This window comes from Gossypium raimondii, chromosome 4, assembly GCF_025698545.1.
Source record: "Gossypium raimondii isolate GPD5lz chromosome 4, ASM2569854v1, whole genome shotgun sequence".
Lineage (NCBI taxonomy): Eukaryota > Viridiplantae > Streptophyta > Magnoliopsida > Malvales > Malvaceae > Gossypium > Gossypium raimondii.
In genome coordinates, this window is record NC_068568.1 from 17644728 (window position 1) to 17716816 (window position 72089).

The window sequence follows — 72089 nt, forward strand, 5'->3', positions numbered from 1 at the left end:
CTGAATTGGTTTGAGTATGGACTCAAACAAAATGAATCATCAGTAAAATAAAAATTTTATTAAGTTCTAGTGAGAAAGTTAATTCTCTCTATGAGAATCAAAAACTTGAAATTTTTAAAATATATAATTTATTCTTGTAAATAGATTGTCATTATTTTCTAATAAAATAACAACACTCAACTTAATTGTGCAATTAGGTCATCTTATAGTTTCTATTTATAAGAAAATGACATGAAAATTTTATTTGAACAATGGGTAATTAAATAATAATATTTTAATGAAAAAAATAATACTCCACTACGTGTGGAATACCAATGGGCAACAACATACCCTAAAGAATACTAGGGTTTAACAGTTTTCTCTGAATTTAACAGTTTTCTCTTGGAATTGTTAGGGATGCGCGAATCCAAAATTTCCCCGTATCTTTCGTGAATATAATAGAGAGTACAAACCTGATATTGTTAGTTTTCTGGAAACAAGGGTAAGTGGTTTTAAAGCTGATAAGATTATTGCTAACTTGGGTTTTAAGTTTTCTCACAAGATTGAGGTTATTGGTTTTTCTAGAGGTATTTGGGTGGGTTGAAAGAATCATATTTCGGTTGAGATTATTTGCAATAATCCTCAATTTATTTGTATCTATGTTATTAGGTCTAATTATTTTTTGTCTATTCATATTGCTTTTGTCTATGGTAGCCCCGATAAGTAGAAGAGGAGAAAGCTTTGGGAATGTCTTCCTTTCGTTATTTCGATCGACAATACCCCATGGATGGTTATTGATGACTTTAATGTTCTTCTTTCTTCTTGTAATAAGAAAGGAGGGTGTATAATTGGGAAAGATTGTTCTCTTTTTGACAATTTTATTGAGAAATCTTTTTTTTTTTTGTAGGATTTGGGTTTCAAGGGACATCCTTTCACTTGTCGCTAGGGAGGGCTTTGTGAAAGACTTGATAGGGCAATTGGTAATGATGCTTGGATGAGAACATTTCCATATTGCTCTATCACTCACCTCTTAAGGATCAAGTCGGACAATAAAAATTTACTTCTTGCTCTTGAGTTGGAGGTTAATCTACCTAAAGGGCGTCCTTTCAGATTCCTTGCTGGATGGGTTGAACATCCCAAATTCTCAGATTTTGTCAATGAGAAATGGGCTTTCAAAGATAATATGGTTGAATCCCTAAACTATCTTACTGATAATATTAAAAATTGGAATCTTTCTTTGTATGGCTTTATTGGGACCCACAAGAGAAAGTTGATGCAGACATTGTCTAAAGTCCAAAAGGCTCTTAAAAGAACTGATTTTGTGCACTTAAGTCTTCTAGAAACTCAATTACAAGAGGAATTGGAATGTGTTCTTTATCATGAAGAACTATTATGGAAGCAGAAAGCTAGATGTGATTGATTGCAATTTGGGGATCGAAACACTAAATTTTTCCATTCTTATATAGTTTAGAGAATGAGTCACAACAAAATTTCAATGGTGTCAGAAATAGTAGTTTCAGGACCACAATTTCGGCTAAGGAGTCCGTAATTTATAAGTATTTATTATTTTTAGGATTATGTGATTTTCGTATTAAGATTTGGTCAACTGATTTTATTGTTTATTTAGTTAATTTAAGAAAAGGACTAATTTGTGAAAGTCTTAAAATATAGTCATAATTGATTGGTAATGATTAAGTGGTTAAATTATTTAAATAAGGGAGGACTTATGTGGTAATTAGACCATAGTAAAATTAAAAAGATGGTTTTGGATGTAGAATTGTTAAAATGCATAGTAATTTAAAAGGGTAAAATTGTAAAGTAATAAATTAAAACTAAAATAAATAACATCATTATCTTCCACAAGGCTTGACAACCGAAATTGAAGAAAGAACACCATTTTTATCAAGCTTTAAGATTGGCCATTATTCATTGTTTGCATGTAAGTGATTTTCCAACCCGTTTCTTGTAATTTTTATGTTTTTGAGATCGTTGCAACTAGTTTCAACTAACCCGTACCTTCGTTTTTGAAACTGTTAGGATTTCGAATTGTACGATTGATGAATCTTTGTTATTCTTGATGTTAAATGATAAAATTGTAGTGTTAGTTGTTGGTTTGAATTAGTTTATTAGGTGATTTTTGATAATTTTGGTCAAAGGATTTAATTGATAATATATTTAAAAATTTCATGGAATTTTTGTGAATTATGGATAGTTGTGGGTTGTTCTAGTATAACAAGAAGTTCAGTTGGCATGAAAAATGGTAGAATTTTGTTAAATTTGAAATTTCGGGTTTAGGGACTAATTTGTGAGAGATGTAAAAGTTTAAGGAAAAAGAGTAAGTAATGAAAACTTAAGGGTCTCATGCATTGAATTGAGTTTGAAATGTATGTGAATTTAATTACCATATAGATCAAGAAATGAGAACAATAACCGAGGAAAGGGGAAAATTACAGAGTAGTCACTGCGTTTTAACCGGAAGTAGATTGTAGGTAAGTTCATAGTATAGATAAATATATTTATATGTTTATATAACTTATGATATTATGATTTGATTAAACTGTATTCAAATTGAATTATGAGGGTTAGTATACATACTTGTATGGGATTGCACTTCGGTGCCTCTGTTTACACTTCAGTGTCTCTATTCACACTAAGGTGCCTCTGGTTGCATAATCGTGCCTCTGTTTGCACTTCAGTGCCTCTGTTACGCATTTATGATGCCTTTGGTGTGGTATAGTTACCCGAGTATCCGAGTCAAGTTACTATAGTTCATCGAGCTAAGTATTAATTTATTTGCAGCTTAATTACTTAATGGTTTTGCATACTTATGATGTTATTAAGTAATAAATGTTGAAATGAAATTCTTACTTATGTATGTGGATGGTTTCATTGAGATAATTGATTGATGGAATTAGTTAATTCTTGGAAAGGTGTTATTATGTTATGCATTAATAAATACTAAAATAGTGTGAACTTGTATTTGGTTATCAGGAATTTGAAATTTATATTTTTAATTGTTTATCTTGGCTAAGGTAAGTTAAATAATGTTTAAACTATGAACTTATTAAGTTTCTTAAGCTTATTTTTTTCGTTTGTGGTTCTTTTGTAGTTGTCATTTTAAGACTGACTGCACGGATCATATTGGAGTTCACACTATCCAGCCATCTTGATAGCTTTTTGTATTTCATTTTGGGATATGACATGTATATAGATGTTTTGTTATTGATAAGTAAATTGCAAATTTAATTTGGTATATCTAGTGATGTGCTTGGTTTTTGGAAGTGTATTTGTGTTGGATGTAGTTAAGTTGAACATAAATGGTATATATATATATTTGGTGATGATGTTTTGAATTGGTTACTTGTTGAGTATGCCCATACTTTGATCAATTAGATTGGTAGTTTAGGCATGAATGATTAGCTAATGATGAAACTTGTTCCTTTATTGTAACTTTGTTCTTGAGTTGATTGAATGTATGAATTGATGTGCCTTTTGATGACATATTGGTTAGGCATAGGATGGATGGAATTTTGGCATGTATTTGGTGATTTGAATGTGTGTTTAACCATGTAAAATGAGTTAGATATGGTATGTCTTGTTGTGCAAGAAAAGATGCTTGATTTGACTTGATTTAAGAGTTAAAAATGGAGCACACGGCTTGGGGCACGGGCTTTCACACAGCTGTATGGCACACATGATCATCTCACACAACCGTTTGTATTTATTGTTTTAGGTGCAGGTTTCACACGACCTGCAACACGATCGTGTGACCCAAGTTCGAATATACATACGGTTCACACACGGTCTGCGACACGGCCGTGTATCCTAACTTCAAATGTTCACATGGTCTGGGCTATGTCACACGGCCTAGCCATATGGTCGTGACCCCTGTTTTCCCAAATTTTCATGTTTTTTCATAATATTTTGATTTGTTTCGATTTGATCCCAAGTTGTTCCTAAACTGTTTTTAGGGCTCCATATGTTCGATTCAAGGTTCATAAGTGTAATATTGTCATGATTAGATTCATTTAATATATCTTGGTATTTAATTGTATAATTGTTTCTGTTGGAAAGTTAAATGTTTTGTTTTGCTCTGTAACACTCCGAAACCCTAATTTGGCAACAGAGACGGGATAGGGTGTTACAATCACTTTCTTTTTCAACAAGACTTTTGAATTTCTTGAATGCTCCAAATGCTTCAGATTTTCCCTGTAAGAGGTACACCCACACTTTTTGATTGAAATCATCTATAAATGTAATCAGATATTGTTTACCTCCATTGGAAAATGGTGAGATTGGACCACAAATATGCAAATGGACTAACTCAAGATGTTTCTTAGCTCTCCATGCCTTTCCGTGTGGAAACTGAGCTTGATATTGTTTTCTTATAACACAATCTTCACATATTCCCGATGGAATTGTGATTGGAGGAAGTCCCTCCACCATCTTCTTTTGGTGTAGTGTTCGCAAGCCACCAAAATTGAGATGGCCATATCTGAAATGTCAAAATCCATGCTTCCTCCTTTAGTTTTGTCACATAATAACTGAATCATGAAGATTAAGGGGAAACATCTTGTTTTGCGTCTTATCAACTTGAACGAGTTAAACGAGTTAATTCTACTGCTGGTCATAAGTCTTGCAAATTTCATCTTTAAATGTAATTCCATACCCCTTTTAAAGTAATTGTCACGCACTCAAAAGGTTCGTCTTCAAATCAGAAACATAGAATACATCATTAATAACTTGCATTCTCCTATTTGAACTTTGATAGTATCTTTTCCCATGACTGAAATGGCAGAATCATTTCCAAGCTTCACTTTGGTGCAATAAGTATTATCGATTGATGAGAAAGTCTCCTTGTTGTCACACATATGGTTGCTACAACCTGAGTCAAGGTACCATAAATTTGATGAATACATCTCTTTTTCATGACATATCGTTAGAAGCATCTCTTCTTCATTTGCTGCTGCGAAATTTGTTGCCTCCAAATGTCAACCGAGATTGGTCCGACATTTAGACTTGTAGTGTCCATACTTGTGGCATCTAAAACATTCAACTTTTTATTTGTATGCTTGCCTTGGCTTGTAACCAGTCAAATATCGACCTCGACCCTTGCTTCGTGTAGAATATGAGGAAAAACCTTCAATTTTTTTTATTTTCGAAACTGCTGCGATGATGAAATTCTCTTCCTCTCCCTCTACTATGATCATGAACTTTTGAATTGGTGGTTGTATTCAATGCTTGTTCCTCTTTATCTTGGTGTTGAAGTTTTTAGTTCATGAACCAATAAAAAATCCTGCAACTCATCAGTTGATAGTTTTTCAACATCGTTGGCTTCTTCTATGGCGTAGACAACAAAATTGAATTTTGGTGTCAAATATCAAAGAATGTTTTCAACAATAGCACCATCTTCCATCTTGTCACCATGAATTAGCATCTTATTCACAATTGCCATTGTTCTTGAAAAATAATCAGTGACTGACTCCCCTAATTTCATTCGCAGTGTTTCGAACTCCATATGAAGAGGCTCAAGTTGCTGCCTCTTTGCTCTAATTGAACCTTAATACTTCTTCTTCATAGAATCCCATATATGCTCAGGAGTATCCTTGTTAAAAATCGTCTCCATGATGGACTTGTTTATTGCTTGAAACAGGTAGTTCTTCGCTTTGAAATCTTTCAACCTTGTTGCTTCATAAGTTGTTCATTGTGCTGATGTCAAAGTTACTCCTTCAGGTTCAATAATTCCAGAAGAAACAACATCCCAGTATTCCTTGGACCGTAAAATTTTTTCCATTAACATGCTCCAATGGTCATAATGACCATCAAAGGGAGAGATTGCCGGTTGATGCAAATCTGTAGCCATAACTGCTGCAAATATAGTAATTAAACCTTCTCTTTCCTAACGTGTTTTAACTCTCAACCCACACTCTTGTTAACCTGGCTCTTACACCATTATTACAGTGGAGAAAACACAAATATATAAGGAATACTACACACATCCTTTATTCAACAAGTAATGAGATTGTTCTACAACTGAAAATGACTAAAATATAACTGAAACAATCAGCAACAATAAACCTATTGAAATGATGTACCACACATAAGTGGCAGATTTATTGAAACAATCTGCTACCAGCTTTGACTCTTTCTGACACTTCCCAGCATGGTAGATGTTTCTTTAAGTTATGTGTCAATTGAAGGTTTAGTGTGGCAATTAAAGGGGTTGCGTGTCGATACAACTTGAGGTCAAAACTTTCATTTCATGCTTGGTCTTTGACGGGCAAGGAAATGGGAAAAATTACATTGCGTTTAAATTCTTGGAACTTAGCTGCTGAATGAGCAACTAGCACCGAAGCAAATAAAATGGCAATATAGTTTCAAATATTGCTATTAATTTCTTGGAAAAAGAAGAGTACTTCCATTAGCATTTCTTAGCTACTTGTTGATTATGCCTTGATTAATACCATTATTTTTGAAGCTGCTTGCTGCTCTGTTTTGGTATGTTTTGCTGCTTAAAATTGCAGCTGTATTTGCTGAGTTAATGATGCCCATTTGGTGATTTCTTTAGTTGTCAAGAGGATGAGGAAATACGGGGACAAGATAGAAAACATTTTCATTTTTTTCACCATATATCATACACGGCTTGGAGGAGGATGCTAGCTTGTTGCTCATTCACCAAATCAATTTCAATACATTTCTGCCCCTCCTTGCACCGTTTGACAAAGGAAAAGAAAGAAACAAGCTGTTGTTACCTACCCCAACTTGCAGCTTGGTCTCCAAATATTGTGCACTGGATTACCTTCAAGCTTTAGCACCATTGGCTATACGTTTGCTTTTAAGATTTCTGCTGATATTCGACCATTTAAAGTTGCTGCAATTAGTTAGAAATTGACCAAAAAGCTTGCTGCTATCTAGTTAAAAATATTCACATAGTTTTATCTTTTGACAAGAGTTGTTTCAACTAGATATTGTCAAGATGATTCTAACATTTTCTTATTTAAGTTGATGATGATATGTTTTCAGATTAGGAAAAAATAGAAAAGCACTACTACGGATATTCGACCATTTAAAGTTACTGGAACTAGTTATAAATTGACCAGAAAACTTACTGCTATATAGTTCAAAATAGTCAGATCGTTAGTTCTATCTTTTGCCAAGAGTTGTTTCAACTAGTTACTGCCAAATGATTCTAACATTTGCTTATTTAAGTTAATGATGTTATGTTTCCAGATTAGGAAAAAATAGAAAAGCATATAGAGAAGTTCCAAGGGAGTTCTTACGAGGTTGTTGTCCTTGCACACCAAGTTCCGGCTATGCTTCAGATTACTGCCAAGATGAGTAAGTACTCAATAATTGTTTATGGATTGAACATAATATTTTAACATGATTAATATATTTACCAATTAAAATCTGCACATAAATATTCAATTAAAAGAATAATGAATGTCTTTTTTCTAAGAATTATTTATTGAAAGTTAATTTAAAAATTGTAGGTATATACTTTCTTGTAATAGAGCATCTTTATTCTGAGTGATGGAGTAACTTGACAGCTTCCAATTTCATCCTTTGAGCTTGAAGTTTCGACTTTGGTTTTCCTATGTTTGGCGACCATTACATCCCTTTGTTCTTTGAGGGTCATGGCATTTTTTCCTTTCCACTTCAAGCCAGGACCCTTCTAAACATGATCAAATGTGCTAGGACCGGTAACACCAATTTTTCTCTTATTAGAAAAATTCCTTTCATTTCGTCTTCCACGCTGTCAAAAGTAATACCATAAACATTAAGATCTTTAAAGCTAAGACAAATTAAAAAAATATAAGCATTTAGGAATACTTGTATTCCGTACTTGTTTACCAATTCCTTCAAACATTCTTTTCATTTCAGTGGTCATTGTATTTTCTCTAGGCTTTGTATTCTCGGAGACATTATCTTCTGCTTAGGCATCGCTAGTTTTCTATATATTAAGCACATGAATAAAACCAAACTTTAAAAGTTATTCATTTCTTAAAATGGTTTATGATTAAGTTTAAAAACTATACCTTCGATGGCTTATTCCATGAATTTGTCCACCAACTTCTTGTGATTGTCCTTGTGTTGCACAAGGTCCACGTTCAGAGTTGTCAAATTGTCCTCTCCATTGCTGCATTTAAACCAAAAAGATTAGAAGACATTAGAAATTAAAGGTGCACTAAATTCTCATATATAATGGTAAGTAAATTTAAAGGATTACTAATACCTTTAATACCTTTTGTAACAACCCGTTTTCATGTTGTCTGAACCAGTGGTTTCGGGACCATAATTTCGGTGAGTAAATTATTATTTTATTATTTAAAATAGGTCTATGGGATATTGATAAGGTCGCACTAAAATTTTGTTAATAAATTTTGATGTTTGATTGGTTAATTAAGTAAAAAGGACTAAATCGTAAAAATGGTAAAAGTTGAGTTCTATTAGTTAAGAGGATCAAATAGCTTTGAAATCTTAAACTAAAGGGCTTGAATAGTAAATTGACCAATTAAGGTGTTAGTGGATGTTTATGGATAGATTTTATTGAATTTTTTTTATTAATAATAAGAGCAAAATGATAAATTAGTAATTAAAAGAAAAATTAAATAAGAACTGATGAATGAAAGCTATCATCTTCTTCATTTTAGCTTGTTTATGCTGAAACCACCATTTGAAAGGGGAGAGAGCTTCGGTTTTTATTTTCTTCTTGCATGGTATGCATTCAAGTCTCGTTTTTAATAATTTTTATATTTTTTAGTTCATTTTAGCTAGATTATAATTTTAAAATACTTTTTAGTTCATTTTAGCTTAATCTAGCTAGCCTGGGGGTTAATTTGTAAAAATTTTAAAGGTTGAGGGTTATACCATGAATTCTTTTGAATGATTCTTGATGTTAATAGATAGATTATGAATCTTTATTGAAAAATAAACAAGTTTTGTTAAGTGATTTTTGATGAAAATGGTATTTAGGGATTAAATTATTAAAGGTGTAAATTCTTTATTGTGAAATGATGGTTGATATTGGTTGTTTCAAAGTCCTTTGCATCTATGGTTAAAATGGATTTAGGTTGAAATAGCTAGATTTTAAGTTATAAGCTTAAGGACTAAATTGTGAAAAGTTAAAATGTTAAGGGTAAATTGGTAATTTTGTATAAACGTGAACTATGGATTAAATTGAATATTAGGAGTACTTAATTGATTAAAATTATCTATTTAGATCAAATAAACCGTTTGGACTTAGATCGATCGAATTAGCTCGACTTTGTTCCTACGCCTCTAGTTATCGAGGTAAGTTCATATGAACTGTATTTGGCTTAATATAGTTTAAATTGAATGCTATTGTGTTGTTTTATTGTAAATTAATCGACATACAATGTATCAATGCTATGAAGAATTGACGGATAATGAGTCTCGGTTGAACTTTAGGAATGTTTAGGATATGAATGACATGTCATTAGGGATTTCTTGTTTCGGGTGCTGGTATTGAATGTCCTACCAATGGCTAAGATCCTATAATTGTTGCGGATACTCCACAGCTCATTTGAGTAGTATTGTGTAGCTTACATTTCGACCCATAGCTCGTTTGAGCAGGCCCATTTCATAACTCGTGTGTGCAATGATGTAAAGTAAAGGTTACGATTTTATGTAAAGGTTTCATCTAAAGGCTCTTTCAGGACAATCATAGTGCTTGTTGCTCATCTTGATCTTGAGTTACATCAGATGGATGTTAAGACTTCATTTCTAAATGGCAACATTGAAGAAACAATTTATATGGTACAACCCGAAAACTTTGAGTTGGGAGACCTAAAGAATATGGTTCGCAAATTAACAAAACTCAACTATGGACTCAAACAAGCTTCCCGTTAATGGTACCACAAGTTTCATCAAGTAATTGTCTCGCTCGATTTTGATATTAATATTGTTGACGAGTGTGTGTATCACAATTTCAATCGGAGTAAGTATATATTGCTGGTTTTATATGCCAATAACATTTTATTTGTCACTAATGATATAGGCTTATTGCATGAAACAAGAGGTTTTTTATCTAAGCATTTTGAAATGGAAGATCTTGAGGACGCTTTGTTAAGTATGACTCCTATTTTCAGTCAAATTTGAGAAACAATCTTCTAGTTAAACTCTGTTTATTTGTTTCAGTCAAATACTGGTTAGTTTAGATTATTTTATTATTATTTGACATATGAATTTAGCCTATAAATAGGCTCTTTTACAACCTTAAAAAAACACCCATTAGAGATTAGAACTCATAACACATTTAGAGAATTTTGTGTTTACGTTTTGAGAGTTCTTTGTTTTCAGGTTTTTGAGGTTTAGTTTTTTTATCTCCATCTTTTGTACTCTTCGTTCTTTTGTCATTATAATAAAATTATCTTTGCCAGTGGTTTTTTATCCTCTTTGGAGAGTTTTTTCCACGTTAAATTTGTGTGTTCAATTTCTCAATTTATTCCGCTATTTTTTTACTTGTTGCTTAATTGGGTCGATTCTTAACAAGTGGTATCAGAGCTAGTTCAATTTTCATAGATCAGTCCATTCAAATATGGCAACAACAAGGTTTGAAATTAAGAAGTTCGATGGTGAGATAAATTTCAATCTGTGGCAAGTTCGGATTATGGCAATTCTAGTTCAATCCGGTTCAAAAAAAACCTGAGAATCTAAATAAAACAGAATGGGAAGAGCTTGATGAAAAGGCCTTGTCTGCAATCCTGTTGTGCCTTGCGAATACGGTATTGCAAGAGGTATTGATGGAGAAGACCTCATTCACCTTGTGGAAAAGGTTAGAAACTCTTTATGCGACTAAGTCTCTAGCTAACCGTTTAGTGTTGAAACAACGTCTATTTACGTTTCGCGTGAACGAAGGTGAGCTTCTTAGAGATCACATCAGTCAATTCATTACTCTTTTAAATGATTTAAAGAACGTTGAGGTTCATATTGATGATGAAGATCAAGCTATGCTATTATTGTGCTCTTTACCCCTTTCATACAAGTCTTTCAGGGAGACCTTGATTTATGGTAGAGACAAAATCTCGTTCGAAGATGTGAAGGGTCATTTGTTGAGTAGAGACAAACTCGACAATGAGCTTCATTTGGATAGCAAGGTAGATAGGCAAGCTTCCGTTTTAGTAGCATCAAAGAAACGAGACAAAAGGTGTCGCTATTGTAAAAAGTTAGGTCACGTCAAAGTAGATTGTTATAAACTGCGAAATAAAAGAACTGCTGAGAGTAACGAGGAAGATGTAGCTGGTGCTAATTTGGCCGATGAAAGAGTGATAATTTCTTGTTAGTGTCAACGAGCGATAACTCCAAGCTCACGTCCAAGTGGATCTTAGATTCGGGATGTTCTTTCCACATGTGTCCCAATAAAAAATGGTTCTCTACATACAGTTTGGTTGAAGGTAGAGTTGTGCGCATGGGAAACAATTCATCTAGTAAGGTAGTTGGTATTGGAACTGTTAAAATCAGGACACGATAGGATAATTAGGACACTCTCAGATGTCAAGTATGTACCTGATTTACGAAAGAATCTCATCTCCTTGAGTATTTTAGACTTGAAAAGATGCAAAATCAACATCGAGTCGAGCAGTATTAAAGTATCTCGTGAAGCTCTCGTTTTGTTAAAAGGTAAAAGAACTGGCAGTCTTTATATTCTGGAAGGTTCTACAGTGACCAGTGAAATCAGACGTCCCTCATCCGTTACAGAGTCGAAGTCAACTCGTTTGGAGCGGAGGTAACTTGGTCATAGGAGGGAAAAATGTATGACCGTTTCGTTGAAGAGAGGTTCTCTTTTGGATGCAGATTTTGAAAAGTTAGAGCACTGTGTTCATAAAAATCAGACCTAGGTTAGTTTTGATTTGGCAGTGTACAAGTCGAAGGCTAGAAGTCTTCCAATTTCTAAGCACAGATTCGACTCAGTTAATTCCCTGCATAGTTCAAGATAGGCTTGTGGCGGGCTTTGGCAAAGATGGTGTTGTAGAAATATGAGTCAATGTGGAGATTTGTTAAGTATGACTCCTATTTTCAGTCAAATTTGATAAATAATCTTCTAGTTAAACTTCGTTTATTTGTTTCAATCAAATACTGATTAGTTTAGATTATTTTATTATTATTTGACATATGAATTTAGCCTATAAATAGACTTTTTTTACAACCTTAGATAAAATATCCATTAGAGATTAGAACTCATAACACATTTAAAGAATTTTGTGTTTACGTTTTAAGGGTTCTTTATTTTCGGGTTTTTGGGGTTTAGTTTTATCTCCATATTTTGTACTCTTCGTTCTTTTGCCATTATAATAAAATTATATTTGCCGGTGGTTTTTTATCCTCTTTGGAGGGGTTTTTCCACGTTAAATTTGTGTGTTCAATTTTTCAATTTATTCTGCTATTTTTGTTACTTGTTGCTTAATCGGGTCGATCCCTAACACGCTTCTTTTATTTTAAGAATTCAGATACATTGAGACTGAGCTCGAGGTATTCTCAGATTATCACAAAAGAGTTATATCAATAAAGTACTCAAAAGATTTGGCATGCAAGCTTGTAGACTAGATGACACTCCTATTGCTAAAAAAGACAAATTTAATCTTACTCAATTCCCTAAAAGTAACCTTGAAATTCAGGAAATGAAAAAAATTTCTTGTGCATCAATTGTTGGGAGTCTAATGTATACTCAAGTATGTACACTTCCAAGTATTGCATACATTGTTGGGATGTTAGGTAGATATTTAAGCAACCCTGGTATGGACCATTTGATAGTAGTCAAGAGGGTTATGAGGTATCTTCAAAGAACAAAAGATTAAATGCTCACTTATAGGAGATCAGATCATTTGAAGGTCGTAAGGTATTCTAATTCTGATTCAACTAGGTGCCAAGATAGCAGGAAAGTTGCATTAGGCTATATTTATCTATTAGCTGGAAGAGCTATATCCTAGAAAAGTGTCAAACAGACACTTGTAGCTTCTTCCACTATGGCATCAAAGTTTGTAGCATGCTATGAGACATCAAATCATGGCATATTGCTATAAAACTTTGTCACGGGACTGCACATTTTAGAAAATGTAGAAAGACCACTCAAATTATTTTGTGACAATAAGTCAGCAGTACTGTATTCCACAACAGGAGATCATCTAAGCCAAAGCATATTGACATAAAGTTCCTATTTGTGAAAGAGAGAATGCAAAGTGGACAAATATCCATAAAGCACATTGAGACAAACTTCATGGTAGCGAATCCGCTCACAAAAGGTTTACAACCCAAGGTCTTTCATGAATACTCATATGGATATTATATTATTTGAGGACATCATGGTTTAGTGGGAATTTGTATTTTATTTATTTTATATATGTTTTCAGACATTTATGTATTTGGCTATTTTCTGATCAGGAATGAAGTATTTTGTTTATTTGAAACTGACCTCACTTGAATTTAAGTAGGGTCAGTTGGAAATAGGCATGTTTGGTTCAAATTGCATATAATTTTCATGCTACGCATCCATGATTGATCTATGTCATTTGACTATATTTTTATATATGAACATTGATGAGTTTAGTCATGATTAATATGACAAAGACTGTTTTGATCTTATATGAATATAGCTAATAGACGAGATTGTTATAGAATACATATTATATGATAGCAAATTTTGAGCTAATAAGGTTGTACATTTATCGGGAAACATATGTTGCCTGAGTGGGAGATTGTTGGATTAATATTGTAACACCCTTAACCTATATTTGTCACCGGAATAGGGTTACAGAGCGTTACCGTAAAATTGTATCTTAAAACATTTAATTTCTAAATATTTCAAAAAAAATCATAGCATAAGTCATTCAAACACATGCTTATTGTCCCTTATACGAGCCTTCGAGGCCTTAGAAACACTTTAGAAATGATTCTGGACTAAATCGGGAACATTTAGAACTTTATGAAAAAGATAGAAAATTTCACACTGTAGGGGTCACACGGCTGTGTGGCCAGACCGTGTGCCTCACACGGCTGAAACACATGCCCGTGTCTCAGGCCGTGTAACATTCGAGATAGGGACACACGACCGTGTCCCAGCCCGTGTCCGTTCCCGTTTTAACTCTCTAACTTGGGTCACACGATCAAGCAACACACCCACATGCTAGGCCGTGTGCTAGGCCGTATAACTACCTGACTTGCAACCATTTGAAACCTACAGGGGACACACGGTCGTGTCACATAGTCATGTGTCACACACGGCTGAGACACACGCTTGTGTTTTTGGCCGTGTGAACAAGAAATAGGCCAAATTCAAGCCATTTCCTTCACCCAAATCAAGCACACACCTGCAAGTTATTTACACATAAAATCAAGCCTCTAAACATGCCTAAAACATGCATAATAAGACCAATTCAATAAGTCATTTATCCATGCAACCAAAATGCCCAAAAGGCACCACAATCATAACAACCAAATATACTTAAACATATGCATAATTTAGTCATTCATCACCTATACATTTCTAACCTATTTTCATACCAAACTTACCACAATGACCACATGTCAAATCACATTCAAACATACCAAAATGGTCTTTCAAACATACTTTCACTTGGCCATAACCATACTAACCATCAAAGCATTAAAATGCCAAAAGTTTACCAACCATATTACCACATTTACAAGCCAAACATAATAACTATCTCATGAAACACATTTCACCTATGCATACCATTATAACCATGACCACAACATCAAAATCTACCGATATAGTCATTGGATAGTGTGATAGGTCTTCGACGAGCTTCCAAACTGATCGAGCTTCCGATAATGTAGAAAACATAGGAAAGAAAAACGACGTAAGCACATAATGCTTAGTAATTTCGTAAATTATGAACATAGTTTACCATTTCAATGCATAATTATAAAAATAGGCAGGAATCAATCTAACATAGCTTGACACAAGCCTAGGCATCATCAACAACCAAAGTTAGTGATTAAACACATAACTTAACAATATCATCACATGGTAAGGTATAGTACATGAGCTTAACATCACTTAAACCATACTTCACATAAACATAAGTATTCATACTTTGATCATCAATATTTCATAATTTTTTATGAGTTCTTAATTTAGCTTTCGGTACACCTACCGTTATTTCCCTTTTTATGCCCGTTGAACCATTTAGAATAATATCAGATACGCAGGAAGCTCACACAAATTGTGCTAAATACATGGTCGAAACCATTCCTTTCCTTTTTCCTTTACATAGATGTTCACTCAAGCCATAAATGGGGTCTGCTCACACAAGCTGACGGTCGGAATGTAGCTACACGATGCCTCTCACACAAGTTGATGAGTATCTGTAACAAATGTTAGAACTCAGCCATCGGTAGGATATTCATGACCAGCGCCCGTAACATGGTAACCCTAATGACATGTCATTTGTATCCTATATATTCCTAAGATTCAATAGGGCTCGATAGTCGTTGTAACATCGTTGGATTTTTGTCGTGACATGATACGATGAATAACATAATAGCATTTAAATCAAATACATTAAAACGCAATTTAAACATACGAACTTACCTCGATCACAAAAACTACGAAATAGGATCGACTAGTTTGATACTTTATCTTTCCCTCGATCTAGATCCGTACGAGACTTAACTTGATCTAAATAAGCAAATTCAATCCATTTAATATTCACTCTATTCAATTCAGTCCAAAACACATACTTTTGCAAATTTACACTTTTACCTTTAATATTTTAACTTTTTTACAATTTAGTCCTTAAGCCCGTAAATTAAAATTCATACAATTTCATCCACATACTATGATAGCTGAATTCTATATAAACCCATAGCAACTAATACAAATCATTATTTCACAATTTTACCATGTATTTTACACATTTTACAAATAAATCCCTAATTGACATTTTCAACAAAAATCACTTTACAAAAATTGTTTATTTATCAACAAAGATTCATTTTCTTCCATCAAACATCAAAAATCACAAGAATCCATTCATGGAAAATTTAACCCTTTAACATTTTTGCAAATGAGTCCCTGGGTAGCTAGATTAAGCTACAACGATTTCGAAAACATAAAAATCATTAAAAACAAAACTGAAATTCACTTACATACAAGGGAGATATAACCGAAGCTTTAAAACCCTATCAATGGCTTTCTATTCTTCAATAATCGGTGGAAGAAGACAACAACAAAGATGATATCTTTGTTTTCTTTAATTTACATAACATATTTATCAATTTACTAACTTAACCTTATTAATTAACTTTAAAAAACAATTCATTTTATGTCCATATTTTTCCACCAACTTTATGAATGGTAAAATTACCATTTCAATCCATCCACTTTAAATTTTCATAGCAAATTAGCCCTTTTAACTAATAGAACTCTACTTTTGCATATTTTTCAATTTAGTTCTTTTCGCCAAATTAAACATGCAAACGATAAAATTTTTAATGAAATTTTGTATGACACTACTAACATACTGTAGACATTAAAATAGTAATAAAATAAATATTTTCACGTCGGATTTGTGGTCTCAAAACTATTGTTCTAATTTCACCGAAAACGGATTGTTATAAATATCCTCAATTATGGGCACATACATTATAATGTATAATGCTATTATAAAGTGTGATACAAAATTAAGTGACCAATTATGTTATAAGTATCATAGGTATTAAAGTGTCACGGAAATGATGTGTAGTTACCATAAGTAGTATTTATAATTTGATCTTCATCAAATTATAAATACCCAAAATTGATTTAATAATAAGTTATTTAAAAAAGAGAGAGATAGTGGTTCCCAAGAAATAGATATATCTCAATGCTTCTTTTCCATCCCTTATGAGAAATATAAAAGAGAAAATAACTATTTTCTTGGATGATCAAAACCTTCTCGAAATTTCAAATAACATATTCAAATATGCTTTCACATATAATTTTATTCTTAATGATTTGATAAGATAATTCTTGATTTATATTAGATTCTTTCAATTTTGTCAGAATTTTCATTAAGCACCAACAATGGTCGACGTAACAGTGATGAGTCAGGCAAGAAAAATCAAAGTTGGTTCGTTCATGAAGGAGAACCGGATAAAACCATAGAGAAAAGAAAGAGATAAAATAATATTATAAATAAATTTTTGGATGTTGATAGATAGGTTTTTAATAGTATTTTTTAATATTTAAAATAATTTTTAATATTATTTTTAGGTTTATTTTTTAAATAAAAAATTAAATTTACTGTTAAACTAGGAACATTCTCTTCTGGTTTCACCCGAAATTCAAAGGAACTCCAAATTTTACTTGTATTTATGAAGAAGAAAATAGTGGCATACATAAGTTCACGTGAAATTCATTTTTATATTATACATGAAGAAAATTAATTTTAATTTTTGAAATAGTCCCTCACAATCATCCTTTCTAGACGACTGCTTTCACGTTCACGTTCTGGAAATGGCTAATTTTAAACTGAGATCTCAAAAAAGAAAAAGTTTTTTTTTTTATCTCGAAATCTAAATGTAACATTATATTATTGCAAGCTTCTAATCGTATAGAGGTTAATAGAAAATGTAATTGCCCTTCTCGTGAAAAATTATTTCTTCTTAAATTAATATATGATAAAATTATAATTTAGTCCCAAAATATTAGAATTTCGATTTAACTCTTTTAAAAATTATAAATACATGATTCAATATAATCGTAACTCTCATAAAAATATATAACTTAATTTAAACCTATAAAAATTTCTAACTTTATAGTCTAACGGGCCTGCTAATAGTATGCCAACTTCATTCGTATTTGATCCAAGGGATGAAGCAAATGGAAAGAAAGAGGAGTTGAATAAATAGGACCAAACCCCAAATATTTAATTAAGCAAAGAAAAACATTGCCAACTTTAAACAAAGATTTGAGATTCCAATAATAATAAGCAGTACAACCACAACCAACATGGCTACCTATAGCGTTAATGATGGTTTGAAAGAATCAAATTATTTTAATATTATTGTGTGATATAAAATTTGTAAAGTTAATATTGGATTATATTATATATATTATATTCATATGTTATATTTTAATTATAATCTTAAAATTTTCTACATATATATTGATTTTGTAATTTTATGAATTATATTAATTAAATTTAATTTATATAAACATTTAATAATAACAGAATAACATTTAGTTTAATGGTAATCATATCATTTACCACTTATTCCTTACCTATAGCATCATTTTAAACCAATAATGCTATTACTTCTCTAATTCATTCAACAAATCATGATATTTATTATTTCTATATTTTATTCTCACTATATAATTATTACAATATTACCTTATTCTATTTCTATGTTAGTGTTATATTGCTTTTGATTAAATAAATTGCGGTGGCAATGCAACACTTTAAAATTATACATCATTTAAAAATTCAAAAAACGTTACATAAAATTTAATAAATACAAAAAATAGTATAAAAAATAACTAATTTAAAAAAAAATTAAAACTTTTGATAACGGCGTGATGCAATTTTAAAAACTCTCTTAATTAGCTTGATGGCTAAAGACTATTCACACATGAAATTTGCCCTCCAAGAAGTGATGGATTTTTATTTGGACAACCTTGAATATAATACATGCATATGTGACGTAAATATGTTCCTAAGATTAATGTAAAAGAATATATATATTCAAGAATAGGATAGAAAACCTCGCTAAGTTGAAAAGACTAAATGCTACTATCCGAAAATTGAAAAACCTTACTAAAAATGAATATCTTTAGTCCAAACTAGAGGTGATCATGAGTTGGGCTATCTAGTCCGGCCCAATAACCAGCCCAAAAAATAGGAGAGTTCAGGTAAAAATATAAGCCCGAAATATGAGTTTCGATAAAAAAACGAAACCCGTTTAGAAAACTAGTCGACCCTCGGGTAAAACTTTTTTAGCTCGGGCCCGCCCAATCCGGCCCAAATTATATATTAAATATATATATTTAATATGAGTCAGGCCGAACTCGAACTTAACAATTTTCTTTCATGCCAGGCTTGAAAAATTTTTTAAGCCCATATTTCGCGCCAAGCCAAGGCCTAAAAAACAAGCCTAAAATTTTATCTGAACCCGACCTATGATCACCTCTAGTCCAAACACATTCTAATTATTTTAGAATTAACTTTTTACCTTTTTCAAAGAAACAAAAAAACGAAAGTAACTTGGAAAACCAAATAGACAAATAATGTCCCACAGTTAAACTAGTACTACATTTAAATTTGAAAGGAGCAAAACAACCTCTAGTATATTTAAACCTTCTGCTTTCAATCATCGTGTGTTACAAAAGGTAATAAGCAAAAAAATCACCTACTTCCACGGCAATAGTTGATTACTCTGGTAAGAGGAAAACAATAACATACCGAGTGGAAATCCTGTTTTCTCATTAACTTGAACCAAGAAAATCCGCTGGCAAATTACAAATTTTAGTTTCAGAACATAAATTACATACTATAATCGTCATAATACCCCCACTTCGCATCCAATTTGAGACCACATATGACTCTATGCCCTTTTCCTCCGTTCAAATACTCATACAGCAACTTACTAAAACATGGTGCAAGTAACAAAAATCAAAATCAAACCAACAGAATCGGGCACAAATAGTCGAGTATACAGCATACTATAAGCACAATCTGTTTGTTCCTCTTCTCTAGCATTTCACCAAGATAGCTTTGACAGAAGGGTTTCCGTTCATAATAAACCGGCTGATCGGAGAGCAGCTTTAAAGTCTTCCTCATTCCTCCAGTCAGGAACCTACAATCCAAGAACGATGTGGTGGAAAGCAATCATATGAATATGATAACAAAAAAAGAAAAATGTATGGACTTGCACCACGCACAGTGAGGGCTTTACCTCTGCTATTTTGCTGTCAAAATGATTTTCGATTTTGGATATTATCATTTGGTCCATATCACCACAGAGTAAGTTGAACACGGCTCCTGCAAATCAGACAGACATGACCCTGAATGATGTGTTCTTCAACTAAAGTTTCCATATGCAAAACAATTATTAAATGCCATTGATACAAACATTGTCAAACAGAAAAAAACATTGGGATATCTTGAAAAAGCTGAATATTAGAACTACAAATCTAGCTACCAGTCAGGTTTATCACGCAGCAGGAAGCAACAGTATCATCATTTAAGGGAAATGACATTTTCATTCAGAAACCTACCCTTGCGGCCAAAACGTCCTGCTCTGCCAATTCTATGCAAGTAAACCTCACAATCAGGCTCCACACGGTTGTCGTGTTTTACAGGAAGATCATAGTTGATGACCAAATTAACCTGCAGAAAAATACAATATTAGACAATACAACTTGTAGACGGCAAATACAATATTAGGATAATACACCTTGTACATAGGAAAAAAACTCATAGAGGAGAAAGAGATACCTGTTGTTGGTCAAAACCCCGGGCAAGGAGGTCCGTTGAAATGAGCACTTGAGTCAAACCATCTTTAAATTCTTTGACTATCTTGTCTCGTTCAGCTTGATTGAGAGCACCTTGAATTGTGGTAACATCATAACCAAACTCAACAAGTGCTTTATGCAACATGCTTGCGCTATTCCTTGTGCGTACAAATATTATAGTCTGCCCTAGGCGCTCTCCAAATTCTAAAATTCTATCTTTAATCACCAAAACTTTGGAAAGTTCATCTGGAACATTCACCTTGTATTGCTTCACAGACTCCAAAGATAGTTCTTCCTTCTTGACAAAAAGTTGATTGTGATCTCTCTTGACTATCTTTGAGACAAAATTCTTCACAGTGTCGCTAAATGTGGCAGAAAACAGAAGAACCTTGAAATTGATTCAAAAAAAAGTATACAGTCAATGTTTCCCAATACCAAGCATGAAAAAGAAAGTATTCAATCAGTCATTGATCACCAATGCTAAGCATGCATTACAGAAAAATGTATTCAACCAGTCATTTTTCTTCAATGCTCAGCATGCAACTAGGTTGTGATATTAACCCTACTCTCTTAACCCATAGGCTTAGCCCTTTATAGACAAATAATACATATGCAAGTCCATTTGGAGCAAGAAATTAGCAATATCAATGCATTGGCATAGATCAAAAATTGATATCTACCAAACAAGCAGAATGATTAGTTTATAATCCATCACTCTTCATCCTGAACCATGTCTGAGTATAGGCTTCTTTTATAACAGCTTATAGAACCACCAATTTTATGTCATAGTTCAATAACATTAGAAGCATAAAACGTTTCCAACACCCACTAGATAAAGAAAATTTAAGACATTACATGGAAAAAGGTTGACACGCCACATGCAAATAAAATTTACAAGACATCTTCGATACAAACCTGGCAGTGAGAACTCATCTTTTCAATATCCCTCATTATTCTCAAGGAGTCATCTTTAAAACCATCCTGCAGCAAAGAAACGTACATAAGAAAATTAATGATTTTATGAAATCTAGTCAAATAGTTGGATCATATGATTGCACTACATAATTAAAAAAATGTCCATCCTTCCAAAATCAATCATCAACAAACAAAGTTATTCCAATCCTCCTCAATGCTTCCTCACAAACACTTCCCAGAACAAAGAATACAGCAAACAAACATCTTTCAGGTTGATAGAAGACAGGAAACATTTGGAGTTTTTAATGGCCTACCAATCCTATCATTCACAAAATTTAAATTCTTATCACACTTACTATTATTAATTGAACCCTATTCTTGTTGTCATGCTTTACATTCTTAATTACAGTGACACAAAAACCTACACAAGGAATTCCCACAAGCATGCTCAAAAGCTATAATATTCAAATAAAACGAAAAATAGACAAAGCATTATAGTAAAAATTCTGTAACCTCCACCTAAAATCCAAAGGGCTATACGCTGGATGTTGCAAATCAATTGAAGATGCAAGCAATTGCTTAGGCAGCCATGAATATCACATACCACTAGAAAGATAACTCCCAAGATACCTTCTCATATGCATAAGATGATTCACTAACAAACACATGTCTCTACCTATACAGCTGAGCAAACCAAAATCAGGTAGCCACAAATTCATATATAGACAAGTAAAGTTAGACAATGTTCCACAACAAAGAGACTTAATTACAATTCTAAAGTTGCAACAATTTGTTCTTTCCTAGTACTGAGAACAAGGCACTACAAATTCTAATTTCATCAAAACAACAAGCAGATAAACCAGCAAAACAAAAGTTACCTCAGCCAGCATGTGATCAGCTTCATCAAACACAAGAATCTTCACATTACTCACACCCAATTTCTTTGCTGACATCCACTTCTTAATAGTGCCAGGAGTACCAATAACTACTTGAGCGATAACGGGTGCCCGTTTATTAATTGGAATATAATTGGAACTATCCATTGGAATAGCACATTCTGATGTTATCCCAGTATGCTTCCCCATCTTCCTAAGCACTTCCAAATTCTGCAAGAAAAGACAGCCAAATTTTAACATCAAAACCAAAACCCAGATTTCATTGGTACCTAAAAGAATTCAAGATCTCATAACCTAACCTGAATAGCCAGTTCTCTAGTAGGACAAATGCAAAGTGCTTGAGGAGCTTTTAGATTCGGATCAACACGAGACAGCATTCCAAGAGTAAAGCAAGTGGTTTTACCAGAACCATTGTGAGCTTGAGCAATTAAATCCAAGTGAGGAGGCGTCAAAATCATCGGTAAACTAATAGCTTGGATTTTGCTAGGCTTTTCAAATTTCATCTCAACATATAGCCCTTTTAACAATTCAGGGGACAGATTCAATTCCTCAAACGTAAATGCTGAAGTGTATGGTGTCTCCCCAGCTGTGACCTACAAAAGTCGAACAAAAACATGAAGAAGTCAAAACCCTAAATCTCAGTCGAACAAAAAAGAAAAAGGCTCAAGTATTTAGGGTCAGGGATCGATACGGCTTTGATGTTGGAGTCCTCGGGTTCGTCGAGGAACTTGTTGATCTTTTTGCTCTCATCGATTTTTAGGTTTTCAACTCCGAGTTCCGGCGCACCTTTGTCTTCCGATAAAGCACTCGGTTCTTCCGAAGCTTCGTCTTCCAAATCGGCCCATCTTACTGGTGCCTCGGTGGTCTTTTTGGTTTCTTGAGGCGCTGGCGCCTCGGCGGTGGTAGTGGTGGAAGGGGCGGAGTTAGAGGCGGTTTCAGCCATGAAGCTCTAGAAATCAATGGAACAAACGCAAAAGGGTAGTAAATCGGTTTCTTTTTCTTATTAGGCGATTAGGAAAAACTAAAATCAGAAACAAAAATGATTATATATATAGGTGGAGGAAAATTATAAAGAAGCCTTGTTAAAATCAGATTTCTATAGGTCGTGCTCATTAGCCGGGCGGCTCCCAAAACATGAGAGATTTCGGCTAAAAATATAGGTTCGAAATATGGATTTGAATAAAAAAATAAGGCCCGTTTAGAAAATGGATTGGGCCCTGGATATCTTTTTTTGCCCGGCCCAAATATATAATAAATATATGTTTTTTATTTTTAAAATACTTTTTTATTTTTTTATTTTTAAAATATATTTTTGGTGTTTATTAAAAAAAGAAAAAAAATTTGGCCCGTGTCCTAGGCCTGGGTCCGGCCCGACTCAAAATATGGTTCTGAATTTTTGTCCAAATCCTGCCCGAGAAAAAATTCTCAAACCCGAGCTTGGCCCTTTTTTTTAGTAAATAGTAAAATTGTATAAAAAAACCTGCAAAATATAATCAACCAACTAAAATATCCATACATTAACCAATCAACATATTTAAATTTATAACAAAATATAAATTGTCAGCTAAATTAAATTTTCAACAATTAGAAAGGAAGTATCCTAAAAAGCAACCGAAGAAATATTATCATCATCGTCCTCATCGTCCTTTTTGCAACCAATTTATTATATTTAGAAATGTATTTTAAAAATAAATAAATACTTTAAAAATACTTTAAAATAAATAAATATTTATTTATTTATTATATAAATACTAAATGTTTAATGGAAAATAGGGAAATGAGAAATGTATTTTAAAAATAAATATATATTTATTATATTCGGGCCGGGTTGGGCCGGGCCCGAGCTAAAAAAAATTTTCCCGAAGCCCGACCTGTTTTCTAAACGAGCCTCGTTTTTTGTCCAAATTCATATTTCGGACTTATATTTTTTCCCGAACCTTCCCATATTTCAAGCGGGTCGTCGGGCTGAGCCGAGCCGCTCAACCCATGATCACCTCTACTTCAAACAATATCAACCGTTTGATTAAAAGCAATTAATCTGAATTATAGGTAAAATATTCGTGATTTCATACTTTAAAAAAAGGTTTTATTTACCTAAAATTCTCGCCGTTTAACCGACTTATATCTCAAAGTACACGGTTTATTTTCTTTCAACTGTATCCTTCCTTTTACTTTAGTTTTTTCCTTTTTCAGCTTTATTTTCAATTAAGTAATTTGATGTTAAAAATTTTATTAAATTTATGAAAGTATCATACAAATTTTTATACTAAAAGTTAAATTGTATTTTATTTTCTTTATTCAAAAATGAGCATATTAGTCCTTGTACATTAATTTATTTTTGTCATTAAAAATTATTTTATATATCAACATGACATATTCATTATGTTAAGTTTTATATTATTGTTACCCATTCTCTCGTTAAAATCTGGTGATTTTTATTTGAATATAATAGACCACCTTCAAATATAGGTCTTTTAAGTTTTGTAGTGTTATTGATAATAACTGAGACAATAAGGGCAGTAATGTTATTCTTTTAATCTTAAAACCACACTTTCTTGCCCTTGGAAAATGTTTAGAAGGGTGCAAGCAGACTAAGTTGATGGTGTCAAATACACGTAACCTGCATTTAGCTTTAAGCCTTTGAGCTATAATGACACGCATAATATCTATAGCTACTTACATTATTTAATTTCATGCTACGATGCAAGGCTTAGCTCAACTATTGCTTCCCTCCATTGTTGATGGGCTTAAAGCAATGAAATCAACTAGTTATTTGCTTTGCTTGTGTCGACACTGAGTTTTGTTGCCGTAATATTGTCTCCGGCAGCTAGTTGAAGAACAAAATGGTGAACTGGCTTCTTTGTTTGGTTGAATGGATATGCATAACTACTTTTACCATTCTATCATGCACCGCTTGTGAGAGGAGATCTCACCGAAGCAATCGCCACCATCGCCATTATCACCAGCTTGGCAACTACAGCAGCCACTCTATGGTGGAGGCTGGTGTTTGATGGGTATATTAGAAACTATACGCGTTTGGGGTTGATGTTTGATGGGGTATGTGGATGGTTAAAGATTTTGTGCGAAAATTTAACTTCTTTGCTCATTGTTGCAATTGATTTTTTAATATGAAAAAAAGTTATTAATCCACATTCACCGACTAGCTTGACTCCCTCTCATTCTAGTTCTTTTCCTACTACTTCACCGTCACAAATACCAAAACCAAAGAGCAGTAAAACTTTCAGTGAACGCATCCCATTCTCAGCAATACAGTGATGGCTCCTTGTTGGGGACCCATGCAGGGAAATGGGGCCTACCAAATCAATATATATCATTTTTAATATAAAATAAATCTTTAATTAAGGGAAAGTTAGGGGTGTTTAGAATTTTTATAATATATTTTTAAGTATTTTTGTATGATTTTTAATTTTTTAATAAAAATAATTTTAGAATTTTATTATAACCCGCACTAAATTAAAATAAGATATAAATGTGATGGACAATTTCCTTATAATCAGATTAGTAGAATATGTAATCATTTAGTATTAATATTTTTATTATACTAAATCTATAACTGTTACGTCATCTTTTCCTTAAAAGAATTGGACCAAAAAGACAAATTAGATCAATTAAATGATTGTTTTGTAATTTTTTTATAATTGGATGAAAAAATACTTAATCATAGTTGGAGACTTCCAGCATAATTTATCCATGGAAAAAGAAAACAAGCGTCACCAACAAAACATAATGCAACCCGAGAAACTACAGTAACAGTAACAATATAGAGCGGGCAACAAAGATTTGTGTCTCTATTAGAGCATAAGACAAAATATTAAAAAGAACATGTAATAGAAATTATCTAAAAAATTAATACAAAAGAAGAGAAAAGACATGTAAAATTCAGAGATGGGATATATATATACACACAAAATTAGAAGTATCTCAAATATTTTAACTCATAACAGACGAAAACACAACACAAAAGGTAAAATTATCATGAGAGCCCTTATATTAGGAGTCATATTACATTTTAACCCTTATTCAAAAGATGGCCAAATTAGTTCATCTACATTATATCAATAAGTAAATTGATCTTTCTATTAAAATTCCATCAATTTCTACTATTAAAAGTTGATCTCTATATATATGCTAAAATGAGATACACGTGGAATGCCTCATATAATTGTCTAGTTATTTTATTAGCTATGTTAATTTTTAATAATAGAAATAGATGAATTTTTAATAGAAATGACCAATTTACTTTTTATCTAACATACAAGGATTAATTTACACAATTTTTAAGTAAAAGGGACAAAATTCAATTTGACCCATAAATACTTTTACCAAACACAAAAACAAAACAAGCAAGAAATCCCAATTTTGGTATATAACCGTAAGTGTTCTCTAGGGTAGAGCCAAGAAATTTGAATTGTGTGGCCATTTTTTATAAATTAAAATATTTATGAAAATCATATAAAGCAGTTTTTTCCTTGTTGTTTTTCCTCTATTTCACTAATAGATTTTCTTTTAAAAAATTCATGTTAAACATTTAGAATATATATATATATATATATAAACCTTAAACACGTAAAGGTTTTCATGAAGCTAACATATCATTAGTAATTTTCTTTCTCAAAAATTAATATCATTTAACTGCTTTTTAGTGTCATGAGAATACAATATATCAAATTTTCAAACATAAGATTCACAGTAATTACACTAGTAACAGTAATTTCTAAATTAAAATGTAACGCCCTTACTTGACCCCATCGCCGAGTCCGAGTTTGGAGTGTCACAATTGAACTGGTTTGGTCTAATATCAAACTAAAGTCGGAAATTTTCCAAAAAGACTTTACTAATTTATTTCAAATAATCATTACAACATGACCCTTAACTCAAACGTAGTCAACTAAATTAAAAAAATAATCTCTAAAAAGATACTATTTAATTACAGCATATCTGAACCCCGAGGCAAAACCTCTAAAGGTACCTCATTCCTATGTGTATGACACTTGACTAAATGATCATTGATCTAACACGGTCTAGCTTGATCCCTCATCGAGTTCCTTATCAAGCAAATCTTGCGAGCACAAGTTAAAGCCCTTGTAAGTTCAAATGAACCTAGTGAGTTTTTTTTCCTACATTACTAAAAAAATAAACCTTATCTTGGAGGGGGTTTAAAATAGAAAAGAACTAAATACACTACTCCCTGTTTCGTTTAGACAATCCCTTTTTGAGTGGAGTGTCAGACTGTTATTCGACTTCTGCCTTTCCTTAATGGCGAATTGATCATTGAGCAATTGTTACCTAGTCGGCTAATTACCGTTCAACCAATTCTGGTGGATTCTAAATGATTTATCAACATTGTGAATCCTTGCCTTTCCTTGCACAAATTACTTGATTAACTTTAGTTTGACTTAAAAGCACATCGTAGTTCTGGCGGATTAACTGACATTCTTCTCACCAAGCCTAGCCTACTAGAAAAGGCTTATGCCTTACTGGCGGACTTACCTTATTTCATTCATTCTACTTTTACCCTACAATCGGGTTGAAATTGTTGTGTGGACTACCCTTTGTAAACCGCCCTAACTGCGATACATTACTTTTAAAGCACATCGAATACGTCCTCATTGGACCATTTTGGCTTATGGTTTCCAGCAGTCTATTATTTGTTTTGGTTCCTAATCTCCCTTATATGACAATTCCCTATGAAACTTCTCATTGGTGGATATATCCGCAATAGATTTTCCACAATGATGAATAGTCTTGATAGACATATTTATCACTTGGTTTATCCCTTTTTAGTACCTTTTCCATCAATAGGTTCTAACTAACCTCTCTTTACCGATTTAACAATTTAAAGTTCATGTGGTCAAACCTTATTGCACAAACAATGAGTACAATGAACCTTATTTCAGAAATGAATTCCTGTAACCTTTTAAGGTCTTCCTCTAGCATACATAGTTTCTTTAAGCCTTTCTTAGCGGTTCTCAATGGTGGATCTTTGTTTGCGATCCTCGGTTAATTCCTTTTTAATTTTACCTATATATAAGGCATTATTGGCATTTCATTCCCATAACTGATTTTAGTTGGGTTAACACCCTATGCCCTACTGACCTCTTGCCTACTGTTTCGGCACACCCTTCTCGTTTCCATTATTTTCCTTTTTCGGCGAATTTCTGAAACCTGTTGAATAGCTTTTGATTTTCAACACTTGTATTATTCCTTCTTTTCATGATCTTTCCACGATTACCGCCCCGGCGGCTATCTCATTTTATTGTTCCTGCGAATTATTCCACGTTACTGTCTTAGCGAACTACCCCGTGTTTAATGTCCCCGACAAACTACCTGCGTTTTAATGTCCCAACAGACTTTCTATGTTTCCATAATCGAGCTATGGTCTTACTCATCAGGCCCCATGTTTAATGTCCTAATAGACTTTCCCGTGTTTATTGTCCTAGTGGACTGCCCCGTTTTTAACGTCTTGACGGACTCTTTATGTTGCCATAGCCGAGCTATGGTCTTACACAATATACCTCATGTTTAATGTCATGGCAGACTCCATTAGTCACCATAGTTGAGCTATGGTCTTAAGCCTTAAACCTCTTTGAGGTATCGCCCCGAAAAATTTTATCGCCATCGCTGTGTCACCCTATAAAGCCTGTTGACCACCATCATGGTCTTGCTCTATGAAACCTAATCATCATCACCATAATGTCATCCTGAAGAACCAATCAATATCATTCTATTTCTTATTTAAACTTGATGCTTGAACATCGTGTTGTCCCCTCCACAAGGCTCGAAGCTTCGCATATCATGCTTTGCACTCAACAACACCAGATTATGGAATCTTAACGAAATTCCATTCCCCTATCCATCTGTCCATTCCTCCATTTCGTCACTTTTAACCTTGACGCTCAAACACCATAATGTTCCCTCTGTAAGGCCTGAATTTTTGATGCGTCGTGAACTAACTAAAAGTTTGACTAAGGCAAGTACACCTATCAATTAATAGTATAACTACGATGAGCAAATATATCATTCCCATGAACACTAAAAGTACTAGTAATTATTGTCTTTCTATTATTTAATCGAATAATTCGAGTGATTGATTAAAAACTAAAATTAACTAAAGTAATTAACTAACGAACACAACAAAGAACAAGTCATGTAAAAAAATAATTAACAACTAATAAGTGAAATAATACCCAAGAAAGAATCTACCTAAACTTTATCTGTCGCTATTAATCTAAATTACGTAATTTCTTTACTTAGTAACTTGATCCATAGAAATCCCTAAATTATGCTAATATCTCTTTCGAGCATAAGAGCAACTGACTCTAAGTTGATTAATTGAAATTTCTTTCTAATTAAAACCCCTATTATCACATTAACTCGTGCTTTGGATTCCCCTATTAGATTTGACTCTAACCTGATAGATTTATATCATCCTATTTCTAGGATTGCATGCAACTCTACTCAATTACGCAATATATACTCTTAAACAAGGTCTATTCAACCTCTAATTTAAGCACATCAAACATGGATCAATAATCTAGAAATATTAAACCAAGAATTAAGCGCACATAATTGAGAATAATAAACTAAGTATTTATTATGTAAAATAAAAATCAAACGACAGAATCCATCATAGGGTTCATCTCCCTAGGTATTTGGAAAATTAGTTCATGCTTGAAAATAAAAACATCCAAGATATAGTATAACCGAAAGAAATAAAAAAACTCATGATAATCTCTTAAGAAATCAACTGGGAATCTTCAATCTTGACGGAAATTTGTTTCAGAATTAGCTTCAATGGTGTTTTTCAAGTTGTTTTCTTGAATATTCTTTGACGGCTCACTCATATATTCTTATTTTTGTTATATATACGTCTTAGAATGTCCGGAATACCTAAAAATCATGATTTTCTAAAGTTAGGTGTGAAATCTCGTAAAAATAACACGGCCTACGACACTCCCATATGGCTTATGTAGCTTACTCCAATTTTTTAATTTTTACTTTTTTTTTTTGGCTCATTTTGCTCCCAAGTGCTCTATTAAGCATCAAAACATGAATTTAAAGGATTAGGAGCATAAAATTCACAATTAACATCGAATAATCACCCGAAAATGCATTAAGAATGAGGTTAAAACATATTACTTTTAGCACTTATCAAGCTTCGCACATCACGGTTTGCACCTGGCAACACCGTATGGCGGTATACAGAAACACCATTTCCCAAATCCTAACTTCAGCTAACCTATCAATAATTTCTCCTCCGTACCCCACTGTTATAATCATACAAAACATGCATTTCACTTACATACTATCATGGAGTACACTATCTTTTTAAGCATAGAAATAACTACTTCATGCATATTGAACTACATTGGCGGATACCTATATACCAAAGCAATCTTATACATACTTAGCATTTCACAATCAGCGGACATCATACATCATCACAGACCCTTAGGAAACTTGACACAAAGTCACGCTAACCTTACAGTATTCCTAGATATGGAGTATAGAAACTCACTTGATGTTTCTTTGCCTCTTATGCTTAACTTTTTTGAACGTGTCATTTCCCAAAAACTGAGCCAGTAGAATCGGGATAGTAAATCGGAGGTAAGTGAATCGAAAACCTTAATTGGGTTAGATAATTAAAATAATTAGAAATTAATTAAATAAATTATTAAAATAATTATAATTAATAATTTTAGGTTAATAAATTAAAATTGTTTGTTCAAGAATTAATTTGGTTAAAACGGATTTTAAAAACAAGACTGGATTTGAAAATAATTTTGAAATTGACTTTAATTGAAAAACAATGACCAACTTGGAAAAGGGAGAAAACTAAAGGTGATTAAATGGACAATGGCCCAATTTTCAAAAAAAGAGGTTGCCTATTTAACAATCCCCACGTCTTCTTCTTCCCTCCTATTCATCATCCTTTTCAAATTTTGCCAAATGGCAAATCAAAGCTTTTCTCCCGAAATTATTTCATCCTCTTTGATTTTCAAGCTCTCCAAACACAAAATCTCTCTTAAATTTTAAAGAATACTCATGTTTTTAACCTCAATTTCTCTAATTTTTTCACACGTTCCAAACTTGAATTAGCTTCGTAGCTCATCAATTTTGCAAAATTGAGGTAACATTATGAATTTTCATGATCAAACTAAGTGTGTTAGCTTTTCAAACTGAGTTTTATTTGATTAAATCAATGTCTCAATAAATCATTTAATTTTAAGTTGATTTTAAGCTTGAAAATGGTGGATCTCGTTTTACTAAGGTAAGTTGCAATTTCAAAGCTATTTTTAGGTTTTTAAAGTCAATTTTAAATATTTTCAAGTAATTCAAAGGATTTGGACATTTTCCCTTTTAATGAATTTATTTAGCTTGATTTTTCAAAAAAAAAATCGATCTATGTAATTGGCCTAAATTGAAGATTTAAATATGTAATTAAATGATTTTTAGGATGTTTGGAATCGAAATTAAGGTTTAAAAACTAGATTTGAGTGGTGAAATCACATTTTCGACAAAATTAGCTAGTTTTCAGTAAGTATGATAGATGAGTTGTGATCTGCATTTTTTATATGATTTAAATGTGCTTGAGGTTGTTCATAATGTGTTTGTAATGTATTTAATGTGAATGCAAAGTGTCAGACTCGTTGGGAGGTTCTACAAGTAAGGGCAAAGGCAAACAAAGGCTTATTTGAGCTTTTGCCATTAACGCCAAGGTTGCAAGGTGGGTGGTTTGATGTGCTACAAGTATGCACAAATCAAAGTGTTAAAGGGGAGCTTAGGTATCCTAATCACCTATACTAAGTTCCATGAGTAAGTGTTTCTACTTAATCTAATGATGATTTGCAAATGATGCTTAAATGTGATATGTTATGTGAAGTATATTAAGATGACAATGAAAATTTTATGTGGTTATGATTGAATATGATATGAGCCTTGAAAATGTGATATGAACATAAATTGTGTGACATGTGAAAGTTTGTATAAAACAATAAGTATACATTTTTAAGTGGATATGTTGAAGGGTATATTGGTTATGGTTGGAAGGTATACTTGGTTGTGTTCGAAGGTTATATATATATGGTTGTGTTTGGAAGGTATATTTGGTTGTGTTCAAAGGATACATATGGTTGTGTTTGGAGGGTAAATTGGTTGTGTTTGGAGGCTATGATTGGTTGTGTTTGGTGGGTGATAGCTTTATGTTACACATTATATTGGTCGTATTTGGAAATCTGGTTATCCAATGTAATATATTTATGTACATATGTTCATAATTACATTATGCCAACATATCAATGTGAATGTTATGAATTATGCTTGATTGCTTACCATGATTAATTATGATAGTATGTCTTCTTTTAACTTTGGACATTAAGAATACTTGTGGCAATCTTTGAGCACTCACTGAGCTTGAAAAAGCTCACACTCTTTTATGTTTAACAATGCAAGGATATAGCTGAAATGAGGAGGAGAAGTGAGCTACCAAGTGATCCAAAGCAAAGCAATTTACCTTGAGTATGTTTGATGTGTTTCCAACTCAATAAGGAAGGAAATGTGGGACTAATCTAGACGATTTTAGACTTTGAACTGTTAATGGTTTGTAATTGGACATTATGAACTCTTTATTTGGTTTGATTTAGAGCTTTTATTATTGCTTCAGATAGATGATTGAATGGTAGATTATGAATGTTTTATGAATGGTATGAGTAATTGTTTGACTAAATTGTAAGTGCAGGTTGAAGAGCTATTGGTTATTAAGGTAAGTTTTATATGTTTTATGTGTGATTTAGAAATTAATCATGAGTTTAGTATGCATCATGTTTTAATGAATTTTCCTAAACAAGATTTATACGTATTACTCTACTATACTATTTTCAACCTTATGAAATTGGAGTTTTCCAACATTTTACTACATTAAGATTTAGACTTAATCATTTGTTTTTAAATAAAATGGTTTCTAAAATCCTTTCAAATATAATCTTTTAAATACCCTATCACTTGCATGAATGTTCAATTGAAGCTTTTAGAATATTTGCTTGTTAAAAATTTAATTTACGAATTATGCTGATGACTTGATGATCAGAGTAGCGTAACGAAAGCATAACTTTAGGTTATCCAATATTCCATGAATAATTGTGTGAGGTGTGTTTGGTGGTTAGTGTGCTTTGTGGTGGTTTTAATGGACAGTTACTTCGGTGGCTAATGTGACGTTCGAAATTCAGGTCGAACCGTCCCGATTGGGTTTGGGGCACTATAGAATGTCAGAGCTTCCATTCTCCTGGCAGCTAAGCATTATAACAAAAAACCATGAGTTAAACTTAGTATTTTCAGCTTAAAACTCAGTTTTCCAAAAACATGCAAAACGCCTAAAAAGGTTTCTGGAAATCCTTAACTTCACTTTCTTAATTTTACGTATACCGAAGGACTAAGAACCTTACTAACTTACTGGATTCTCTACTTTTTTTTACTCAAACCTCATAATCACCACTCCATGTAGAGCTTCTCGTAACTATCTCTTTCTCGGAGCAACTAAGGAAGAAGTTGAAGAAGAGAAGAATGTGAAACATATTTAAGAAGAATTCTCCCTAGGAAGTCGTTTTCCTAGCTATTCATATCCCTTCACGCTTAGTTATCAACCCCATAGAAACTATCTGTTGGTAATCATTTTGTCTCTCACTAAGGAACTAATAGATTTTAATCCAACCAAACCAGAATTGGGTATCAACCATGTCCAATTCAGCCACTCGATTTTCCTGATTTTTCAATAGAGGCCGCCAACTTGCGGCTTCTTTCAATTTAATCCCCCACTTATTCCTAATTTCCAAACTTAAAAGAAAACCAAATGTGATAAAAAAATGCTAAATTTCTAATCAATCCCAATTTCTTCAAGGGTTTGTATTAATCAATCTTAATTTCTTCAAGGATTTGTACTAAATCTCTAAAAATCATTACTCCATCATGATGTTAAGAATCTCATGCAAAATCAATAATCCCAAAAGTATTTAATAAATAAAAAAATTGTGCATAAAAATCCTAATCTATCATAAAAAAGCCACAATCCTAATTTTCTAGGGATTAATCAATAAAACAAATGTTAGAGTGTATGACCCAAATTCTGTTAAATAAAATAAGAGATTGCTTGCAAGTCAAGTTAAACAAAATATATTTTCTTTCTAGAAGATTTAATATTTATTAGTGTAATATATTTAGCATTTATAAGCATAATTTGTTTGACCTATGAATTTAGTCTATAAATAAACTTTTTACAACTTTAGAAAACACCCATTAAAGATTAGAACTCATAACACTTTATGGAGAATTTTGTGTTTACGTTTTAAGGGTTCTTTGTTTTTGGTTTTCGGGGTCTAGTTTTTATCTCCATCTTTTTGTACTCTTTATTCTTTTTTCATTATAGTAAAATTATCTTTACATGTAGTTTTTATCCTCTTTGGGGGGTCTCCACGTTAAATTTGTGTGTTCAATTTCTCAATTTCTTCCATTATTTTACTTGTTAGTTGCTTAATCAGGTCAATCCCTAACAAGTGGTATCAGAGTTAGTTTAATTTTTCGTAGATTAACTCGTTCAAAGATGGGAACAATAAGGTTTAACATTGAGAAGTTTGATGGTGTCACAAATTTCAATCTATTACAAGTTTGGATGATGGCAATTCTAGTTTAGACTAGCCTAAAAAAGGTCATTACCGAGAAAAAATCTGAGAATCTATATGAGATAGAATGGGAAAAGCTTGATGAAAAGGCCTTGTCTGCAACCCAATTGTGTCTTGAGAATAGGGTATTGCAGGAGGTATTGATAGAGAAAACCTCATCTGCCTTGTAGAAAATGTTAGAGACTCTTTTTGTGACTGAGTCTCTAGTTAACCATTTAGTGTTGTAATAACGTCTATTTACGTTTCACATGAACGAATGTGAGCTTCTTAGATATCAAATTAGTCAATTTATTACTCTTTTTAATGATTTAAAGAATGTTAAGGTTAAGATTGACGATGAAGATCAGGCTATGCTATTATTGTGCTCTCTACCCTCTTCATACAAGTCTTTTAGGGAGACTTTGATTTATGATAGAGAAAAACTCTCATTCGAAGATATGAAAGGTCATTTGTTGAGTAAAGACAAACTTGAAATATCTACTCGTCCAAAGATTCAGACAAAATGGTAGATCAAACTATATGTCAACTTGCAGTTGCACCAGATGAACAACAACCGCTATGCATAACTTATCCGGTGGGTGAAACACCGTTCAAGTTAAAGTCAGGATTGATACATTTATTGCCTACTTTCCGTGGTTTGAAAAATGAGAACCCTCATACTCATCTGAAAGAGTTCCACATGGTTTGTCTGAGCATGAAACTAGGAGTAACTAAGGATCAAATAAAACTGCGAGCTTTTTCTTTCTCATTAGCTGACTCTGCTAGAGAATGGTTGTTTTATTTACCTCTGGGATCTATTAATACTTAGACTGATATGTCTCGATTGTTTCTTGGCAGGTTTTTCCAGCAGCTCGAATAGCCAAATTAATAAGGAGTATAGGCAGAATACAGCAAAAAGAAGCAGAATCACTCTATGAATATTGGGAGCGATACAAGAAGTTGTGCGCAAGTTGCCTACAACATGGCCTGTCTGAACAGTCGCTCCTACAGTAATTCTATGAGGGGTTACTCCCAATGGAATGAAGATGATTAACGTCGCTAGTGGAGGGGCTCTTGTGAACCTAACTCCTCAAAGAGCTAGGGAATTAATTTCAACCATGGCTGCAAATTCTTAATAGTATCAACCACCTATGGAACCAACGAGAAGGGTTCATGACCTAAATACTCCTTCCATAGTAAATAAGATTGATGAATTTACTAATATGGTTAAAAGTATGCTTGCAGAAAAATCGAACCCAACTCAGTTATGCGAGATTTGTGCTCAGCCTAATCATCCAATTGACTCGTGCCTGATTTTACTTGAAGACACAACTGCACAAGTAGATACCATTGGGAACTTCCTAAGGCCACCTCAAAGGCATTATGATTCATATTTAAACACGTATAATGTAGGGTGGAGGGATCACCCAAACTTAAACTATGGCTCAAACCCTCAATACAATCAACCATATCAACCAAGACCACATCTGCCTCAACAGTATCAATCTCCAAAGTCATCTCTTGAAGCCGTAGTAGAGAGGTTAACCTTTAGCACCGAAAAGTTCCAACAAAAGACTGAAGCACATTTCCAAGAACTAGATCAGCAAATAAGTAAGCTAGCACTTACAATTAGTCGTTTGGAGAACTAAGGAAAATTGACATCTCAAACCGAGCCAAACTTACGTCAAAATGCAAATGTTGTGACCGTAAAAGATGGAATAGAGTCAGAACTAGTGCCTGGCATGAGTCATGACCACAACATTGAACAGGAAGCTGAATTAGCGCTTTCACTGAGCCGACACCTCATAAACCATTTGTTGTACCTCCCTCATACCTTTGAAAGCTCGCCCAAGTTAAAAAGGAATGAGAGGAAAAAAAAATCCTTGAGACATTCCGAAAGGTAAAAATTATTATTCTTTTACTTGATGCAATTAAACAGGTTCCGCTATACAAAATTTTTGAAAAAACTATATATCGACAAAAAGAAGCTCCAACGAAACGAATGGCTGAATGTGGGAGAAAATGTTTTTGCAATGCTACAAAGGAAAATTTCGCCTAAGTGTAAGGACCAAGATATGTTTTTTATATCCTGCAAAATAGGTAATATTGGCATAAATAAAGCCATGTGTGATTTGGGAACATCTATTAATGTAATACCTTTATCTATTTTTAAATTGCTAAACACGAGTCTTTTAAAAGAAACAGAGGTGATTATTCAATTGGCAGATAGATCATGCGTATATCTAGAAGGGGTGCTGGAAGATGTCCTTATAAAGTTAAATGAACTAATTTTTCTTGTAGACTTTTACATCATCGATATGGAGGATGACTACTCAAAAAATGCTTCTGATATTTTACTCAGAAGACCATTCCTAAGTACCGCACGTACAAAGATTGATGTTCGAAGTGGAACCCTCACTATGGAATTCGACGGTGAGGTGGTAAAATTTAATGTTTATGAGGCGATAGGCCAACCCAGTACAATGTCGAATATTTCTAATGTTGATATTATTGAACCACTAATGAAATTTTATTTTGAGTATGATGAAGAGGATAGGTTACAAACTGTGCTCCGCAGGAATTTAGACCTTAATACAATAGATAAACCAGAGGAATTAATGACATTCAAAGAGTCAATTTGTGAAACTGTTGTTTTCATGGAGGCACCACAGTTTCCCAAAAGTCAAGGTAAAGAATTTGAATTGTCTCTTTTTCAAACTAAATTTTTGCCTGCTATTTCGCAGGCCCCAAAATTGGAACTCAAATTGTTACTAGAACATTTAAAGATTAAGATAGAGGTAAAGGAAAACCCAAGCAGAGAAGCTCAAATACATTTCAATCCAGCGATGATGAAGGAATCTGGAAAATGCTTCAAGGTCAAAGGGAAGAGGTTGAAATCTTTCTATGAGAACTTTCAAGTTCACGTAATGGAAGAATTAATTCTCGAGGAACCAAATGAATAATACTTAGGTCATCGAGCTAACGACGTTAAACAAAAGTGCTTTATTGGAGGCAACCCATATTTATCTTTATTTATTTAATTTAATTTTAAATTCTAGTTTAATTTGAGAATTAAATAAAATATTGTTTAATACATTTTCTCGCGTTATATTTCAGGTACACAAACCACTCAAAGCAATAAAGTCTTTCGACAAAGACACAATCTGGCTAGTAGAGAATAAGAGGAGCAACCACATTCTACTGTAGAATAACAACTTCATAACATTGAAGCTTGCCTTGAAACAATGGAAGCCAGCATCTCAAGCATCCCCAACATGCTACAAAGTGATTCCTTCCACCGTCCTCTGACCCATTGAATATACACGGGGAGTACACTTGACCCTTCTATTTATTATTATTTTAATTTACACATTGAGGACAATGTGGGCTAAGTAGGGGATTCGTAGTATCATGTCATACTTTATTCTTTGCATGTGTTTTGCTAAGAATAATTTCTTAATTCGTTTCGGAAATAAAACTCTAATTCTTATGTTTAGTTTATTTAAATTAGTGGGTGAATCATGAATAACTATTGCTTGCTTGATCAGTGAATATTTTATAGAATTGAAAATGTTATGCCTTAGTCAATATTTCATGAAAATTGTTGGGTTTTTTTTAACTTGCCTAATGAAAGTACTCGTTTTAAATAAATTTTCTAATAACTTGGTTAAGAGTGAAGATTCAGAAATGTGACCAAGTTGAGTAACCGGGATGAGGTGCTTGGGTTGTCATCTCATTTCGCGTCAAAAGGTTTGGTGACGAGCCGAAGCTTGTAGCACTCTGCTAACCAAGCTACCTTGAGAAAGGAGAAATAAATCGATTAGGGACATGTGAAATTGAGTAATCGGGATGAGGTGTGTAACACCCCTTAACCCCGAACCGTCGTCGGAATAGGGTTACGAGGCATTACCGGAAGTATCAAACAGTTTACAACAAATCTGCCCAATTGCGCAGCAGTTACTAAATTACTTATAATTTTAACTACGGAACTCGAAATTTAATTCCATAAATTTTCCCTGAAACTAGACTCGTATATCTTCCTACCATAAAAATTTCATAATTTTTGGTCCAGCCAATTAGTACAGTTTATTAGTTAAAGTAAGCCCTATTTCACCAATTGACTGGCCTGACCTCTTGTCACTAAAAATAAAATTTCTCATTGTAGGATTGTCATATGAAGTTATTACTTGTTTCTAAAGAAAATAGACTCAATAAGGATTCTATACATATAAACTACAACTCATAATTATTTTTGTACCATTTTTAGTGATTTTCTAAACTCGGAACAGGGGACTCCAAAAATAGATCTGACCATTTCTCACTAAAATTCACATATCTTAAAATATAAATTTCTTTTTGCTAAACCGTTATTTTTCTATAAAAATAGACTCAATAATATTTCATTTCATATATCATTCACCCTCTAATTCATTTTATACTATCCTAGGTGATTTTTCAAAGTTACGTCACTGTTGCTCCCTGAATTCTGTTTCTTTGCAAAATTTACTCTTTCTTGATTTTCATACTTAACCATTTTAAAAGCCAAACATTATCACATACTCACACCTCTTTCTTTAGCAATATCATAGATACAATATTCAAAATGACTAACCCCTATACATCACTTAGGTATATACATTACCTAGGTATGTACATTACTTAAGTACATGCCACATTATCAACAGAAAGGTACATCACTAAAATGTCTCTGAGGTCGGGATTACTTTGGATGCTGGATCGAACACTGGTTTTTTTACTAACCTGCGCACGGAAACAACCGTACGCTGAATATGGGTATACTCAGTGGTATTACCATAATTCAAATTAATAACATTAATCGATAAATTATATATATATATATTTCATTTATGTGTACAATTATTCATTAATGATCTCATACATTAAATCAACTTGATAATTAATAACAATAAGCAATAATTCAAATCTTATATTTAATTGTATTCATGCATTGTTTCACTATCTAAATTTTATTGGATTTTTCAACATCTTATTAACTCATTCCAATCCATACAAGCTCATTCATTTCATCAACTCATTCATTATCCTTTCTATTTATATTCAATTTATACTTTAAATCTTTTAACACTCCATTTATTCATTAAATCCATAACTAAATTTCAATAACTTGTATTCATTAAATTCACATATTATTTCACTCTTTCAAATTATTTTATTTTCACTTCTCATTTCTTAACAATAGTTATTTCAATTCATATTCAAGATCATTCAATAAAAATTTATATTATCAAAATTATTCATTTACCCCTATTAACTTGACTCGGATTTTGGCGGATACACGGATCCAACCAAAACACACCAATACGGCACATTATGCCTAAAACGGTACATATAAACTTTATAAGACTTACCTTAACACATTAATGATTCACTTTTGTCCACAGCTTATAATCTTAGCCCAAAGTAGATTTTACAGAACACCCCGGATATACGGAACAAATACAGAGAGCACAAATGTGCTAAATAGAGAGCACTGCCGTGCTAAATATCAGAGAGCACCAACGTGCTAATAATCAGAGAGCACCAACGTGCTAATATCAGAAAGCACCAACGTGCTAATATCAGAGAGCGCGCTAAAGTTCCTTAATAAGTTCCTTAATGGCATGCCACTAATATCCCGGTAGTTCTAAATTCCATCTACTTGGGCATTAAATCAATCTCATTTATTTAAATACTTTACAAAATTATTTCAAAAGGATTTATCATTTCTCCGTCATTACAATTTACTACTTATTCCACCATTCACATATATCACACTTATTCACAATTTAATTCACTTTTATTCCATTCATATATATATTTTTAATTCATTTTCCAATCAATTCATGTACAATTCAATATCAATATTCATCTATTTTTTAATACTAAACATATTATTCAAAATTCAACAATTACTATTAATAAATTCAATACCAATACGTATTTATCATTCAATTCAGTCGTGATGCTTACCTCAATTTGCTTATCATGTATATTAATTTAAATTTTAACAATTAATAATTAAATTCGAATTATGGTAATACTAACGAATTTCTCTCGAGTCACTCCTTGTCCACTTTCTCCTTTCCTTTCTCGGACAATGACTCGTATACGACATTAGCTACGTAATTAAACAATTAAAATCATTAATACACAATTTCATTAAAATATTTCTTTTATACCTAAACTTTACCCAAATTCTAATTTAATCCATTATCAATAATAATTTTATTTTCCCAATCTAACTCTATATTCTCTCTTAATTCTTACCATAAACTCAATTTAGCTCTTCAATTTCACCACAAATCCCTAATTTCGGGATTCTCTCAATTTAGTCCCTACTATTCAAAACTTATGTTTTATTTTACAAATCAACCTTTTACTAACTTTTAACTTAAAATTCAATCATTTTAACCTATAATTCATCAATTAATTCAACATAACTCATGTCTAACAATCTACTAACTTTTAAAATATCAACATAAATCAAGTAGTATTTATCTCTAGGATTCCAAAAACTTCAAAAATTATAAGAAAAGGACTTAATTTAACCTGCCAATTGAGCTTGGAACCTTGAAACCTTAAATTTCCCTTTTTCTTTTTCTTTCTTTCCTTCCTTCCTTCTCTGCCCGTTTTGCTCTCTGTTTCTTTCTCTGTTTCTATTCTCTTTTTCTATCCTTTCTTTGTTATATACATATAATAATATAATAATATTTTTTAACACATAAAAATCTCAGATTTTTATACTTATGCAGCCTCAACTTTGACAATTGGCATAATTGCCTATTTGGTCCTTTTAACTTTTCTTTAATCTATAATTAAACTTTTATCTCTATTGCAATTTAATCCTTTTCATAATTAACCATCGAAACGTTAAAATTTCTTAACGAAACTTTAATACTACCCTATTAACACTCCGTAAATATTTATAAAAATATTTACGGCTCAGTTTATGATATCGAGGTCTTGATACCTCGTTTTTTACCCAATTTACCTAATAATTTCTTTTAAATCACAAAATTCACTCATTTAAAAATATTTCTAAAATCAAGCTGAACTTATAATTATTAATTAATAAATTTTTCTAACGTTTTCATCGGATTTAGTGATCTCAAATCACTATTCTGACACTACTGAAAATTGGGCTGTTACAAGGTGCTTGGGTTGTCATCTCATTTCACGTCAAAAGGTTTGATTATGTCTCGAATTCATTAAAAATAAATAAAGAGAATGTTTCGGGTTGAGTAACCGGGTGAGGTGCTTGGTTGTCATCTCACTTCGCGTCAAAAGACTGGACTACGTTTGAAAAAATAAAAATAAAAATAAAAATGTATATAGATATAAATAAAAGTATATATTGGGTATGATTGTTTCGCATGTTTTATTAAGCCTAAATTTATTGAAATAGTTGAATTTGACATATTATTCGAGATTTTATAAAATTCTTATTGATCGAGTTTAGCAGGTGTTTATTTTTTATTCACCTAATTGTTTGCAATATGCTTGACTAGGAAAGGGGGTTTTGATTTTGAAAAGGATTGACGAATTATTTTTAGTGGATATCATGCTTGACTAGGAAAGTGGATATAATGCTAAGTAGGGGGAATTTGGTAGCAAGATAAATTCGTATTTTTATTTTTGGCTAATTATCGGATAGAATGCTATTTAATTTGGGATTTTCTTATCAGGAATGAAATTGATGTGCTGAATTCAAACTCTTACAAAAATTGGCTAAATTGAAACAAAAAGCAAAGATGAGGGCTTGATTGAAAGATTGAAGATTCAAAGATGATTGGATAAAGATTAAAGGGTTAATTTTTTTTCTAAAAGTTGCTGGATAAAGATTGAAGGATTTTTATATTGTTACAACTCTTTAATTAGTTTAAATTTAATCTTTAATTTAAATTTGATTTTTAAATTTTGAATTATTTAATGATAATATTTACAATTATTTAGTGATAATATTTAGGATTATTTAGTGATAATATTTATAAAAAATCTAGCTAAATTTTAGCACTAAAAGTGTGTATAAATACCTAGTGGCTACAGCCAATTAAACACACACTTTTGCCTTTGGCATTCAATAAAATTCATTATTTTTCTTTCCCATCCCGTGTCACTTTTCTATACTGTTGTTTCATTCTCTTTTTCTTCTTTAACTTTCATTTTTTGGTTTAATTACCTTCCAAGGCCTTTTCCGTTTCCATCTTCCACAATTCCACAAAACAACTTTCAAAGCATAATTTTTTTCTTGATTAACTAAATCCTTTTTAGCCTTATCCCAGTTATCACTTCGACAAAGTAATCGTGAGATATGAACCCACACTAAATACTTTGCAATTTGGTATTCGTTATCTCTCCGATATATAAGATAGTACAAATTTTTCCCTCAAAGTTGATTCGGTTTCAATTCAAAAAACGCGTATTGGGTTGGAATCGTTTGGCGTACAGTTGGGAAGTTGAGTCAGCGGTGCTTTATTTAAAATCCCGAGAACAAATTGGCGTGTTCAATTGGGAAAAGCTACTTGGATTCCGTCAAGGGAGACAGTGATCAGATTTAAACGACTCACACGGTTGAGGCCGTTAATTCGAGTTGGGCTTTTCAGATTACAAGGCTATTGAAGTCTCAAATTACGGGTACGTGCCACGTGGTTGGAATTTGACAAGGGTTGATTTTCAGGTGATACCGGGATTGAATACGAGAGGAAGAGTTGGCAATTTGAGGGATCCTTGATTGCTTTGGCCAGCTTATCGATTGGAAAGGAAAATCTATTTTAAGGATCGATTCAAGATTGGAGTACACCAAGGTTAAGGTTAAGCTTAAAAAATATTTTATTTATCCATTTATTTTATTTTCTTAAATTTATTTTTGCATTTTCAAATCTATTTTTATTTTATTTTATTTTATTTTTTTGTATTTCCTTATTTTATTATCTTAATCAATTTAAAACCCCCATTTTTATTTTCCAACATTACAACGCACTAGTCGTAGGCATGACTGTTACTGCGATAGAAATTCTGGTCACGAGAAAAGGCAAAATTAGACAACCAGTTCCTGTGGATTTGACCTTACTACTCTATATTTCAATTTATTGTTATTTTATCGTAGGAATTTACATTTGGTGGTTTCGATGCCCATAAGTGATATTCATATAAAACTCCAACAGAAATAAAATTCGATATTTGAATTGTTGGCAGAAAGAAATTACAATTTTTAACATAGAAATACCTAACCATAATTTTAAAAATTAAGGCATTATTTAACATAATGCTAGATAATGAAGTGAAGTCAAGAATACCAAACATGCGACTATTTTACCTATAAAGGCCCTTTTCCAAGTTTATTTACGGAAATGGGCTAATTTTTTCATTATTTACCGGAAAGGGCCGAAAATGACAAAACGCGTCCACGTAGAAGCATTTTTGGGTGAAATTTCAGCAAAATGTGCCTTTAGAGGAGCGATTTTGTCATGTTAGCACAAAACGAGCTGACGTGGAAGCGTTTTGCTGACGTGGAAAAATCGCTCCCCCAAAGGTGTGTTTTGCTCCGTGTTTTTCTAGGTTAGGGATTTTTGCATGTTTAGTCCCTAAGGTTTTTTGGTTTAGGGTTTTTAAGGTTAGTGTTTTGTTAAAATAATTTAGGGTTAGGGTTGTAGGGGTAGGGTTTTGTAAAAATAATTTAAGTTTTAGGGTTTTAGGAATTTTAAAATTGTGTTTGCAATAACACCAAGGGAGTCAGGTGATGACTGGGATTTATTTCTTTCTAGGTTAAGGGGGCATGTATGCCCCCAACCTGATATATACGTTATATCGGATCGGGGCACTGAATACTAGTCGCAATTGAGCAACAGGGAAGCTTATGGGATCGCACACACCATCGGTATTGTCTAAGGTACGTTGCGTCCAACTACTATGGGTAATATCGGTCTACCAATGAACGACAGCAAGTGACCAACATGGGTATTTAATCTCTATTAATATAATTTCATTTTAATATTCAATTTATTCTGAATGGAATAGTGGTATGTAATTTTCGCTATCAACTTATATTGGTAAAGTACGAGATCAATAATGATCGTTTTCATGAGATGTTGGGGATTTTGTGTTCAGTTAACGAACAAGGCGCAGACTACCTCTGTAACATACCTTTCGAACAGTGGACACAAGCATACGACGGTGGCTTACGATATGGTCATATGACTACAAACCTGGCTGAATGCATAAATTATGTTCTAAAAGGAATGAGTCATTTACCAATAACCTCGGTTGTGCGAGAGACATATTTTCATTTGGCGGCACTATTTCCAAAACGAGTAGTGAGTTATAAAGGATAAATACAGGGAGGCCATGTATGATTTTGGAAGGTATTGTAAGAAATTAACAAGGCGAAGACGTAGACCAACACCATGCACACAGTGTGTCATGATTATGACAACCTATGGTTTCGTGTGACGGAGTTTGACAGATCGAACCAAGGTATTACCGGTGAGCAATATCGTGTACACCTGAGAAATAAGACTTGCGATTGTAGGACATTTGACGCACTTCGTTATCCATGCGTTCATGCAATTGCAGCTTGTCAGAATCTCCATTTGGATTCCATGAGATATGTCGACGAAGTGTAAAAAATAGAATACATGTACAATATGTGGAGACACGTATTCCCACTGGTCCCAGATGAACGTAAGTGGCCGTCTGTATCGCTGCTCTGTTTAAGTTGTTACCGGATAGAGAATTGCATTGCAAACCAAAAGGTCGACCTTGCTCGAGTAGAATACGTAATAATATGGATATCCGGGAAAGAGTGAACCATCAGAAGTTGTGCGGATGGTGTAGGAACCCAGGTCATACAATTCGATCATGTCCAAACTGAGATAGTTGATAATTATTGTAATGAAACTATGTTGCATTATTTTTATTGTCTTATTCAAAAGAACTTCTATTTTATTAAAAATATAAAAATAATTTACTATTAAAATATTGAAAACAAATTTTATTTTATTAAATTAAACAATATAAAAATAGTTTGTACAAACATATTAAAAAAATCAATGTATGTGTTGGTCGGAATCAGTGCTATATGGGGGTGGTCGATGATTACGCACTGGATTCCTCATTGGTTCTGCTTCTGGAGGGGTTGTGGTTGCTCCGGTTGTGGGTGTTGGGAGGATGACCCACCTTGATAGAATAAAAAATGTGGAGGTGTTTGCATCACCCACAGTGGAGATGTTTGAATCCCATAAGGCGATGGGGATTGGTAATGAGATGAGCTCCCAGACGGTGCCTCGTGCGATCCCTCTGGCAATGATGGCCTATATATCGGGGGTTGAGTCGAAGTCATTGGGAAAGGAGATGCACCGAGACATGCATTCCAACCTGGTTAGGATACATATAAAGGCTAGGACACGCACTTGGCATAATCTGAAGGGGCTGTGGTGTCGGTGTCGTCGGTTGAGGCGTTGGGCCCGGTGATTGTGTAGGCGCTGTTGATGGGCCCATGCCATCATCCATTCTTATTGGATTTAAAGGGTTCGGTTGTTCCCTTTCGACACGGATTTTTCGACGCTTCTACTCTTCCAACAGCAAATATGTCTTGCGATGGATCCTAAACCATAGCATGTAATCCGGTGCGCACGCTAACTCTAGAACGATGATCAGTTCGCGAATAGGTATATGATCATACCGATTTTCCCCAATTTCGATATATTCCGAGAAGAATATCGGCCAATTCGCATTCGTTTGTCGTAAGTCAATTTTGTGCTCATCATCGAGCACCTCAGGTGCCTCGAGAATCGGTTGTCTGAATCTAAATTGCTGCAACACTCTATCTGTCTGGTGCATCTCGATAGTAGCATAGTTGACCAATGGGACCTTAACATGCCAAATGTTCAGATTTTGAAAGAATTTATCCGGAATTACTGCCCGAATTGTCGGATCCTCGTATGGTGTCCATTGAAACTATATGAACGTGATAAAAATATTAGATATATACATAATACTAAAACTAAATATGAAACAACTATTTTATGTATATATATTTTATTTAATACTTACTTGTGCTTTCAACCGTTGGTCTAATAAAAGCCATACATCTTCAAGAGCGGTAGGTATTCCAACATAACTCGCCGAATGGTTCCACCTAATTAAATAAAATTTTAGCATACAATTATATTTTAAATCTATGTAATAATTGTAAAATCAAACATAAATTTTACCTCGTTATGAGTGGGAATGTATATGGGTGGCTCACTCGAAGACGTAAAAATGGAAAGCGAAACGGAGCCCATGATAGTAGTAGTGATAAGCAACCTTCGATTTTGGCTTTATTTGGTGGTGTCGCCCTGCACATCTCCCGGTACAATGTTGCCAACACGACAGACCCCCAACTAAATTCGCCAACTGCTCTAAAATCAACGAGTTTTAGCAGCCACCTCAGTACGAGATTTCGTGACAAGTCTGACATCAAATAACCTCCAATCATTTCAAGGATGTATCGAGCATATTGTATTCTTTCTACTTCAGTCGAATCATTCCTCGGCTCCTGGAATGTGTCTCGTAACCAGTCCATCTCGATCTGACCTCTATAAATATTATCCAGAATCGCACCTAAAAGATCGTAGCATACGACTCCCTAATTAGCAGATTGAACGGACTTGGTGAGTGTGGACCCATCCACCAACAATCTCAATTGTAACTACACGTCCTCCAAAGTAATGGTACACTATCCGTTTGGAAGATGAAATGTGTGCGTTTCGGGTCTCCACCTCTCTATTAACGCGTTGATGAGTTTCAGGCCCAACTTGCACCCCGGCCTATAGTGGCCACGTGTCAAAAACTCGCTTGTCTCAAGTAATTTTCCATCAACGGTGATGGAGGACCAGACATATTACGAATATAATATTGTAACACACCCGATCTACATACTGTTATAAAAAATTATAAAATTAAAATTAATTAAAATTACATAAAATAAAAAAATTAAATAATATTCAAAAATTAAAATTAACCATTACCATTTTCATTTGTTTGACGGAGATATGTTTATGATTGAGACGAATTAATTCCCTGGTCATTACTAACACGATCAAATATTTTTAAAATTATATAAAAAATACTAATTTAGAAAAAAATTAAAGGAAATAATTAATTAAAGAGAGATTTGAGAAATTTAAGGAGAAATTTGAGAGTTTTTTTGCCGATTTTGAAAGAAATAAGGTATGAAAAAGATAGGAGGGGGTTTTATAGAATTTTTTTTTGACTGTTGGACCCCTAACGGTCAAAAAATTAAATAGCTATTGGAAAAAAAAAGACGGAGCAAAACGAATCCTGAAGGAGCGATTTTGCCACATCAACAAAATGCTTCCACATCAGTGCATTTTATGCTGACATGGCAAAACTGCTCCCCCAATGGTACGTTTTGCTGAAATTTTACCCAAAAACGCTCCTATATAGATGCATTTTGTCATTTTCAGCTATTTCTAGTAAATAATTAAAAAATTAGCCCATTTTCATAAATAAACTTAGAAAAGAGTCTTTATAGGTAAAATATTCCAAACATGCCATATACGTAGGTTTTATAAATAGAGGCAAGCATATATTTGAATCCAATATTCTGCAATTATGAGTTCAAATTACAAAGAAATTGAATTCAGTGTGAAGATCATCAAGTTTCCTGGCACCCTGCAGAAGCGGAAACAAGCATTTCAACCGCAACTTTTTCCACATCACGACGAACCCCGATGTCGGAAACCAAGCGGCTAAAACAATACATTCCGTAACCAACAGCAGCCAGGCCACTAAAGCTAGTCGTTAAATATCTCAACGGTGAAGAAACAATGGCGCTAGCAGCCGCCAAGAACGACGTCGCTTGCCCACTCCGACCAACGCTGATCCTTGTGATTACCAGCAACCCGGTTTTACAATAAATCGCGAAGTCTTCACAATTGTTTTTGAATAGATGGTAGACGCCGAAACCGTTATGGAGTAGGAAGGAAGCACGATGAAGAACTTCGGATGTGGGATCTGAAGCGGCAATGGTGCAGGTTCCTCCCCTGGGTTTCGCCAGAAACAAAGCCGGTGAAACGGCGTATTGGAATAGGTATAACTCACCGTCGGCTAGGAAGCAATCCAAGCAGGAAGAAATAACGCCGTAGCAACCCGATTGATAGCCGCATGCGGCGCAATTAGAAGCCTCTGAAGATGATGAACTGAAAATTACACGATCTAAGACGGTTCCGGTGCCGATCTCTCGACCACCTTGGGATTGGGTGAAATGGATCACCTTTCCCTCGCCTATGTATATCCCTGATTTCATTAACATTGAAAAATTCATCAAATCATTGATCGATGAAAAAATAAATGAAGAGTGGGAAAAAAGAAGAAATGGAACCGTGATGCGCATAGATGTAGGCGTATCTCCAGGAGTAAATGTGATCGCCAGGCTTCAAGTCTTCTCTGCAAATTCTGTTTGACAAAACTCCCATTTTCATCTCTCCAGTCCGTACACTCTTTTCCCCGTTAATAATATTATAGTTAAACATACTATGAAAGTTTCCTGATCCCATCCTTACCCCTTTCCTCATCTTACCTCTTTTGCTTAGACACTAAGCAACCCAACCTCCATTCATCTTCATCCACGTGGCCCTTATTAATTGCTTTTTTAATGAATAAATTCTTATTAAATCTAAACAATCAAAATACAATTAGTTTTCGAGATAAATATTTAAATTATACATGAATTTTAATATAATTTGTAATATTATACGTAACTTTAATCTGATGCATTTGTATGCATTAAACTTTAATTTTGATTTATCATATTCGAGTTATTCGAAATCGAAAATTCAACTTGATTTGAACTCGAAATTCAAAAAAATATTCGAGTTGACTCGATTCGAATAATTCGAAGTTCAATTTCTTTTCAATTTTTTCTAATCAAATCGAATTTTGCTCACTCCTACCATTCCACGAATATTGATGTAATTTTGATTATATATTCAATTTTAATGAAAAATTAATATATTTAAATTTGAATAATAAAATTTTGGTACTAACAAATAAATATGATATATTTAAATTAAATAAAAATTTATAAAATATCAAAGCATAATGGTAGTATAAGTTTTATGTTAAAAGGTTAAGAATTTGAATAAGGAAATAATTTTATTTTATAAATTCAAAATATAAAATATGTTTTAAGGCTTAATATAAACATGCAATTAAATTGTGTATGTTAGAAATTGATGTTAAAAGGAAATAACTAAGTGCACACTTTGCAAACATTGTGAAATTAGAAGACCATATGAAAAAAAGAAAGAAAACAGGGAGGCCTTAGTTAAGGAATTAGTCCATTTCTTTTATTACTATATGAACCCCATTTTCTTTCCTTATTCTCACAACAAGAAATTTGTGTCCTTTTAAGCCAACTGTTTTTTTTCCTTTTTTTCTTAACAATTAATAAATTGATGATAATTATTTATAGATAATATATAATTAATATAAATATATTATATTTTAAAATGCAATATTATAAAATTTTATATATGAAATATAAAATTACTTATTATATAATTTTTTGGTTAATGAAACATAATAAAATGAATATAAAGTTTGACTTATTTATTATTATAAATTTCATTTAATAAAAGTATTTAAAAAATTAGAATTCTTATTTATAAACATGATAATTTTTTATCAAATAAATTAATCAATTTTAGTAAAATTAAAAACTCTTAATAGATTATGGATAATGGATATAGATCATAGATATTAGTGACTTAGTTAACAATAAATAAGTAATTTTAAAAAATAATTTTTAAATAATAAAATGTAAGTGATTGTTTTATTATTTAATTAAAATTTTAAATATTTTCTTTAAATAAGTTGTTCGATAAACTGACAAATGAAATGCTGAAAAAAATTAATATTGAAAATTTAAATAGTGGATTTAAATTACAAAACTGTATGATATATTACTTAAAATAATTATTGAATATAATTAGATTGTTCGATAAATATAAATTTTAAATTATAAAAAATATTTTACATTTTATACTTAATTTTTAAACATTTTACTTTATTCTAAGTAAGAATCAAATTTTAAAACGAAAATTTTTATAAGATAATATAATATAAAATTAAATTAAATTAAATTGATTGAAAATCTATTAAGTGATAAATAAATTTTATATATTTATTATTTTCACAATTTTTAGAAAAATTCTATTAAATTGCTCTATTTTAGATTATTAAATGTGTAAAAATTAAATGGTTTAATTTTTTAAATTTTCTACCGAACAAACCGATGTTTAATTTAATTAATTTTTTATACAACTTAATTAATATTTTTGTTGTGGAAGGATCGACTCCTTTGGGAGAAATCTTTGAAGTGTTATCATTGTCCCCCAAGAAAGGTTTTATCCCCCACTTCCCGGTGAGTAGGGTACCTGGAGGGGGACACCTTAATTGTACGTGAATGTATGATCTCCCACCAAGAGGCGACGTGAACATCTCGCCCTTGGTGGGATTCAAACCCCTAAGCTATTAAATATAGGTCAATTGTTGGGTATATGGTACCACTATAGGGAAATAATACATTTCATCATTGAGATATTAGATCAACGTTTTTGAAGACAACACTTTAAAAACTTTTTCAAAAAGAACAAATCCCCCTCAACCAATTTAATTAATACAACTATCTCTACTTTGTTTTTTTCACTATGTTAATATAATTTTTTAACAAATATAATCTAATTTTTTCAAGAGGAAACTAAATTAAAAAATAAAAAAATTATATTAAAATAGAAAAATTATATTACAAAAATATAAAAAAGATAAAATAGAACAACTATTCGTAGAAAGGGGCGTGGTGTTTGGGGAATTGAGGCCATAAATCGTTGAGAGCTACAGTAAAAAAGTAGTTTGTTTGAAGTTTGAAGCAGTCTTTTAGAGTTTAGATAAACTTTTATATTTATCACATGCCAAATCAATAATTTTCAATTAATTGAATAAAATATGGAAAAAAATATTTAATGAAAAAATAATTACTATATAGATTTTCAGATTAAGTAAAACGATTAAACACCTAAAAATTTGCACACCCGTTAGCAGATTATTAAAAATATAATAAAAAATCTTTTCTAGATTATTTTTATAATAAAAGGTATTTTTTTACTTTTTTTAAATTAATAAAAATACATTTTAAAATTTAAAAAATATGTATGAAGGAAGCGTTAAAACTCTCCCAAAGAGCGCGTGCATTAACCCAAGGGGTGCGTTGCATTTCCTTATAGTTAACGTCCCAAACTCCTCTCGTTTGCTTGCGTCCATGCAAAAAACTCTTCTTATTTTCTTCTGAACCCCCCCCCCCCCAAAACTCTGTCATTAATCACTCTCTAAATAACAGAAAAGAGGAATAAAGTGAATATTTGCGGTTTTTAGTACTGGGGATTACCAATTAATAACAATGGCGGTTCCATCGGCGGCAACGGTGACGGCTTCGCCGGTCTCATTGTACGTTGGGGACTTGCACCCTGACGTCTCTGACGCTAATCTTATCGAAACTTTCTCTGAGTTCAAGAGCTTGGCCTCTGTTCATGTTTGTAGGGATTCTTCTACCGGAAGATCTCTCTGTTATGGCTATGTCAACTTCATCTCTCCTCAGGATGGTATACCAGATTTCTTATTATCTTTTTCTTTTGGTTTGCGATATTGGGATATATTTAGGGTTTGGGAATTTGGCTTTTGCTTAGGTTTGGTCTTCAAGTATTTGCTGTTGGATCGATTTTTTTTTGAAAGACCTCTATTGAGATCCATGATTAATGCTACTAGACATCTTATTGTTGGTATTAGAATTAATTTTTATTTTTATTGATTGATTTTGTTAAACCGTGAGTTGATTTCTTAGAACCATTAATCTTCCTTCATTACTTTTGGCTATATTAGCGTAGGATGAGTGTCAGATTCAGTCGGATAAAAGTATAACAATTTTATCGAAGTTTTTCTATGCATTTAGAGAATGTATCTGATGCCCCATTAACAGATAGCCAAAAATGCTTCACAGAAAATGAAAATCGAAGAGTCCGATTAACAGATAGACTTTCTGATCTTTAAACTTGTTTGGTTGTACGTTAATTTCTTGGTTGAAGTTTTTTCTATATGATTCATCTCTAAAATGTTCTTTGTTTACGTCTTCTTGATTTGGCTAGCACATCATGCTATTGAGGCAAAGAATCATACCTTGCTGAATGGGAAAATGATAAGGGTGATGTGGTCACTTCGAGATCCTGATGCAAGAAAAAATGGAGTTGGAAATGTGTTTGTTAAGGTTCAGATCTTCCCATTCCTTTTTAACAGATATCTTACTCAAAGATTGAGCAAATATTATATAACTTTCATTTTTGTGTTTATTCTTTTCCCTTGAAATGAATTTGGTCTATTTGTTCATATCAGAATCTCAGTGATTCAATTGATAATGTGGGACTGCAAGAGTTATTCCGCAAGTTTGGGAATGTAATATCTTGCAAAGTTGCAACGTTTGAGGATGGGAAGAGTAAAGGTTATGGCTTTGTTCAGTTTGAGTCAGAGGAATCTGCAAGTGCTGCTATTGAGAAGCTTAATGACACCATTTTTGGGGATAAGCAGATGTATGAAAATTCTTGAAAGAGCCTTCATGTTTAATTTTCTCTGGAATTTAGTCATTTCAAAATTATAATTTTGTTCTTCTTTGGCTCAGATATGTTGGGAAATTTATGAAAAAGAGTGATCGGGTTTTGCCAAGTCCTGATGTCAAATATACAAATTTGTACGTTAAGGATTTGGATCCAGAAATCACAGAAGAGACTTTGCAAGAGAAGTTTTCCGAGTTCGGGAAAATCGCTAGCCTGGTTGTAGCAAAGGATGAAAATGGAGCCTCTAGAGGTTTTGGCTTTGTGAACTTTGAAAATCCAGATGATGCTAAGAAGGCAATGGAAGTGATGAATGGATCACAACTAGGTTGGTTTTTCTAACCAATTTTTAAGCCTTAATTGCTTCGAATAACAGACTGATACACTTATTTTGATCTGTGGTTACATTTGCACTGATTAGGCTCAAAGGTTATATATGTAGCAAGGGCACAGAAGAAAGCAGAACGGGAGCAAATATTGCGTCAACAATTCGAGGAAAGACGAAAAGAGCAGATCATGAAATATAAAGTATGCCTGATCTCATTCCTCGAACCGATGTAATTCATGATAGTGAGTTTATAACTCTTTATGCCTTATTCGTTTCTGAATTTCAGGCTTCGAATGTTTATGTGAAGAATATTGATGATGAAGTCACCGATGAAGAACTGAGAGAACATTTTAGTCAGTGTGGAACAATCACTTCTGCAAAACTTATGCGAGATAATAAAGGATTAAGCAAGGGGTTCGGATTTGTTTGTTTTTCTTCTCCTGAGGAGGCTGCCAAAGCTGTGAGCACATTTCATGGTATGTTAATTTTTCACTTGCAATGTTGGATCTTAATCTGTTGAAAGTAGGTATTAGATATTCTTGTCAAAGTTGTTGATGATCTCATTGTTGCATTTTCTTTACAGGCTACATGTTTCACAACAAGCCATTGTATGTTGCTATCGCTCAAAGGAAGGAGGATAGACAAGCACACTTACAACTTCAGTATGCGCAGCGTATGGCCGGACTAGCAGGGCCTTCTACAGCTATTTTCCCTGGAGGATATCACCCACTTTACTACACAGCTCCAACCGGCGTCGTTCCACAAGTACCTCCACGGCCAGGAATGATGTACCAACCTTTAGGTTTGAGGCCAGGATGGAGGGCTAACGGCTTTGTACCCCCAACCAGACCAGCCTTTCAACCATCATCGTTGCCCATGGTATTTATTTATCCTCCTTTTAGCAAGCATCTTAATGAGTAGATTAGTGATTCAATCTACTATTTTACTTTATTTCCATCATCGTTGCCCATGGTATTTATTTATCCTCCTTTTAGCAAGCATCTTAATGAGTAGATTAGTGATTCAATCTACTATTTTACTTTATTTTGTATAGGTTCCTAGTAATCCAAGGCAAACTAGACAAAACCGGGGTCGTATGAACGGGCATGCTCTTCCACAGGGTGGTTCTCACTCTGTCACATATGTACCACAACTGCAACAACCAACTCAGACAATCATTCCTTCAAAGGATCAAAGTAACTTACAGGTTGTTTTGCTCTCCCTTTTTCCTTGTTCATTGTTATACATCATGAAGCTATATTTCAAATATCTGAGCTACATTTTGCAGCGGGGTGGGCAAGCTAAATATGTACCAAATGGTCGTGCACGAGAGGTGAACAAAGGATCTAGAGTCCCACCAGCGGCTTCCAATTCTGTTGCAGCTGTATCACAAGGATCTGAGGTGCTGAGTAGCATGCTTGCTGCAGCTTCCCCCGAGCAGCAAAAAACGATACTCGGCGAACGATTGTACCCCCTTGTTCAGAAACACCAGGTAAAAATAAATTCCCATAGAATTTTATTATTATTATTTATGTTTCAATATCTCAATGGCATTGTTGTTGTCTGCAGCCTGATCTGGTTCCGAAAATCACAGGGATGCTGTTAGAGATGGACAATGCAGAACTGCTGCTGCTATTAGAGTCACCAGAATCTCTGGCTGCCAAAGTGGAGGAAGCTGTGGAGGTTCTGAAGCTGTCAAATGCAAAAGTATCTGGACAAGATGTTCTTCATCCCAGTTTCCTGTCTGCTGAAGTTGCTGTCAACTGAAATCCCCAGCACAATTGGGCATTGGAAATAAAGAATCGAGGATGTTTTTGGTTTTTGGGAATTTTCTTATTTCAGTTTAGTTTTCTTTGTAGGATGATGTTTTTGGTTGCTACTTTGAACAGTCTGCTATTAAGTTTTTTTATCTTAAAACCCCCGTCTTACATTTTATATTTTTATTTAAGAGAAGTATTTTGGTTGGTTGTCAAACTTTTCGTCACTACATTCAATCTTTTTATCACTCCTCTATTTGGTAATAGAAAAAATCTTACTTTGAAAAAAATTAGAATTTGAAAAATAATCTCAACTAATTAAAATTCCTTTATAATTTGGTTTATTGGTATAATAAAAAGTTGGTTATAGCGACCAAGAACGTTCTGATTACTAATTTTTCCTTATGTAGTCATCCTGGTACAACCTGTAAATTGACTTTTGTCAAATTTCTAACTGCAATACACGTGTTCGTAATTTAAGATTTCGATAGCCTTACGATCTGAAAAGCCCAACTCGAATCAACGGCCTCAACCGCGTGGGTTCAACTCTTTATTATGTAGAACTAGTTTTTTTTAACTAGTGTTATGCACAGGATAATATTCATAATGCTGTTTCTATTGTATACTAGCATCTTTTTTATATTTTTCATGTTTGTTTTATGGTCTATGTTAGAGAGTTCGTTTCTAATCCTTCCAACAATGTCGTTTTCTAGGTTCAAACCTAATTCCTATTCCTGATAATACAATGTAAGTTACCATTACACTCAGTCACTTATTGATAAAGTATTATAATTATAGTTTCATATAATATTTTGACATGGAATTTTCATATCTAAAACTTCAAAAGCATAAAATACAACCCTAAGAAAAAGAAAGAAGAAAGAGAACACAAACATTTTAAATAATAGTTTAAAATTATTATTATTTTAATTATAAGAGGAGAGTAAAACCTTAACATGAGTGCGATTAGAACTTAAACCATATCTGAAACAATAAACACATTAACCATCAAACCAACACATGAAGTTCAATAATTAAAATTATTTAGCAATAAAAATATTACTAATATTAAACTAATTTAACTATCAATTACACTTAAATAAAATATTTAAATTAATCTCATATAAAGTACCTTGAGTATATGTAGCTGCTGCTTCTTCCACCTCCTATCAAAATGAACAAAAAATCCTTTAAAACAAATTTTTCATAGAAAAATAACATTACCTTTGAATATAAACAAACAGTAATCTTTTAAAAAAAGTATAGCTTGCAAGTAAAAATATATAAACATTTGATTAAGTCTGTTGGTGGAAAACACATTTACTTTAGTCTTTAAATGTTAAAATTAATTAATTAAGCTTTTCTCTAATAATTGTCACTTTAACGATGTGGTTGTTAGTAACCGCTAAGCCAACAGTTATGTTGTTGATTAATAAAAAGTATATATGTTTTTATAGTTTTTTAGGAAATGTTTTATAGCTAAGCATTTATAAAATCATATAATATAATATTGAATCTTATTGATAAAAATATATTAAAATATCATTTGTTATATGATGTCATAGTTATTAAATAATATTTTAGTATTTTATATTAATTAAAAAATTATAATTTAAAGGTAAATTTGATATATTTATTATTTAATATAAATAAATCAAATTTATATAAAATGAAATATCATTTATTTAAGGGTAATTACTTTTTTTATTCCTTGACATCATTTTACCCAATCAAACTTCTCGATTTCATTCCTATTAATAACTATTCAAGTCATGCTCTATTCTATTTTAACCAACTAAATATAACGTCACCGAGCATTATTCATGTTATCACTATTTTATGGTTATTTAAATCCATTCTAGATGAATTATAAAACTTTTTTAAAACTGCAAATTAAACTTTTAGCGGCGTTTGGATCGAAAATGCCACAAATATATACCATTAGTGGCGTTTTTTCCATAAACGTCACAAAAGATAAAGCAATAGCAGCGTTTTTCCTATAAACGCCGCAAAAGGTAAAGCAATAGCAACGTTTTTCCCATAAATGCCGCGAATTATTTTAATTTTTATTGAAACGGTGCTGTTTTTATTCTTCGATACAAACTGATTCCCTTTTCTTTCTCAAACGACGACGTTTTTCCCAACAATGGCTGATATCATCTCCCCTGATTCCCTTTTCTTTCTCAGTCTGTTCTTTGCTTGACTAAAACATACAAACCCGTTCTTCTATTTTATACCCCAAAATCCTCTCAGTTCTGCTCTACAGATATATTACCTTCCCCATCCACATTATTTGATTTCCCAAAACCCTAAACACCCACTGTGCCCCCTTTCCTTAGAGGCTGTAACCGAGCAACCGACGCCTAACCACTTTACTCAGCAGCCAACTCACTCGCCAGCCTCCGTGGGTCTTAGCAAGTATGTAAGGTTTTTCATGTTTTTTGGTTTGGGTTTGTTAAAATTTACTTTTATCATGTATATCGTGTTAAATTTTAGAAATTGTTTTAGCTTCAATCCACATTGTCTTTGGTTGGTTCTGCTTCCTTTAATTTTTAATCGTGTTAAAATTTTAGAAATTTTAGCTTCAATCGTGTTAAATTTTAGAAATTTTTTAATTTTCTTATTGGCTTTTTATTTTTGTGTTTTTCTTTAATCTATAGACATGCTATAATTTATTTTCTCTTTTCTTCTGAATTCTGGGTTTTCATTGATGGTTCAGTTAAGTACATTGTATTATTATGCTGGTTGGGTGCTTAGAAAATTGGGGTACTAGGAACATAAGTGCTTGATTAACTAAATTATTTAGCAGTACTGTTTCTTTTTAAGAACATAAGCATTTGTTTTGGAAGAATTTGTGTGAAAGGTAAACGATTTCTTATACATAATAACAAAATACGAATATAGAAAATGTTAATCTACCCTAAATATATATTTTCTTTTGGAAGAATTTATGTGAAAGGTAAATGATTTCCTATATGAGTTGAAGTCTAAAGACTAATTGGCATGCCCTGTAACAACCCGAATTTGGGACTAGTCGGAATAGTGATTTCGGGACCACAAATTCGATGAGAAAAAAAATTATTTTCATTATATTTTTATGGTCTACGATTTCACAAAATGATTTCGTGAAAATTTCGTTCGAAAATTTTGACGTTTGGACACTCAATTTAGTCAAAAGAACTAAATTGTAAAAAGTGAAAAAGTTGAGTTCTATATATTAGAGGTGTCCAATTGTTATGAAATTTTAAATTGGAGGTCTTTATATGGTAATTAGACCATTGGTTAAGTTGGTGGACAAAAATGGGTATGGTTAGGCATGTTTCCAAAGTTTTTCATTAAGGACATTTTGGTCGTTTAGTTATTAAAATGAATTAAAAACAAAATTAAAAGCCAATTTTTTTCCATCTTCAACCCCTAGGCCGAAAATTGCATGGAGAAACCATGGCTAGGGTTTTTCAAGCTCTCAATCTCGATTGTAAGTCCGTTCTACCTCCGTTTTTAATGATTTTTACGTTTTTGAAATCCTCGTAACAAGATTTACCTATTTTTACCATTGTTTTGAACTAGGGTTTGTGTTTAAAAATTTATCCATGAATGATATGCATGTATTTTGATGTTTTATGGAAGAATATGAATGTTTGGAGTGTGATAAATGATTTGTACTAAGTAATTTTCGATGAAAATGCCTAAAAGGATTAATTTGTAAAAGTTATAAAATATGTCACAAGTGTGTGAATAAGTGGGTATTGTGGACCGCTATAGTTATAAAAATGGTTCAGCTAGGCCTAGAATGCAAGGAAATTGAATAAAAATTATTTTACGAGCCTAGGGGCAAAATCGTAATTTTGTGAAACTTTAGGGGTAAAAATGTAATTTTGCCAAAGTATAATTTTTGGACTGGAATGAATAGTGTGAATGTTATATAAGTTAAATGTATTGTTATAAATCAATAAAGACGAGAAGTTAAAATTGATCGATAAAAAGAAAAGTGAGAAAAAGTAAAAATTTCCCGAATGAACCTTTGGAATAAAAAGGGATAAGAATGAAGTGATAGAAATGATCACATGTGTGGCACGGATTGTGTGTAGGCCACTATGTAAAAGTGAAAGTGATGGTCATGTGTGTAGTACTATGTGCAGGCTACTACGTTTACCGAAATGATAGGTCACATGTGTAGTACTATGTGCAGGCTACTATGCGTACCGGATAGTTTCAATCACGTGTGTAGTACTATGTGCAGGCTACTACGTGTATTAGATGGTAATGGTCACATGTGTAGTACTATGTGTAGGCTACTATGTGAACTGAACATCATTGATTAGTAAGGTGGTTGCTATGTGCTGATTCCACCGTACATCATTGATTAATAAGGTGGTTGCTATGTGCTGAATCCACCGAGTATCTGTTATTATTCTGAAGTGTTCATCGGGAAATTGACTAAGTCTAATTGAATAATGAATATAGGTGTGGAATTGAATTGAATATCGACTTAGAAATGGAAAAGTGAATTTTGAATTGAATTGTGATTGAAAGTGAAAAAGTGAAATTATGAAACAATACATTTAGAAATAAAACAGTTTAGATAGCAACAGTTGTGTGACTTTGAAAAATCACCAAAAATGGTGGAGATTGAATTAGAGGCTGAATAATATATTAAATTAAAGCTGAATGAGTATATTTTCACATAAAAGAAACAGAGCAAGAAAAAGAGTTATATATTTTGAGATATTTGAAGTTTAGTTAAACAAAGTCAGAATGAGTTCAGAATCCCCTGTTCTGACTTTGGAAAATTTTCAAACATTGTACAAAAATAATTATTGGATAAAGTTTATATTTTTAGAATTCTCAGTGAATCTATTTTCAAGAGAAACAAACAGAAAAAATATCCGAATTCCGTACAATGAGATAATTAATTTTTAGTGAAGAGAGGTCAGAACTGTCGAGCAGTGAAATAGGGGAAACTTTAAAGAATAAACTGTACTATTTGGCTAAGCCAAAAATTCTGAAAATTTTATGGTAAGAATATATGTGAATCTAGTTTCTGGAAAAATTAACGGTTCTTAATTTGGAGCTCTGTAGCTCCAGGTAAAAATAATTTAGTGACTCTGACTCAGAGAGACAGTTCTAAGTATACATGTAAGTGAATAGTGAAACTATAGAAAATGTTATTTCTAAGAGTGTTATGTACATTAAGGATGTGGAATGGAGAGGGGGAGGAGGAAAATTGGAAGAACATATGAATTATTTGTGTATAATTGGCCAAATGCTCTATTATAATCAACAAACGATTGAAAAGAAATGATGTTTATAATTGTGCATTATTAGTTATGGTTAAAGTTCATGTGAGAAAAAAAAGTTTCATAGTATGTGTATGTGGTATACTTGGTATATGATTTGGTATGTAGCAATGTCAGAAATGGTTTATGAATTAACTCATGTTGATAAGTTTGCTACATAAATAAATGTGGTGCTTATCCATGCTTATAATGCTTATACTATATGTTTAATGGCTAGCATGTTTGGTGTGTATGCTTAGGCTTTGGCCAAGTTGTGGCTGGATTACGCCACATTAAATTTATAAAATTATGCATTGAGATGGTAAATGCCTAGGTGGAAATATGCTTGTGATCATAAAAGGGTGGTAAGGTTTAAAGTTTGTAATCTTTATTAAAATGATTTATCATGCGGTTAGTTTTCAAAAAGAACTAGCTTGCGACTATGGTTGAGTGTAATGTTTATATCTTGTGTGATATACATAGGAAACAGGGGTGGAAAGGAAATGAAATACTAAGTTCATGCTTGAAGTGTAAAATGATGCAAAAAGGGGACGTTAAGTTAAATGATAAATATGTAATAGTATTCAACTTAATGAAATTGAACTGTACGTGACTTAAACGAAAATTGCAAATGATATGATTTGAATTAAATGAATTATTATGGTATTGAAATGTATATTGGATTGAGAAATTGAATTGAGTCGTGAACATGAAAATCGTGAATTAAATGAAATGGAAATGAAGTATTGAATTGCATGAGTATGTATTGGGTCTCAGAAGCCCTGTTTGTTACAAATATAGTATTTTGAAGTTATAGCGTGAAGATTTATAAAAGCATGTTAAAAATTTAAAGAGTTTAAATTTGAATGAAATTTTATAACTTGGTTTAACATGTTTATAAGTGTATGTGTTCTGGTAATATCTCGTACCCTATTCCGGTGTCGAATACGGGTACGGGGTGTTACATGCCCTACAACTTGAATTTTGGCGAGGGATGGACCAAAATCATTCTAAGATATAACCATTCCAATTTTTGTGATTGATATACTAGTTAATGAGATATTCACTTATAAAAATTCATTTTTTTGGAAACAAAATAATAAAATTTTATTTAAACATGAGAGTTTCGATATAGATATGAGTAAATAGTAATCTTCTAATTATATGATATAACACATAATAACTCAATCTAACGATGTGTGTTGTTGTTGCTGATATCTTCTACTCAAATGCTTCCAAGTATAAAATTTATCTTATAATTTGAGTTTTTATCACACCAGTTTTAACATGTGGTACTAATAAAGGTTTAGTAATTTCGATGTTTAGGAAATTTTTTAGCATTTGAGGAAGCTTCATGATTTTTTGTTTTCTATTTGCAAGCTGGTTTAGGTAAATATTTGCTAGCACTTGGTGTATGTATCTACTATACTGGGTTTATGAATGTTAATTTGTGTTCTTGCAGGGTTTTGGTTTGGGGAAACATTAAAGTTTGGGTTTGGAGATACGTAGTTATCAGCATTAGTTGGCAGATAACAGTGTCCCAGTACAGGTCGCAGGTGTTCCCCTCTCCACCCACCAAACATAATCTTCTTTGCCAAGGTGCGCTATCCTATTTAATTTCTCAGCCCAACTTTTCTGCATTTCCCGTATTGTAACAAGTTTCAACTTGCTATGTTTAATGGTATTGATGTATATTTATGCATGGTTTCTATTATTTGCTTTCTTGATATGCCTATTTATGCATGGTTTCTTCAAATTTGGTTGCAATGTCCTTATTTGCTTTCTTGCTATGCCTATTTATGCATGGTTTCTGTTTTTCTTTTTTTAGAAGAACACAATATATGATTGGCCATGGTTTCTGTTTACAGCTAAAGATCAACAAAATAAGGCTACAAACAGTTGGTCAATGAACGGAAGAAATAAAGTTGGAGCAGATAGACCATTAAGATTGTCAGACATTAAGGTGAGGAAATAAACTCTACTGATTAACTGTATTCATAATATTTGGGAAAAAAAGTAACTTGCATTGCTACATCATGCAATGGTAAGTAGAGTGTCTGCCAAAGTATAGACCAGTAATAGAAATCACTTTAGGGTAATCTAACTTACTAAAATCTAAAGTTCAACAGAAGCTTGTCATGACACGATTACAAACAAATTTCCTGTACATAATTTTTTTTCTTAATTTATTTATGTGTTCTTGTTACTGTAAAATTACATATACAATATGAATTAGTGTAAAAAGAAAAAAATGGTTGAAGTTGAGCAGGTGTAGACAATATTTCATTCTTTATATATCTCTCTTTCTTGCTCTCTGGTTCCCTTCTGTTTTTTAGTTGGTGTTCCATGCACCACAGTTCCTTTCAAAGAATGAAAATTGAAGCTTTTTCTTTCCATCTTTCTTTGTTCAGTTTGTTTTTATTTCTATTTTTTTACATTTAGAGCTTCATAAAGTTGGCACAAGTGCTGACTGATTGTTGTTGGCTATTTGAATGTTGCCCAATCTTCATTTCTTGCTTCTAATGTTGTAATTGTTTCCATTGAATTTTGATTTTTTTTTCTTTCTAATGCTTGTAGGAAAATATCAATTGTCTGCTCGACACATAGAGACAGTAATTTCTTCTTCTGCACTAGTTCTTTTTGTTCAAAATATTTGGTTAAAAGTTTCTTAACTTTGACATGTAATTTACCCTACTATCCTTTTATCCTAGCTACCATCTTCCTCTTGCTTTCCTGCTTGCTCTCTTTTTTACACGGTTTTCTTTTGGGAAAAAGAAAAAGAAAACAAATCGGGTAAGAAATTTAAGAAGGCCCAACTCATGGACAGCCAGACAGCAAAATCTGCCTTCATTTATATTTTCCATTTTATTTTTTTAAGTATGTTCTGAAAAATAATACAAATTATATATTTTATTTACTCAGAATACATCAAATAATGAAATATGAATAGAAAATGCAAGTAATACTTGTCTAAAATAAATGACAAGTTTTAACAATATATCTTTTTCCACGTTATGTGAATCTATTTAATAAGATTTATAGATATGTAAGTTTCAATTAGCTATGATTTAATTTTACATTTGTCAACAATTAAAACAATATTGAGTAGATTGTTAGGTGTTTCTCTTCAAATATAGCATCTAACTTTATATCATATTTATAAAATTAAAATAAAAAAACTTATTTACTAAATATTGGATATTTCCAATGCATTTTAAATAGTGAATTTCTCTTACACATTTTACCTATTTTTTAATTTTACTATCTCTTGAATCTATTTCAGATGCCCATATTTAAGTTAGCACAATAATTGAGAAAAATTTAAAATATATTAAATTTTATAAAAAATGCAAGTAAATTATAGATTTATGGTAAAAACATGTTTGCCCAAATATTTGAAAAATGACTACTCAAATTAAAAAAAATTGTGAGAAGAATTAACTAGACTTATAGTAAAATAATTTTTATTGATAAAATAGTACAAAATTAAATAATTGTGTTAATTAATTTCAATTTTTATTTTATTTTTACATTAAATTAAATCCTTATAATATGAGTCTTATTTTACAATTTTGATAATTTGACTCATTAAATTAATTAGTTGAAAATCAAAATAATCTTTTAATTATATATAAAATGTGTTAGATCAATTATTCTTATTAAGTTAAAAAATATAATTTAATCTAAATTGTAGGTGTAAAATAAAAGGCTTAATTCCACTATGCATTCACCAATTTGCAATTTTGCATATGCATCTAACTGCTTGGAATTCAATAAATTTAAATAACATGAATTAATATATATTAATGTCAATTTATTTTATCATTTATTTATTATATTTTTATTGAAGCTGTGAATTTGATCCCTACAAAAGAAGTATTCGATAGGCTCATTTGAATTGCCCAATCAAACAACTCCATTTTAAGCTCTCCTTAATTGCATTTGTAAGTACCTTGTATTACTTACATGTTTTAGTTTAATACAATATTTTTTGAGATAAATTCATTTTAGGGATTTGAATTAAGGCATAATATCTTACATATCTCCTTTTGATATTACTATTTTAGGTTAAATTTGTTCATTTAATTATATAAGTAACACGTATCTTATTTTTTTAAGATATAAATAAACAAACATAAATAGTAATAAACAGATTATAAGAAACACATAAACAATAATAGTATTAATTATATAATTAAACAATAGTTTATTTTAAATGATTTACTAAACCAGCTTTTAAACTAGCATGAATATAATTAGTTTGGATATGTTTCATTTATATTAGGTTAATTTAATAAAAAAAATTTAAATTTTTATTAATGTTGATTTATTCAACTTAACAAACGAATATAAATAAACAAAGATCCAACTTATAAACTGTAACAGCCCGATTTTGGGCCTAGTTAGAACAGTAGTTTCGGGACCACAAATTCGACGAGGAAAAAAAAATATTTTTATTATATTTTTATGGTCTACGATTTCATGGAATGATTTTTTGAAAATTTCGTTCGAAAATTTTGACGTTTGGGCACTCAATTTAATTAAAAGGACTAAATTGTAAAAAGTGCAAAAGTTGAGTTCTACATGTTAAAAGTGTCCAATTGTTATGAAATTTTAAATTAGAGGTCCTTAAATGGAAATTAGACCATTGGTTAACTTTTTTGACAAAAATAGACATGAGATAAGTGAAATAGGATTTTTTAAGTTGGGGGCATTTTGGTCATTTAGTAATTAAAAGAATTAAAAAGGCCGATGTCGAAACTGTTTTTGAAAACAAAAATTTGAGTTGTCGACTTTGAAAAACAAAAACTGGAGTCGCCACTGATCCTTTATTAGGGTGTGATCGGCTCACCTTAAAAATTATTTTGGTCTGTGAATTTTAAGAAAACAGGTTCGGGAGTCAGTTACGCACGAGGAAGGGTTAGCACCCTCGTAACGCCCAAAATCGGTACCAAATTGATTATTAGATGTCTTAGTGTCGAAAGTTTAAAAAAAGATTTTAAAATAAGTTTGAATGATGAAATTTGCAAAAGGATAATCAATTGTTCAAGTCATGTAAAGAAATTGAGTCCCAATACGTTAGGGTACAATTCCTCATAATCCCCGAACTCTGAATATCACTTTTATTTTATACGAAAATCTTCATTCCAAGAAAGTAACATGCCACACCCAATACGTTAGGGCACAACAAGTTAAGTTCCCAAAAATGACTTTTTATGCATTTTGAATAAAAATATTCTCGGTCATTTAGGATTGACAAAGAAAATCAGAACCCAATACGTTAGGGCTCAATTCCCCTCAAAAATCCCAAACTTCCAAAAATGCTTTCATTCGAAAACCTTTAAATAAAAAAAAACTTTGATGAATGGTTAAAACCAAAATATATTTTCAAAAGGGTATGTTAAAAGGTTAATATGTAATATGATACAAATCCTTTAATTTACAGCATAAATAAATATTTGCAAATGTATACATACAAATACATTATACAAGTAACTTGCAAATATGTGTACACATATATTTAATACGCCTATACAAGGAAAAAAATGGAATGGAGTGTATCAATCAAAACTAATAAAAACATGCATATATATATTTGAAAATAAAAATGTATATGCATATGTATATGAATATATATATTTACAAAATAAAAAATATAAATATGCATATAATATAAAGTATATAAGAGTTAAGAAAATAGAAAAAACGTATGTGTAAATTCATGCACGCATTTATAAAGGCTTAAAATTATATACACATAAAAATAGAATATACATATATATATATATATTACATATAAAAATAGACGTATATAATAATAATAATAATAATAATAATAATAATAATAATAATAATAATAATAATATTAATAATATTAATAATATCAATAAATAGAATAAAATAAAAAATGACATAGCATAATTATGAAAAAAATGGATTAAATTGAGTTACAAACAAAACAATGGGGCAAATTTAAAATAAAAAAATTCTTAAAAAAGAGAAAAAGGGACCCACTCAAACGCGCGCGTAACCATGGAGGACCAAAAGGGATATTATCCCATCCTTCCAATGCACTGCGCAAGGAGGGACCCAATTGAAACAAAAAGAAATATGCGGCCTAAATTTTAAAAAACAAAAGGGCTTGACTGAAGCGCGTTGCAGCTAGCAGGGACCATTCGCGCAATTATACCATCCAAGGTCCATGACACGCGGATCCTCCCCGGGTCGGGTCACCGCATGGTATAGCCCTATCTGTCGTCGTTTTGGGCCATGAAAACAGCCCTATCTGACTGCTTCGCAATCGTTTCAAAACCCAGAAATTTTCCAAAATCCACTCATTTTCCCTTTTTTCAAACAGCAGAGGAGACCTCTGCTAGGGTCTCATACCCAAACACCCCCTCAGCGCCGCCGTTCACGCCTTCGCCTCAAGCCTCGGCCCTCCGCCGACCTCTGATTCGAGCGCGGCGGTCGTGGGCTTCACCGGCGAAGCTTCGAAGGTAACCCCTCACCCCTTTTATCATTATTTTTAAAACGAAATAAAAAAAAGGAAAAAAATAACGAAAAAGAAAAACAGAGTTAAATTTCACCTTGAAAAAAAAATTTGCACTTCGTGTTTTCTTTTCTCCTTCCTTCTGTTCATACAAATCTAGGCTTTTATAGCCTACGAAAATACATTAGTTTACTATCCCTCTCTTTTGTGGACTCTTAGTCCGTTTTTATTTGCAGGTAGTTGTGCGAATGGCGCGCGTGGAGGGGCTGATCTCCGAGTCCTACGGCGCTTGGGGAGGTTGCTGGCGGCGGGGGACCTCTTGCGGCTAGGTTTTTTCTTTTAATTTTGATGTATTGGGCTGTTTGCTGCTAGGTTTAGGGGTTATTGGGCCACTTTCTTTTTGTGTTTAAACCCAGGCCGATTGAGCCTTATTACAGCTGCCCCTCTTTGCTCATTGACGTGTAACGGGAATAGAGCAAAGACTACAAGGCCCAATTATTCCTGGTCTTACTGAGCCTTAAACTTTTTCGATGCTTTTCTTCTTTAAGTAGCTTCATTCCTTCCTACTGCATCTTCAGAGGTATAGGAACTAGAACTTTGACCCACTCCATTGCAATGTCAGGGAGATAAGACTTGTAGCTTCAATTTGCTCTGCTACAACTTAAAGATAAGTCTGATGCGATCTGCTCTACTGCAACTTCAGAGAGATGAGATCTGTGGTCTTAATCCACTCCATTGCAACTTCAAGGAGATTGGATTGGTTACTTCTGTCTGCTCCACTGTAACTTCAGGGAGATAAGACTTGTATCTTTGATCTACTTCGCCACCAGTATGGGAAGACAAGATCTGCTTTCTTCGATCTACTTCACGCCAATACATGAAGACAAGATCTGCTTTCTTCAATCGATTCCACTGCCGACCAGGGAGATAGAATTACTGGCTTCAATATATTCCACTGCAACTTCAGGGAGGTAAAATCTGCCATCTTCGATCTGCTCCACTACTGCTTAGGGAGGCAAGATCTGTAATCTTTGATCACTTCACTGCCAGTATGGGAAGATAAGACATGTATATTTGATCCACTTCGCTACCGATATAGGAAGACAGGACCTATTATCTTTGATCTACTTCACGCCAGTACATGAATATAAGATCTATTTTCTTCGATCTACTCCACCACCAGTATGGGAAGACAAGATCTGTATATTCGATCCACTTCGCTACCGATATAGGAAGACAGGACCTATTATCTTTGATCTACTTCACGCCAGTACATGAAGATAAGATCTATTTTATTCGATCTACTCCACCACCAGTATGGGAAGACAAGATCTGTATATTCGATCCACTTCGCTACCAATATAGGAAGACAGGATCTGCTGCTTTTCAACCTGCTCCGCTGTTGCTCAGGGAGATAAGGTTTTATGATTTCGTCGATCTGTTCTCTGGGGAACATGACCTGTATAATTCACTTTATGAACCTAATTATGCCTAATGATTAGGATGTCATGATCCAATGAATCAAATGCTCCTAACTAGGCATGTATGAATGACATTTGAATGCTATGTCATGAAAAATGAATATTGAATGTTTAAAATCATCATTGCTCATTAAGGTTTCCTTTGTGATAACAACGCTTCGTCAAAACTTGAAAATTTTAATCTTGACTCTTGACTCCTAGATATCTCCGACTTTTTAACTCGGTGAAGGTCTAAACAATAGTCTTGTTTCAGGTTCCTGAGCTGTTTAAAGATTTCCAGAGTAATATGAAAAACTTCCTTTGTGAAAGTTTTACTAATCTATTAATCGTCATTCTAATGCAACATGCTTGCGAAAAGATCATAACGATGAATAAAACAAAATTAATTTGGGAGCATAGCACGCAATGGATTGACAATGATAGAGGAATTGTCTGGGGATATTTATATTGAAAAAGAAGAATGAAATATTCTAAAACAACGAATTCAATACAAATACTATGATCAGGTGCCCCAGATATCTCTGCTTTGAATTTCTCTGTACAAACTTTTTGAAGACCCTTCTGAATTCAACACGTGTTTAGAAGATTCACAGTAGTTTGTTGATGCCTCAAGATGTCGTCTATTCCTTTCTACCGATTTAGGTACAGCAAGACTATCACGTGCCAATCAAAATTTGAGCCGCCCTTTTCGGGTTTTCAACTCAAATCCCCTTTGGTCTTAAGGTGCCCTTTGCGGGTTTTCACCTTAGCCTCTCCGTTTTTTTTTTGAAATCAAAGCGCCCTTTGCGGGTTTTCACTTTGGTTCCTTCCCCTCTTCAAGTAAAGTATCTCTTGACCGAATCTGAATTTACTGGATTAGGCAAGTTTTTTCCATCCATTTCAGCCAGGATCAGGGCTCCTCCAGAGAAGGCCTTTTTTACAACATAAGGACCCTCCCAATTCGGCATCCATTTCCCCCTAAAATTCTTTTGTAGAGGAAGAATTTTTCTCAACACCAGGTCCCCCTCATGAAATTCTCTGGGTCGAACTTTCTTGTTGTAGGCTCGCATCATTCTTTTCTGATACATCTGACCATGCTGAATAGCCTTTAGCCTCTTTCCCTCTATTAAGTTCAACTGATCATATCGAGATTGAACCCATTCCGCTTCATCCAATTGTAGCTCAGTCAAAACCCGGAGAGAAGGGATTTCAACTTCGATGGGCAAGACTGCCTCCATGCCATAAACTAAGGAGAAAGGCGTTGCCCCGGTGGAGGTCCTGATTGACGTTCGATAAGCAATGAGGGCAAACGGTAATTTCTCGTGCCAGTCTCTGTAAGTCTTAATCATCTTCCCCACAATCTTCTTTATATTTTTATTAGCCGCTTCCACTGCACCATTCATTTTTGGGCGATACGACGATGAATTGTGATGTCTGATCTTGAATTGGCTGCAGACTTCTGCTATTGAGCTGTTGTTTAAGTTCAACGTATTTCGGATATGATTCTTTCAGGCATTCCATACCGACATATGAAGAGGTGAAGGAGGTGCATGCATTTTATCACCATAGATTTGACATTTATGGCACCTTTGGGAGTAATTGATGCAATCCCCTTCCATGGTGGACCAATAATACCCGAATCTCATAATCTGCCTAGCCATTGTGAACCCACTGGCATGCGTCCCGCAGATGCCCTCATGGACTTCCTCTAGAATTTTCTTTGCTTCTACGGCGTCCACATATCTTAGCAGTACCTGATCTTTTCCCCTCCTGTACAAGATCTCCCCATCTAAGACGTAATCAATGGCTAGTCTTCTCAGAGTTCTCTTTTCATTCTCCATTGCCTGGCCAGGATACTCACGATTTTTTACATACCGTAGTATATCTTGATACCAAGGGCTATCATCAATTTCTCCTTCTTCAATATTGTAACAATGAGCCGGGTCTTCATAGATACTTATTTGGATTGGCTTCATATCCCCATGTCTGTTCAGCTTGATCATGGAAGCTAAAGTAGCTAGTGCATCAGCCATCTGGTTCTCATCTCGTGGGAGATAGCAAAAAGTGATGTCCTCAAACTCCTTAATCAATTCGAGGACCAACTTTCGATAACTGATTAATTTGGGATCTCTCGTTTCCCATTCACCCCTGAGCTGATATATCACCAATGCTGAATCTCCATAGACCTCTAGCACTTTGATTCCTCGCTCTATAGCTGCACGAATACCCATGATGCATGCTTCATACTCTGTCATGTTGTTTGTACAATCAAAATCCAATTTGCAAGTGAAAGGATAATGATCACCATTCCGGGACACTAGGACTGCCCCAATTCTATTGCCCACGGCATTCGAGGCTCCATCGAAGTTTAACCTCCAACCGTGACTTTCTTGTAGATTTTCTTCAGTAGCCGCTATACACATCAGGTCTTCATTTGGGAAATCAAAACTCAACGGCTCATAGTCCTCCAGAGCTCTACTAGCTAGAAAGTCAGCAATTGTACTCCCTTTCACAGCCTTTTGGCTCACATAGACAATATCAAATTCAGACAGTAAGATCTACCATCGGGCCATTCTCCCATTCAAAGCAGCTGACTCCATCATATACTTTAACGGGTCTAACTTTGAGATTAGCCAAGTCGTATGGTATAACATGTACTGCCTTAATCTTCGGGTTGTCCAAACCAAGGCACAACATAACTTCTCAATAGGCGAATATCTCATTTCACAGTCAGTGAATTTCTTGCTGAGATAATATACTGCCCTTTCTTTTCTCCCCGTTTCATCATGTTGGCCTAGCACACACCCCATGGAATTATCAAATACTGTCAGATACAATATCAGCGGCTTATCTGGGCTAGGTGGTGACAGCACTGGAGTGTTAGACAAATACTGCTTCACCTTGTTAAAAGCTTCTTCGCATTCTTCATCCCAAGTACCAGGATTATGTTTCTTCAGAAGACGAAATATAGGGTCACACTTCTCAGTCAGTTGTGAAATGAACCTAGCGATGTAATTCAGTCTTCCGAGGAAACCCCGAACTTCTTTCTGAGTGCGAGGTGGAGGTAAATCTTGTATTGCCTTGACTTTGTCTGGGTCAATCTCGATTTCCTTTTCATTGACTATGAAGCCTAGCAACTTTCCTGACCTGGCCCC

The 72089-nt window shown here is 32.9% G+C and overlaps 4 protein-coding genes and 1 long non-coding RNA gene across 6 annotated transcripts in view; 2 read left to right on the forward strand and 3 right to left on the reverse strand.

The window, feature by feature from the left end:
- Positions 1-19403: 19403 nt before the first annotated feature.
- Positions 19404-23352, reverse strand: LOC105767716 (DEAD-box ATP-dependent RNA helicase 38). Its single transcript, XM_012587288.2, has 8 exons — positions 22961-23352; positions 22569-22862; positions 22252-22479; positions 21374-21439; positions 20442-20846; positions 20222-20333; positions 19900-19985; positions 19404-19800 (listed from the first exon to the last, which is right to left on the reverse strand). The coding sequence occupies exons 1-8, from the start codon at positions 23210-23212 to the stop codon at positions 19738-19740; spliced, it is 1506 nt and encodes a 501-aa protein (XP_012442742.1). The 5' UTR covers positions 23213-23352; the 3' UTR covers positions 19404-19737.
- Positions 23353-48455: 25103 nt separating this feature from the next.
- Positions 48456-49507, reverse strand: LOC105767705 (protein LEAD-SENSITIVE 1). Its single transcript, XM_012587281.2, has 2 exons — positions 49348-49507; positions 48456-49262 (listed from the first exon to the last, which is right to left on the reverse strand). Exons 1-2 carry the CDS (start codon positions 49496-49498, stop codon positions 48622-48624), a joined length of 792 nt encoding a protein of 263 aa, XP_012442735.2. The 5' UTR covers positions 49499-49507; the 3' UTR covers positions 48456-48621.
- A 2897-nt stretch (positions 49508-52404) lies between these two features.
- On the forward strand, positions 52405-55926 carry LOC105767704 (polyadenylate-binding protein 7). The gene is made up of 10 exons (XM_012587279.2): positions 52405-52624; positions 53165-53283; positions 53409-53602; positions 53692-53951; positions 54045-54151; positions 54238-54427; positions 54535-54830; positions 55006-55158; positions 55240-55443; positions 55521-55926. Exons 1-10 carry the CDS (start codon positions 52423-52425, stop codon positions 55716-55718), a joined length of 1923 nt encoding a protein of 640 aa, XP_012442733.1. The 5' UTR covers positions 52405-52422; the 3' UTR covers positions 55719-55926.
- A 6662-nt stretch (positions 55927-62588) lies between these two features.
- Positions 62589-63716, forward strand: LOC128040367 (uncharacterized). Of its 2 annotated transcripts, XR_008194991.1 has the most exons (3): positions 62589-62665; positions 62853-62947; positions 63562-63716. It is a non-coding gene; the product is annotated as an uncharacterized LOC128040367 (long non-coding RNA). The 2 variants fall into 2 exon arrangements; XR_008194990.1 differs by lacking the exon at positions 62589-62665 and having other exon boundaries at positions 62732-62947.
- Positions 63717-69770: 6054 nt separating this feature from the next.
- The window catches only part of LOC105784959 (uncharacterized), a 3201-nt gene continuing 882 nt past the window's right edge, over positions 69771-72089 (reverse strand). Inside the window, exons 3-8 of the mRNA XM_052629190.1 lie at positions 71694-72089; positions 71038-71492; positions 70810-70920; positions 70570-70704; positions 69984-70212; positions 69771-69866 (exon numbers count right to left, since the gene is read on the reverse strand). The exon at positions 71694-72089 is cut by the window's right edge and continues 185 nt beyond it. Coding sequence (XP_052485150.1) covers positions 69771-69866; positions 69984-70212; positions 70570-70704; positions 70810-70920; positions 71038-71492; positions 71694-72089 — 1422 coding nt within the window. The remainder of the gene's footprint in view (positions 69867-69983; positions 70213-70569; positions 70705-70809; positions 70921-71037; positions 71493-71693) is intronic.

Excerpts from the sequence above, each read along its gene's own strand:
- LOC105767716 (XM_012587288.2), bottom strand. The coding sequence starts at position 23,212 with ATGGCTGAAACCGCCTCTAACTCCGCCCCTTCCACCACTACCACCGCC. Across the intron at positions 22,863-22,960 it reads AGGACTCCAACATCAAAGCC|GTCACAGCTGGGGAGACACC; the intron begins GTATCGATCCCT and ends CGACTTTTGTAG. Across the intron at positions 21,440-22,251 it reads CTGATCACATGCTGGCTGAG|GATGGTTTTAAAGATGACTC; the intron begins GTAACTTTTGTT and ends TCTTTGCTGCAG.
- LOC105767705 (XM_012587281.2), bottom strand. The coding sequence starts at position 49,498 with ATGTTTAACTATAATATTATTAACGGGGAAAAGAGTGTACGGACTGGA. Across the intron at positions 49,263-49,347 it reads CTACATCTATGCGCATCACG|GGATATACATAGGCGAGGGA; the intron begins GTTCCATTTCTT and ends TAATGAAATCAG.
- LOC105767704 (XM_012587279.2), top strand. The coding sequence starts at position 52,423 with ATGGCGGTTCCATCGGCGGCAACGGTGACGGCTTCGCCGGTCTCATTG. Across the intron at positions 53,952-54,044 it reads GATGAATGGATCACAACTAG|GCTCAAAGGTTATATATGTA; the intron begins GTTGGTTTTTCT and ends TGCACTGATTAG. Across the intron at positions 54,428-54,534 it reads AGCTGTGAGCACATTTCATG|GCTACATGTTTCACAACAAG; the intron begins GTATGTTAATTT and ends TTTTCTTTACAG.